Genomic DNA, 72,089 nt, shown 5'->3' with positions numbered 1-72,089 from the left:
CTGTGATAAAAGAAAAATAGGGATTGAGTAAGAGAGGCAGTACGGGAAATCTTCAAGGATCGAGCCCATATTTTGTCCCAGAGAGAGGTCGGCCATGAAGAATGTAAGTCTGTTTCCCAAGACAATTCTAATTTAGATTTGAGACGATCTGGATTGGGGGCTGAAAAGTAGCGGTAAATGATAGAAGCTTTAGGAGTTGTGGAGAGGACAGTGAGTAGAGAAGAAGATGAGGTAGGTAGGTCGTCAGAGGGAAGAGAGTAATAACGATCTAGAATAGTTTCCATAAGGATAGGGAATTTCTTTGCAAAAGAAGGAGGGCATTGGAACTGAGAACGAAATGCAGGAAATGAACAAGGGGAGGAGCCATCAAAAAGGTGACGGATCCAAATGATACCTTTCGCTCTCCATGAGGGCCATGCAATAGGTCGATTGCTAATTAATATAAGTGAGTTGTACCATATAGGCAATAGTAGGAATGATTCCTGTGTCACTGAGGTAGGGGAAACTAAAGGGCGTAGAAGAAAAGAAGTATGCTTGAATAAAAGAGGATTAAGGCATGGGGCTTTAGAGGTAAAACGAATTACTTCCTGGAAAGAGTATGGAAGCAGTAATTCCTGTTCAACAGAAAGCCAGAGGGGAGAGAAAGGGGAGGGTTCCTGGGATAACCAGCGGGAAGCCTGTCGAAGGGAAAAGGATTTATGGTAGAGGCGAAAATCTGGAAAGTTGGTACCTCCATTAAGCTTAGATTTACGTAGGTTGAGAAGCGAAATGCGGGCTTTTTTCTGCTTCCAAAGAAATTTGGACAACGTAGAATCAATGCGACGGAAATAGGAGGCTGGAATACGAAGTGGGAGCATGGATAGCAAATAAATCAGAATAGGGGCAATCATCATTCTGATGGAGTCAAGGCGGCCCCACCAGGAAAGAAATAGTGGATTCCAAGAGGTGAGTAAGGAGTCTATTCTAGTTATGACTGCATTCATGTTAAGTTGAATAGAGGAAGATATAGAGCTAGAAAACAGAACACCGAGATATTTAATTTTCGTAGAGTTCCAAGCAAAGCCAGTGGCCGTGAAATAGTGGGGGAGACAAAATTTCGTTAAAGGAAGGATCTCTGTTTTGTCCGAATTTATTTTGTAACCAGAAACCACGGAGAATTTGTGAAAATCGTCTAATAAAGCAGGGACTGATGTGGGCGGATCAGAAATAAACAAAAGAATATCGTCAGCATATGCAGACAATTTAAGATGACGTTTACCGTACGGGAAACCAGAAATGGCTGGATTATTGCGAATGGAGGTAAGGAAAGGTTCCAGTGCCAAAATAAATAAAAGAGGTGATAGGGGACAGCCTTGTCGAACACCACGTTGGAGTGTGAATGGGGAAGTGAGTTGACCATTAACGAGAACAGAAGCTCTGGGCATAGAATAAATCAAAGAAATATAAGATATGAATTTGGGGTTAAAGCCATGCCATTTTAAGGAGGCCAGAAGAAAGGACCAGTCAACCCGGTCAAAGGCTTTCTCAGCATCCACGGAAATGGCTGCAAGGGGAATCGATAGTGAAGGGGCTTTACTTAAAACATTAAGGAAGAGTCTAGAGTTATCCGAGGTCAAACGGCCCTTAACAAAGCCGCATTGTTCTTTCCCTATGAGATGTGGTAAAAGTGGGTCAAGGCGAAGAGCCAATAGTTTCGCAAAAATTTTATAATCTACATTAACTAGAGATATGGGTCGATAATTTTTACAGAATTTAGGGTCTCTACCATCTTTAGGGATAAGGCATATGGTAGCGTCCTGAAAAGAGCCTTGGGCTGAACCAGTGGAACAAAAAGACTGAAAGAGTGATAAAAGTTTGGGTAAAAGAATATCCGAAAAATGAAGGTAAAATTCAACTGGGAAGCCATCAGGTCCTGGGGTTTTGCCCTTAGTGAGGGAGGATAGAGCAGAGGACAGTTCCAAAAGCGTGAGGTCAGAATCAACAGCCGAAATATCGAGGTGGGAAGTATCAGGGCGAGGTATGTTGTCAAAATAAGATTGAATAAGCTCTGGGGTGGGAGGGTTTTCCGGAGTATATAGAGTCTCATAGAAAGCGTGGAATTGTTCCAAAATTTCTGCATTGGTATGAAGAAGTACATTAGAGGGGGAGTAAATAGAATCAATATTGGTACGTTCTTTACGAGACTTTAAATAGTTAGCCAACAATTTACCTGACCTGTTTCGACCTCCATAAAAACGGGCGCTGCTCCGGAGGAGAAAAGAAGAGGCAGAATCTGTGGTAAGTTTGTTAAAAGCAATCTTAGCTTTAAGCAATTCAGGGGACATAATCTTATCAGAGGAGGTGTAGAATTGATGTTCCAAAGATTTAATATGTGCAAGAGTGAGTTTACGTTTTTGAAGGAACTTTTTCTTCTTTTTAGATACGAAATCAATAATAAAACCTCGGGCTGTGGCCTTGAAGGAATCCCAAAGAGTATGAGGTGGGGTATCGGGTGTAGAATTAAGATGAAAAAATTCAGAAGCAAAGGAACGAAAAGAGGAGGAGAAAAGAGGGTCAGTAAGAAGAGAAGGGTTGAAGCGCCAGCGAGAAGATTTAGGAATAGGAGGAAGAAGGTCAAAAACAGTAATAATAGGAGCATGATCAGAGATGACAATCGGTTCAATAGAAGAAGAAATAAGGTGTTGAGAAAGAAATGAGGATAGAAAGATATAGTCTAAGCGGGAGAAGGAAGCATGAGGAGGAGAAAAGAAGGAGAAATCCATAACGTCTGGGTGAGTAAGTCTCCATGAATCTACAAGGTGAGCTTGGGTAATAGTGTCAAGGAATTGTTTATGTGGTTTATGAGGGGAAAAACGAACAGAGGATCTACGATCTAAAAATGGGTCAATGATCTGGTTACAATCTCCACCTAATATAAAAGCATCAGTTTTATGTTGAATACATTTGGCTGTAATGGAGGGCCAAAAAGAAGAATCAAAACATGTGGGACCATATACATTGAATATTGTAAGGGGGATATTGTTAATTAGTAGTTTAGCTAGGACCCAGCGTCCCTCATCATCCTTTTCCTCTAGAACAATTTTACATTGAAGTCGCTTATGAATCAAAATGGCTACGCCATTCTTTTTTTGAGAAGCGGGAGAAAATAAAACAGTTCCAACCCATAGTCGCTTTAGCTTTAAAGATTCAACGTCAGATAGGTGAGTTTCTTGAATAAGGACGATATCTGGATTGTAAGAGGAAAGGTGGGAAAGTACTCTTTGCCTTTTGATGGGGTGATTAAATCCTTTCACATTCCATGAAACAACTTTGAAGGTGAAAGCTTAATAAACTGTTCTAAATCAAGAATTGCAAAAGCATACTGTACACGAAATAATGCAAACTGTATAGAAGTATTAACCATAAAAATCTTCAAAAGGGAAGAAGGAAGAACAGGTAGAAAAGGGAGAAGAAAAAGGAAAAGGGAGTAGGAGAGGGATGGGAAAAAGGAAGGAAGATCAGAGGGGAAGGCAGAAGAAAGAAAAGGGAGAATGCATAGAAGACAGTACAAATCCAGAAGGATGACTGTATTAAACATACCTGAAAGGGAAAAAATACACAAAGGGAAGGTGGGGAGGTGGTGATGCTGTACAAGACGTACGGACCAGGATCAGGAGGAGAACCACATCGAGACCGCACAAAAGGAACATGGAATGGGACAAAGTGTTGAGGGGAGTATCCGATACATATCCGTCTGGGGAGGAAAGAAAAGGGAAAAAATGTTAAAACATACCGAACATGTCAACGTAACAGTAGAGGCCCAGAAAGTAGAAACAGAAAATAGAGGGAAATATAGAAGATGCCAGATACAGATGAGTGAAAAAGGAGATATGAGAAGAGAGTGTAGAGAATGAGATGAGAAGTAAGGAGAATACATGAAGTCAAAGACAAGCCATTAGGAGGACAAACAGGTCAAATAATAAAAGTCCAATTTCAGCCACTAGTCGAGGCAGGAGAAGAGGCATCCATCCCTTCTTCACTGTGTAGAAGCAGAAAGTTCCGTAATTCTCCAGGTTCCTGAAACGACCAAGTCTTTTCTCTATAGGTGACTCTGAGAGTACAAGGGTGAAACAAGCCATATCGTGCTCCCAGGGCGCGCAAAGATGGACGCATAGACAGAAATTCTTTACGTCTAGAAGCAGTGACGTTAGATACATCCTGAGATAGATAGACTCGTTGACCTTGCCAAGAAACTTGTTTTATATTCCTCGCAGCTGAGAGAATCAATAGAAGATCTGTGTATTTCAGGAATAAAATAATGACTCCACGAGGTCTTGAGGAGGAGCCCGTTCTGGCGCCTAGTCTATGGGCTCGTTGGATACTGATGGAGGTGGAAGGTGGTAGGTCCAGAAGTTTCGGCAAGAAAGTGGTGAAGAAAGTCACGGGGTTGTCCCCCTCAAGATTTTCCGGCAGATTGTAAATACGGAGGTTATTCCTCCTATTTCTGTTTTCCAAATCCTCTGTATGCTTTTGGAGTGAGAGGACCGTTTTTTCTAATGAGTCAATGCGTTGTGAATTGGACTGAACGTCAGGAAGGTGTTGTTCAACTGTAGAAAGACGGGCGTCCATATTTTCCCATTTATCCTTTAAGAGCTGCATATCTGTACTCGTTTTTTCAATAAATGGGCGCAGCGCACGTAGTTCTTCGAGGATTTGGTCAGTGGAAGAATGCGAAGGATTGTCTTCTGGCGTAGGAGAGTTTTGTTTGAGGCGCTTGCCCGCCGGTGCGGGTGGGGAAGACTTACTGGTGTTAGTATGAGCCAATGATGATTTTGGAGTCGTCATTTTCGCAGATGCGGTGGCTCTATCTGTACCAGATGAAGAAGCAGCGCCAGAAGTATTCCCCGCTGGTGTGAAGACAAATTTAGGTTTACGTAAGTTGACCATAGAAAGAAATGAACGTGCGATAAACAGTCTCAAATCCCTGTGAGACAACTAAAGGCGCATGTGAAATGTTCCAGATAGATGACGAGCTAAGCACCTTGACGTAGTTCAACTGAAAAGGCAACAGGGAATATGAGTAGGGTAGATAGCGAGTACAGAAATGAAAGGATGACTAAAATGGAAGCACATGAAGGAGCATCCTGAAGTAGTTGAGGCGCAGGAGAACAGGTAGAAAGTCTCAAAGAACGTTGTTGTCAAAGCGCCATGAGAAAAAAAAAAAAAAAAATTGAGGAGAAAAGGTATTTCAGAGCACTGAGCATGTTTAGGGCGGGAAACATTCAGGTGTCAGGGGTGAAAAGCCGCAAAAACTGAGTAATAGGGCATTTCCTCAAATGTGGAAGATGAGAGAAAAAATGCAGGAAAAGCGTCTTGCACAATATATATAATTCTCACCCCTGAAATAGAGTCGGTGTCTGAAAAGTCGTTGGTGTCCAGTGACACGTCGTGAAGTGACAGCTCCTGTCAGTAGAGGGTTCGATGGTCGGAAGAGCTTCAAAATGGCGGCTCCGTGAGGGGCAGAAAATTCATCGCGGAGAAGGGCAAAAACGGCTCCACAAGCGGTGAAAAGCTGCTCCGCTGATGCCGGTAATGTTCCGCCAGCCCAATTAGTCGACGGTATTCAGTAGCGTCCCGGTTACATCAGGAAAAAGACTCCGTGAGGTTATCGATGCGGCGGAGCTCCGTACCTAGCCGGCCATCTTGCGCGGCATCCAAGCCACGCCCCCCCTGCCTGATATCCTTTGATATGTGCTTGCAGATACCTACTGTTGATTTGGTGGCAGCCGGCCCTGTACAGGGTTGTAGGCACACTGCTGTGTATGTGAGCACGTTTGCAATAAAGGTCTTGTAAAAAAAAACAAAAAAAAAACATACATGCACCGCTACTGATTTAGGAGGTAGATTACTGCATTTCAACAAAACTACAGTCTGTAGATTTCTCAAGGATCATCCTACTGCTTTTGCAGGTGTTGCGAATTGAACCTACTAAAATATGAAACCCAGCTCCATGAGCAGGAAAAGAATTGACAGCAAGACTCCATAAGCCATGTACATTCTGGGACACAGGCCCCAGCATTTCACGTGACCTAGTTACTCACTACGGGCCCGATTCACAGAACTAACTTAAGACAAAATCCTAAACTTACTACCATGTTGGTATTCACAGAAGACACTTACTCATTTCAGTATTCACAGAAGTTAGGAGTCCTAACTTTAGGACTCCTAAATGCCTTCTGTGAATACCGAAAGTCTTAAAGTTAGGATTTTTCTCAATTTAGTAGTAGTAAAGTTAGGACTCCTAACTTTAGGACTCGTAAATGCTTTCTGTGAATACCGAAAATCTTAAAATTAGGATTTTTCTCAATTTACTACTACTAAACTGAGAAAAATCCTAATTTTAAGACTTTCGGTATTCACAGAAGTACACAGATATGGTTAAAGAAGAGTAAACATGCCAAAGAGTTTGCAACTGGTCACTGTGCAAAAAGGTCCCTATTTTATATCATGGAATTTAATCAAAAGCAAGGGGGATGGATGATAGCCCCTTGTAAAATTTATTTTGAATACAATAGATTTCACAAGCACAGCACAATAGCTAAACCTAAAAAGTTGTTTAATATAAGTATTATTATTATTATTACTTTATTCAATAACAAATATGATCATTCACATCATAAAAAACAGTACATCAGAATAAAAACAGTTGATATTGCATTACAAGAATGTTCATTAAGATATCCATTAAAAAAACAAAGTTATACGTTCTATAAAAACACAATAAGCAGGATCAATCATAGAAACAAGTTGAGCTAAATGGGCACAACAATGTTCAGAGACTCATTAACACATTTTGACCTCTTCCACCAAGCAAATAGCAAGAATCTCGAAACAGCAAACACTAGCCAGCTTGTAGTATCAGATTTAAAGATGCGTGTGGCTTCGGAAGGAATAGAAATCATACCGCAGACAGGAGCTGTCCAGATTCTTCTAAAATCAGCATAGGAGGGACAACAAAAAAGAAAATAGTCAAGTGTCTCGGGAGCAGTGTGGCTAGAAGGGCACAATAAGTGAAGTGACACAATGCCCCAGCTACTTCTCCTTGCATTTAAAGGATTGGTTCTGTATCTAAGTTGGGTATACAGTGCTCGTGCCTGTGGTGGTTCGATATCGTCCAGGAAACTTCGAAGTCAAAACTACCTTTAACATTTTAAGAACCTCACAGTTAAAGAACCATGTGCAAATCATTCAATGCTTTCCGAGACCATCAGTCCCCAGAACCTTTTTTTAACAATGGGGACAGTAGATTTAATAATGGTCCCAGTTTCCTCCCAGAGCTGCCCCAATCCTATTTTTAAAAACCAAGCCTTGATCTTGTTAAACAATTTGATTCGACCTGTTTGCTTGTGCAGGGCAATCAGCTCGACCATAGCTTCCTGCAACAGGACCTGGGTGTTGCTTGTCCAAACTCCTATCCATAACAAAAGTGTCCTGAGAATGGCAAAGTGTTCAATATGTTTTAGGCCAAAATCTAGTCTTAGAGGCAGGAGTGGTGTATTCACTGGCAGGTTCATGTTGGCTCTAACAAATTTATTTTCAGCAAGGGTTAGGTCTGTCAGATTTAGGTATATAATGACCATTTTGCCGCAAATCCAGGATTACATGTTTAACTCCAACACAATTGGCAAAAATGGTTTGTTGGCCAGTTCTACCCGGGGGTTGAGGTACTAATTTCATTGATTTGCTGCACTAACCACCTGTGAAGTAGAAACATAACCATTTCTGCCAAGTGTGTTGGGATTACATTTATTTTGGGTCTAACAGAGCAGTGTGTAAATCACGGACTAAAATGTCCTGTAATGATGATAATTGAGCAGAATCATTGGCAAAACCAATAGGTCTCTCTTTTGGAACCTGTTGGCTTTGTCAATGATTTTGAGCCATGCAGAGCAGCATCGGAAAAAAACATTGCTTTTTGCTAGTGCTGTTCAGTAATGTAAAAAAAACTAAAGGTGCAATGATGTGACAATTGTTGCAGATCACACAATTCTGTAGGAATGCATATGACATCATACATGCACGAATCTAAAGAACGACGCAAGTGTCATTTCCTTAATTTTTATTAACTGATCTAAGATTGTGGGCATCACTAGGATTGGCAAATAACCAGAAAATACATTTTGAGTGAAAGAGCTTTTTGTGGCACCAACAACACTACCTCTGCCTCGACAAAAAGCAAAAAGGAACCGAGGAGGTGGAGAGCAACGGAGGAGCAGATTAAGGAAAGGGTTTGGGGAAGGTATTGAGGTGTGAAGGCAAATGAGGAGAGAAATGTGTGTAGCACATGAGGTAGTGAACAACAATGGGGGCAGGGTGAGAAGCAAACAAGGGAATAACAACAACACAGAGCACAGCCCACAGGTACATGGACAAGAGAGAGCAACACGCACAGAGAGAGAAACACACAGATGAGAGAGCAAGCATTATGGAGCGTCTGGGTGTAGCACCATGCAAAAACAACAGTTGATGGACAGAATGTAGAACAATGTCATACATTCACCCCAGTACAGAGATCTGGGCCTAATTCCATCGTTTTTTTGCTTTGCTAACCACACCACCCCAGTTCTGACATGGCCATATGCAAATCAGCCATGACCCTGTGCCTCATGGGAACAGTCCAGCCGAAATGCCAAGCCATGTCTTTCCTGGACCGGAATCAAGCATCCTAGGACTGGCTTCTAGCTATCAGCCGTCTTCAGCCAGGATAGCTTGACTCCAGTGGTGGGGAGAGCATGGGGCTCACGTCTGAGCATACCTGTCCCACTTGGGGGGACAAATGCAAAAACAACAGTTGATGGACAGAATGCAGAACAATGTCATGCATTCACCCCAGTACAGAGATCTGGGCCTAAATCCATTGTTTTTTTGCTTTGCTCACTACACCACCCCACTTCCGACATGGCCATATGCAAATCAACCTTGACCCTGTGCCTCATGGGAACAGTACAGCCTGAAAAAGTTCAACAAAAAAACGATGGATTTAGGCCCAGATCTCTGTACAGGGGTGAATGTATGACATTGTTCTGCATTCTGTCCATCAACTGTTGTTTTTGCATTGGGTGGAGAACCACACAAGGGAGACAGTTCGAAAAACGTGTACTCTCATGAAGTATTTAATTAAAAAGAAAAAAGTAGCTCCCTAAATATGAGCAGTGGAAGGACACAAGTAAAGAGGGTGGGACAAACAAAAAATGTACTAAGCAAGCCATTGAATAAGAAGAAAGCTAATCATAGTGCCAGTAAAGCCAATCAATTGTTAGCAGTGGGTTTACTTTAAGACCCTCTTGGTTCTTGGTAAGCAGACAATAGCTTGTGCTGTGTAGTAGGCTGGACCTAAAATGTTTCAAGGGGCTTGTGGTTGTTGTCCAAGGTACCAGTTATCTCACCATTCTGGCACTATCAGTGCCTAAGTTGTACTCTGATGCTCAGAGGCTAACTTGTCTTGTGCCAAAAATATTTGTTTTAAAATGCTGGTCTTTGACATACACCAACTGCTAAAAACAGTAATTAGAAGCATAGCTAGTGGCACAACAGCTTTATGATGTTCTATAAATTATGAAAACATTGTGAAGGTAGAACTCAAAACCAAAGATCTAAGAATACTTATAATAAGCCCAGCCCTCAAATAACTACAACATTGGACAGAGTTAAAGCCTTCTGGGTGAATGAGTGTATGTGACCGCAGTTGAATAAAGATCCCTGGCACAGCACCGTAGTCCTTGGTTGAGACCCATGTGAGTCTTTATTCTTAATTTTGTGGTATGTCAGAAGGTAGAAAGACACTCACCTTGCTTGTGGCTGTGCTTCAGCACCTTTAAGTCCATTGTGCATGCTAATGCATATTGAGCTGCAGTCCGTACTCTATTAATTTTGATTTTTTTGGAATGGTTTACCCTCAAACCGAGCAATCTGTTGTACTTAACTTGATCTCTAGCTATCTCATAAACAATCATTATATGTTCCAGCAGTAGTCAAGTCTTTTGTGATTCCAACATAATGCAATCAAAGCCATTTATGATTGTTTCTCTGATTCCTGTTGCATTGACAAGCACTTTCATGAAGAGGAAAGAGACAAACCTAGTACAGTTAGAACGTAGCTTTTTTGGTACAGTGTAGTTAAAATACAAACCCTAATATGTGTAATCTGTCTTTGTCTTTGTACAAATTTGTGCATGTTGCTATATATTTACATTTGTACGAAAATTGTACTGCATACTGTAATTTTAAATTGCTTTCAGTTACTGTACTTTTTATTAAGCGAGGTCTATGCCTTTACTTGTGCTTGTTGGTTAGTGAGATTAAAAAAAGGACAATGAGGCATGAAGCAATGGCACACATGGGTGCAACTATGAATAGTGCTGCAAGTGCAGTGGCGTTGGAGCCAGGGAGTGAGAGGTACACTCTGCTTCCCACTTATAGGGGCATTTTTTTAGGTCTCGCCTGTCGATGCGTATGCGCATCGAGCTTGCGAGACTATGGGGGCTTATCCACTCTTTAACCAACTTGCAAGGAATCGTGGCGATTCCTTGCAGTGCACGAGAAATTTAAGCTCAATGCGCATGCGCATTGAGCTTAAAAGCGCGTGCACATGCCCCCAGCCGCCTGCCTTGCCTACTCTCTCTCTCACTGCCTCCCCCAGCTCCGCCCCCTCACTTCTTGATTGCACGGCCGCTAGGCCGTGCCTCCCCTACTCTCCTCCCCCCTCCTCCTCCTACTCTCCTCCCCTGCCTGCCGTGTCGCACCTCTCCCCTCTCCCTGCTCCGCCCCCTCCCCTGCCCGCCGTCTTACGGTCTTTGCAACTCCCCAGCCATATGTTAAAACGCCTCGCACTCCAGGCCCCCGCTCCGCCCCCTCCCCTGCCCGCCGTGTCGCATTTCTCCTCCCCCCTCCCCTTATCTGGCTTCCCTCCGTCTGTTCCCTCTCCCCGCTCCGCCCCCTCCCCTGCCCGCCGTGTCGCATTTATCCTCCCCCCTCCCCTTATCTGCCTTCCCTCCTCGAGGTTCTCCGACGCCCCGCACCCTTCACTTTCCGGCCCACTGCTTGTTTCTGTTTGGAAATGTGTTTGTATCTTTTGTGCATGTGTTGTCTGGTTGCTACTGTGTAAGTATTGAATGTTATGTTATTCCTTTCGATGTAGTGAATATTAATATATTGCTTCATTTAAATAACAAACCTCCTTGAGGAAGGCTACGCATTATTTAATAATTCGCGCTGCATTAGATAATGCGTGCGCTTGAGTAGTCCGCCTTCCATGCGTGAAGAGCTCCGACACTCCCTCGGGGGGCGCGCGGCATTGACACCGGTAGTACTACAGGGCATTCAGGTGCGAGCGCAGCCAATGGCGAACATGTCCTCACAGGTCCTCGCGGCCTGCTCCCTCGCGGGCGCTTCAGCAATGAACAGCCGGCCTTGTGGAACTGTAGACATTAGTTCTTTTAGACAGATGCCATCCTTACGTTTTTTTCCTTTTAACCAGACGCAGTGGCGCTTCTCGGGGTCCGCGTGGATGCTCGTGGACTAGAAACGTGTCCATGTGCGTTAAGGATGCGTGCTTGTGTAGTACTCTAAACGTTATCAGAAAATAGACTGATCGATGTCTGCAACATCAGCAGACACTCACAGTGGTACCTGCAGTAGTACAATACAGCACATTTGCATTTATGCAATCAAAATGGTGCCGTCTTTATTTTTTTATGACCTAGCCCGTATATCCTCACAAATGGAATTTTGAAGTATTTGTTTTAAAACCGCATTTTCAACGTTTCCATTTGCTATGGTGAGGTTTAACAAGCTGGCTTCTTGCGATGGATTTTACTCGGCATAGCTAAGTAAGCAGGGCTTGTTGTCATGACAACAAATGCATCATATGACTTTCAGGCTACAGGGAATGACAGACCAGCTTAAAGAGACAGGTAGCAATGCTTAACTAATGCACGCTTGTGTATGACAGTATGACTTGCAAGGGGCTTAATCTAGAATTCCATATCACCTACCTCGCCCTACTGCTTTCAGTGAAACCTGCCATCTATGTCACGTAAATACAAAACATGTTGCATTCCAAATGCTATAGGTGTCACATTCGCGAAAGTTATAACTATTGGTGTTGTAAATGACAAAGCTATCAATTTAGCTATTTTAAAAACCAACAAATAAATAAAATATTTGTCATTTACAGGACCAATAGCTCCAACTTTTCTAATGCGAGACCTATTGCATTTCCAATGCTTGTTATTCTTGAGTGGTGAAGTTTGACTCGCGCATTACAATTTTTGTGCTTTGTCACTTGAAGATATTGTAATTTTAGTGTAGAAAATTCTTATAGACGTCACTGATGTCCACACCAGGAGAGGGGTGGGCAGAAGAAAAAACTTCAATACTTACAAACAACTTGCCCACTTTAAGATGGGGATTGTTTTTGACCACCCACATTATCACGCGCTGGGGACGTGATCATGTGGTCCTCGAGGAAACATAGCGGGACATTTGGAGCAATGCCGATACTCGCATTTTGGAGTCCGTCTTGAGGAGATGAGTTTGCGTATCGGCGGCTCACAGTAGCACTTTTCTGGTAAAGACAACTAGAATAATCTCTGGGAGTGCTGCGCTAGAGCGCGGAGATGTGGGTTTTTAAGTATTTACGATGGGGTGACTCTTGACCTACAAACCCTGCTTTTTTTTGAGCCAAGCCAGTTTTTGTGTGTTTTTTCCTTTAATAGAATCGGAAACTTAGATTACAGAGTAACAGAATAATTTCTGGAACTTGGCCAGCAGTCCTTATCGGGATATCACCTCACGCCACAGGATTAGTGTGGCTTAGAATTATCGCCGCACTATAAGTATGTATAATTTAGGAGTTTTGAAGGCTGATGATTAATGCCTAGCATCTAGCTTTTATCTTGGTCATTGCAGAGATTAGTCCAGAAAGTAATATACACATTTGTGTTCTTTTTGTGTTCCCTTCTCAGACCATAATACAGTGAATCTCTTCAGGTTGGTTGTCTCAATTTTGTGATATTAGTTTAACTGAGATTACTATTGAGGTCTCAGTTTGTAGATTAAGGTGGTGTTCCAGGTTTTGTCACTGGGTGCCGTAATTAGGCTTTGCTCGGATTGACTGGTGCAATGATTCATACAGAAATATTTTTCATCACATAGCCAAAATTGTCACGCACACTTTTCACTCTTAAAGCAAAACAAATGTCTGTGCACAATCACTTTCATAACATGTGATGTTTCACATCTAAATTGGAATGTCACTGTTTGCACTACATGCATGAACAAGCACTAGACTTTGACATGCAAACACATAATTGGCACCGTGTCACTTTGAATTCCCCTGGGAGAACATTTGTTTGGAATTAACAAATGGATACCGATTATGAGTAATGTAAAATATTGTATTATTTTCTACCTAGCCTTGAACAAGTCGCATGCACAAATTTACTGAGGCGTCGAAACACGTGTTGCTTGGGACCTGTTCACTTACTGAAAGCTTGAAGACCAATTAAAAAAAGAAGGAAAGAAAAAAGGAAAAGATTTAACAGATTGATTTATTGTGTTTTATGTGTGATTTACATCTGAAACTATCAGTTGGATTTTTACGTGTGCTGGGGTATACATTTTATGATGTCTTGTACCCATTCTCCTTGCTTACACAAGGGCGATGGCACTGCTGCTGTGCCACTACTGGCACAGATGACAGCAGAAGAACATATGTTACACGTTAAGAGAGAATTATAGCCTGTCAGTGCGTACTATACCACATACAAAATATCAGTAATATGTACATGCACATGTGCTTAAGAGCTCTGTACTGTATAGCTACCACTCATTAGATACTTTTTTTCACCGCCATGATTCACACCTGGGAAGGACATATTGTACATTATTCACAACAGTCGCTGCACACTCATGTGCCAGGAAGACTTCAGTTATTGATGGTCTCAGCAGTGCTCTGTTGACTCCATGTAATATTGTAATCTCTTGTACACGGGCTCTCGCTCACACTTATGAACCAATTTCAAATGATATATAATGGCTACTTCATATCTTCATGGACTGAAGGCCATGTACAACATGGCAGATATCATAAAAAATAGTAACTGCCTTCGATTTGTCATGAAACATATATGAAGGAATTCTTAAGTGACCGAAAGAAAAACATGGACTACATCGGGCTGATGTAATAAAAGACTTTTGTCCTAATACTTTTCACAACACAGTTCAGGCGTGTCTGAGTTGTTTACAAAGCTGTTAATGTGGCACTCGATTTACCGACCTCGTAAGGATAGAAGCAGACATGTGCATCAAGACTTTACCCTTGTTAATCTATGAACTGCATGACAATAATACAAAAGTGGCTTCAAAAGTGATGTCCCTCTCATTTTGCAGTTGTGAGCGTGTAAAGCTGAAGAGTTTGTCAGAGTGCTTGATGAATCATATGCTGAGTGATTTATACACCACAATGGAGATTGAGTGTGAAATAGAAATCAGAGTTCTAGATCCCAGTAGGGCAGCGTTAGGAGTCGAAAAATTAGGACCACTGAAGGGGAGTAGAACAATACAATTATTTATGTATCAGATAAGTTGCTGAGTACACGCTGAATAAATAATACGTATAAGCATATTTCTCAAGGAAAGGAACATTAGTTTGTTGTAGCCGTTGTGATTTATTGTTGGAAAATCTGTGGTATTTCTGATAATACCAACTTGAGTTTAAATATGTTGGGGCATATGTACAAAGAAGTGGAGGTGCATGCCGTTAGCCTCCTTGGCCTAGAAATATGCTCAGCCCCTTCTGAAACGCTGGGCTGCACCATATTTATAAGAATATGGTGCAGCCCTGCTTTTTCCCCTTCTCTGGCGCTAATTTTAGCAGCCTAGCAGCAGTGCGGGCACTCTTGCACTATAGTGCAAGGGTGTCTGTTTTCACTGCAATATTGTTTATGTGCAGGAAGGGCCCCCTTCCTGCACATAAACAATCTTCATATGCTGCTCTGTAACTTCTATGTGTGTTGCTTAATGCAGCACACATAGACGTTGCAAAATGCCATTTAAAAAAAATTATTGTTCATGTGCAGGAAAGGGAACCTTCCTGTACATATACAATCATTGGCCGTTTGCTGTTTTCAGGTGTGCTGCACAACGCAGTACAGATGACAACAGCAAAAACAAGTAATGTAATAAGGGAATATAAGTAAAGCAAGCATTTGCAATGCAATAGGTCTCGTAATTGCGAGATTTTGAGCTATCTGCATTGCAAATAACAATGCCTTTTATTTGTGTATAAAAAACCAGCACTATTAAAATGGATCGTCATTTAAAAAACCAATAGGTCAAAGTTTCTAAAATGCAAGACCTATTGCATTGCAAATGCTTTTTGTTTACAAGCACACCATGCTGCTCTTTCGCTAGAGGCCACACCCTTTTCTTTAGACAAGATGTGTCTAAAAAAGGTCCGAGGCCACTATTAAAGTGAACAGTATAGAGAAGAGGGTTTCTGCCAAGTAACTATATTGCTTTCTATGGTTTATATCTATCCACCAACAATGTTTGGAAACATCAATAAATGATATGTAAACAAACACACTACTGACACATATTACAAATGACAAGACCACATTTTACTTAAATGGAAAATAAAGAATAGATATATTTATAAAGTCATATATCTTCTTAATTAATACCCAAAAATATAAATAAAGTACAGACTGTGAACACTACTTGTGACATATACATGTGCTTTAACACACATTGAACAATGAAAAACATCCAATTCAATACAATAAACATGCAAAAAGGAATTTAGTTATTGCGTCCAAATACAAAAGGATACCCTCAACAGACATGTGATTTGCATCCTCACATGAGAATGTCTGTTTGGGCTTGGTATGCTAAGTGACAACACGCCGATGTTTAGACCCCCAGAGAAAACGTGTGGTTAGGCAACATCACCTTGGGGTGTTCATCAGGACCAGGTACAGTCTGCTATATTAGTTTCTCTAAGAGAAAGGGTTCATACGTTGACTCCTCTACCTGGTCATCCCCTCATTGACTGGATGGATGAATCCAAATCCCCTGCAATGATAGGCTTCATGGGGGCCAAAACGTGTTTCCTCAGTATTGGGTTTATCTCTGTTAGTCTTTTTGTAACTGGCATATAAGATCCTGGAGCACGAAGTGCTTCCTAGTTTTCCACCGGCATTCTGATAAATCAGTAATGCTCTGTCATCAGGGTCCGCATTTCTATGTTAATGACCACAGAGATGTTTTGGCCCCCATAAGGCCTATCATGAAACTCATACAGCTGACTGTACCTAGTCCTGATGAAGACCCCAAGGTCTGTTGGGGGTTTGCTATTGTACCTGGACGCAATAACTAAATTAATTCTTGATAAGAAGATATACGAATTTCTAAATATATCTATTCTTTATTTTCCAACTAAAATGTGGTCTTGTCATAGGTAATATGTGTTAGTAGTGTGTTTGTTTACATATCATTTATTGATGTGTCCAAACATTTATGAGGAATAGGTATAACCCATAGAAAGAAATCACATGTTACATGGCAGAACCCTGTTCTCTATACTGTTGTAATTCCCCAGTTCTGCATGCTACTGGGAAACTCAATTTTTAATAATGAACTATAAAAGTGAAAGCGTGGTATGGGGCGTTTTTACCAAAAAAAGCATTTTATTGTCACGTTGACAAACAAATGCTTTTTTTGGTGAAAGCACCCCGTGAAAGTGTGCATGGTATGCTGAATGTTGCAGGAAAGCATGTAGTGCCTGCAGTAGGTGACACCATTAAAGAAAATAGTGCTTACAGAATTAATAAGACGTACCCTGTAACAACTGAAGTAAAAGGGCCAGTCCTCATGGGAAGTTACAAATGAAGACAAGGCGAAACTAAGGAGGGACTAACAAGCCTATTAATGAATCAGAAGCCAGCATTTACGAAAGACAATGACACAAACTAATGACAAATATGGTAGATGGGGCTTCTAGTCTATACTCTAATACAGCATGGCTCACAGAGCAGGGCCCACACTACTCAGGCTCAACCCAACTATTGTTATAGCTATGGAAGCAAGGCTAGCCACAGCGTCCAATATAGACATTTAACAGACAGTGCAGAGTATACCCTTGGGCACGAGTGACTATAAGTTTTACGAATGCCACTCAGAGAACGATTGCAGAAATTCAGCTGGGCTTCTTTTACCATGCCCGTGCTACAGCATAATTCGTGGCCATAAACTGTAGCTGCAAAAAAAAAAATGCAAGCATCATCTTCATCACGTGACCAAAGACCAGGGGCACATCTAGCACTGGTGAATTAAGCGCAGTTCCACCGGGGCCCTTACACATCAGGGGCACATTGCAACATGTAATTGCTGCCTTTTTGTTTCCAGACCACAGTCCAAGAAGCCTTTTTCTTTGATTTGTAGCCTCCTTTTTAAGCTAGTGCCAAAAACCTCCTATTATATTTTTAAGAATCACACATTGTTAGTGAATCACATTCATCGTAATTTGATTTTCAGCATCTTTGTACAACATCCACAAAGGAATCTTGCAAAATGTTACAAAAGATCACATCAAAACACTAGAGCACATTGTTAATTACGCATGTTAACAAAGGAATATCAGATACCCTACTTGCCTCTGATTCACAAAGTGTTTGCCACAAATAAAAATAAAAAGACATTTATAAGAAACACTGTCAGAACTCACTTGCGAGAAAGTTGCAGGTTTCCATGTTTGGCTTTCTGTTTCCTGTTTGACATCTTTAAATCATGTGTTTACTTCACAGCGGCTCACTTTGCTGCATGGGGGCAGCCATATCCTTTTCAGCATTGAAAACAAGCATTTGCAATGCAATAGGTTTCGCATTTGCGAAAGTTTGACCCATTGGCATTGGGTCATTTACAGTGGCAATAGCTCATAGTCTTGCAAATGTGAGACCTATTGCATTGCAAATGCTTGTTACTACAGTGGGAACAGGGGTCCTGGCCGGATCACGGTCTAGCCCCGGGGACAAGTGAGATGAGCTGCTGGCGCTGTCTGCGCTCAGAAGACATCTGCTCGCTTCTGGGCTCTGTGCCAGGCCCAGGTCTGCTGCTCAGCACCAAGGTTAAAATAGATTTCCTGGATGGGGAAAAAGAGATATGGGGGTGAGGAGCACTAAGTCGGAGCTCTACATGAGCAGTGGATGGGAGGGGGAGTTGGGCTATTTGTATTCTTGTTGGCAACTGCAGAGGGATGCAGACTGGCCATAGGAGACCCGGGAGACTACTCTCACTACCCCAGAGCAGCTGGAAAAAAGCAGCAGCCTTGCATGCCCCCATTTCCCATAACAGTATTTGTTGCGCTTACGTTAGTGCAGTCTAAGAACACTGTTATCACCCTGAAGAGAAGAGAGGTCATAAGTTAACAGAAAGAATGAACAGCAATGCAGCAGAAGAAAAAGAGTTCCCCAAACAACAGATGAACACTGAAGGTGTAAGGAAATTGTACTTTACAGGTTCTCCTTAGCCTTTAAAGGAAGTGACATATCAGCGAATAAGACCAGTTAGGAAGCACCAAAAAAGAGCTTCAGGACTAACCTTGATACTAACCAATGGTTAGTAGCAGGGTGGAAAAAAGTTGGATTATCAATTACAGCAGGTCTTTGCAGACTGTGCATGTGTGCTGTATCTCAACCTAAAAAGCACTATAGAGTGATCTGTTGGCAGCAGGGGGGGGGGAGAAATAAATAACAAGCATTGCAAAGTCAATAGGTCTCGCATTTGTGAGAATCAGAGCTACTGGTGTTGTAAATAACAATGTATTTTATCCATGTGTTTTGGTTTGGAGTGTAGTGGAATTATATGGGTGTTTTGGAATTGTTAGTTGTGGTAGAGAGATAGGTAGTTTGTGCATGAATCAGTGAATGAACTCCAGCATAAAGACCGTCTGAGGAACAGAGATGGAAGGGGCGAGCAGGCGACAAACGCATGAAGAGGGAGCAACTGTGAACACAGAAGACATCCAACAAAGAGCAGGAAAGCATGGAATTGAGCTAAGGAAACCATGAAAAGGCACGGGAAAGAAACTATGCTCGAAGATCTGAAGTCATCCACATGAGAGTGGCAGGAATAATTGGTGAAAGAGCGAGAGAGAGAATGAGAGACCACGCGAGAGAGGGAATGGTTGCCCTCCCAAAGAAACCTTATTAGCCTCAAAGTAAGGCAGGTTTCAGAGTGGCAGTAACCACCTACCAGCTCACGGTGTGAAATACATTTTGATGTGTGTAGGACTTGAACTTTCAGGCTAAAGTTCCCTAAACTTTTTGATTTCCCCCAGACTGTTTTCCTGACCTAGAGTTGCCACTTTAGATGCTTTGGATACTTTGCCACTGTTGATCAATGTCAAAGTACAAGTGTTCCCTGTGTAAAGCATAATGCTAATTGGTTGGCCATGATTGGTATATTTCTTTTGCTACTAAAGTCCCTAGTGATGTACACTGTGTGTGCCAGGGCTAGTAAAGCAAAGGTGCGTGGAGAAGGTATCTCAGGCCTGCAGTGGAGGGCCTGCGTGCAGGTTTGCTAAGTTAGCATGTTGTCCTGACAAGTGCAACCACTTGCCAGGCCTTACTTTCCCTTTTGCGTACACAGTGGGCACCCCTGTGGTAGGTCCCGGGTAACCCCTAGGAAGGGTGCAGTGTAAGTATAAGGCAGGACATATACTGAGGTGTGTGCTATGTCCTGACAGTGAATAACACTCCATTTCGTTTTTCACTCGTGAAAGGCCATCCTGCCCATAGGACAGAATGATGAGGCTGGGTATTGTGTTTGTTAGCCTAGTTTCCCATAAGTTCAAAATGGAGAGGTGAAGTTTAGTATGTATGTACTCACAGTGTCATAACAAATCTTTCTATGAAAGTGGTTTTGTCACTGTGTGTTCAGAAACCACTCTTTAAAAAAGTGGCTGAGTTTTGTGCTTTAAGCATTTCTGTATGTTTCTGCTGAATGAGGATTGACTGTCAGGATCTGAGAGGGGAGAGGAGCTGGGGGAGGTCTTGACCCAGGGAGGGGTTGAGATGGCACCAGACTGATCTGCATCTGCAGAGTAGATGGAGGAGAAGCCCCGGGAGGTAAAGAGGCCTGGATTGCGGCTATAAAACAATTGACCTATCTCCTGCTGAGCAAATAAGGATCCAGACCCCCAGTATCAAAGAGAGAAAGGTGACACTGGGAGGTCGACACCGAGAACTGATTTAGGGAGGGGTCAGGGACCCCTGAGCACAATGAACTTCAAAGACATTTAGGGGTATAACTGTGAGAGCTGAGACTTCCCGAACGTTGAAATAGAAATGGATTGAGACTGAAAAGGCTTGGACCCATTTCGTGGTCAAGAGGAACCTCTGCTAAGGAAGGAACAACTGAAGAGACTGCTGGGAAGGACCGACCCTTGCTTCGTGATCTGGGGCGTGTCTGCAATTTGCTGTTTTAACCAAGAAAGAGGCTGTTGGGACTGTGCTTTGTGCGCTGTGTCCCACTGCTTGAAGAAGACTGTGCTTTATGCGGTGTCTTGTTACCCCAAGGGCCCGAGATGAGCTGGCTCCCTGTTTGGAAACATAGGACCATAAAAGTTTCCAGAGAAGTTTCAAGCAACACAGCGGGCGTGTGTAGTGGCAGCTTGAGAACCTCAGAAGTTGTACCCTGTGATCTTGGACACATGGAGGAGAAGTGAGTCTCGGACGCACTGGGTGCGTGTTGGGGTGCGCAGGAGGCGTTGATGAGGGCGCCTGGTCAATGTGTGCATCGGAAGTGGAATGAGTCTCAGATGCGCAGGTTCCATGTTGGGGTGCACCAGAGGCGCTGGTGTAGAGAGCCTGGTCATCTAGTGCACCAGAGGAGAAGTGAGGCTCGGACACGGTACGTGTGTTGTGGTGTGGCCGAAGGCGTTGGTGAAAAGCGCCTGGATATTGGGGAACAAGAGTTGGAGTAAGTCTCATTGGAGCAGTGTGTATGCTTTCGTGCAACCTGAGACTGTGGAGGTGATCGGCTGATCATCGTGTGCACCTGAAGAAAATGAGTCTCTGCAGCACAGTATGCTTGTTTAGGTGCCAACTGAGACCACAGGAAGCAGTGCCTGGTGAATGTGCACTCAGAGTTGACGTGAAGTCCCATAAGCGTTGTGTGTGTGGCTTCATGCCAGAGGAGACCCGGAGGGTGCTGTGGTGAATGTGCACCCGGAGTAACATAATCTCTGAGGCGTGCGGTACGTGTGCCCTGTGGCTGCCTAAGACCTTCCTAACAGACCTGGACCAGCAGCCCTGGAGGAGCTGAGCTGCCAGGCCGAGCCACTGAGGCCCATTTAGAAAGTTTTGCGCAGAAAGCCCAGTTCACTGAAGGAGGAGAGGAGAGTGGGGTCATGCCCCTAGGTAACGTGGATCACAGCGGGGGTGGGGTGCGGGCTCGGAGGGTCACTCTCTCGGCCTCTCTGTCCTTCAGGTAACATGAGCCTTTGCTTTGGCTCAGATTGGGGCCCATACTGACCAAAGGAGTGGCAGTACTGGGGCCTGAGTGAGAAGCTGTACTTAATGTCATCGTTGATGTATGTGAAGTGGGGGGTGAGGGCTGACTGTCATAATACACATTGCCTATATTGCTGCTAAAGTACTGCCGGACTGATTATTTCTGCATAATGAAGTACACAATTGTAGCGCTGCGCATTACATTATTTCTCCATTGCAACGTAAAGGATTGTTGCTACGCATTGCAATATTTCTTCAATGCAAAGTACGTGATTAGGGTGTGATGCATTGCATTATTCCTTCATTGCTCAGTACATAATTGTTGCAGTGCGCATTGCCTTATTTCTCCCATTACAAGGTACTGGAGTGTATCACTACGCATTGTATTATTTCTCCTTTGCCCAGCACAGAATAGTTTTGTTTTGCAGCACATGTTGTCCATTGCAACATGTGTGATTCTAGCATTGAAACCAGCACAGCATTTTGAAAGCAGTGGTTCAGATTGGAACCTATCAGCCAGCTGGAACAAATATTACCCTTTATTATATGTTGGTTTTTGTATTGTGTGGTCTGATCGTATATCTTTTTATATAAAGTTTATACTCGTTTTATCAAACTTGTGTGGAGTCCATTTGTGGTGTCACCAGTGGGTTGCTATGAGTGTGGTTACACATACTGTACACTCATGCCTTGCAGATAGGCCTGGCTGCTCGTCCCAAGCTACTAAAGGGGCGAGCAGGGCTATCTCAAACGGTGTCCTTACTTGGCCTAACATTGAATGAGGAGTCTCAAGTCTTGCATTTGGTGACAGTGGTGCGGGACTGGGACTCCTGCTTCCAACAATGTGCCCCTTTTGTAAAACAGAAACATTCTGCTTCTGTGTATTGCCCAGGTTGCTGACAATCAGGTGGATTTCATTAAAAAATGCATGCAGGGATAGGAAGCTTCAAGGATCCTTTGCACGTCATGCAGCCTTACATATTGTAAACAAGAGCATTTTAAAGGTACTAGTGAAGAGCCAGTGTTATTTAAATAAGTATTTTTATTTATGGAGCTGCAGCACTGAAGAGTCCTTCAGTAAAGGAACTGATTTAATTCTAATAGTCATTCCACTAAGTAAGGGTAAAGTCCTATCAATCAGGATTTATTAAGCGTAGCAAACCACCCGTGAGGTTCTCAAGGTGCTGGCTGGAGTTGGTCACTGCTATGGCATTTTTTGAGTACAACAACTTCCACTGATTGTAAAAAAAAACTATAACTCGGATTGGCGTGGTTCTGATGAGAAGGCCAAATGACTGTCACCCTGATGTCAATGCACTGTGTTGAGCAGTGTTCCCGTAATTTTAATATTGTGTTTAATGCCAGCATATTTTGGTAAAGTGATAAAGCTAGGATTATATATCAATTATGCTAGTACCATGGATAAAACCTACCCAGTGGAACGCATCTAGTGGTGGGAGTCGAGTTGTGGGGTCTGCATACCTGTGAAGTGTCTACTTTTTTGGGTCTCCTATTAAGGTGTGTTAATAGTACTCATAAACTTAATTAAGCCTGTCTCTAAGCACTTCCAATGCTTACAGATATGATCATTAAGCCAGCACGAAACTGAAATGGATTTTGTCTGAGTCCTGGGGCAGTGGTCGTGTGGTATTGGGTTCTCCAGGCCTACATATTCCGCAAAACCCGCTACACCATAAAACAAATGTTGGCACGGAAACTGGAAAATGCAAAAGACAAGTTTATTAAGACCCCATGGCGTGGTGGTACATTCCTACAGCACCCTTCGTTAATGCAAGAAGTATCACACCGAACATCGGTGCGAGACATCTTTTATACAGTTTTACAGCAATAAAAGAGTAGGCGGAACACATTTGCTCAGTTTAGGTACATATATGGTCATTTTTGGAACACAGCCAACTCATGGGAGGAGTTACAACACCACTGGTCAGTTTTGGGGGGACATTCCTAAGTGATAACTGTCCACTAGTACAGAGGGTTTAACTGCGCATGCGTGTGCTTGACCAATACTAAAAATAGCCTGTTGCTGGGCAAATTCGAGTGGTCAGTGGTACAGAGGAAGGACAAAGGGTAGGCTGGCCACGAGGCGACGCATTCATATGAAATGGCCGCCAGTGTGTTCAAAATGGTTTCCGAACACCATAGTCAAGTTAAGGGGAATGCCTGTAGCAAAGCTTAACGCTAACCCGATCACCGTCAAATTGCGACAGACGACCCTTTGAGCATTCAGCTCAAGCTACCTCATAGTGGACATAATCAGGGTATTCATCCTCAAATTCAATGTACATAATTTTCACTACTTCTCTATGAATCATTTGTTCATTCTTGATAATAGCTCGTTTGGATGGGATACAAGCAGAAAGGCACATGGAACATAACATAGGGCCACATTGAATACAAAGACATAGGAAGAATAATATCCCAATTATTACACACAAGATTGTCAACAACTTCCAACCCCAAGTACTAAGTAACATCCAAAACCACCCCGAAAGTGTCCAAGTACCATTATCAGGATGTATCTCAGCAGCTATCTTGTGTAACTTAGATATTGCATCGTATACAGAAGGTGAATTATCTGGCACGTATACACAGCAACTACTTTCGATAATGCGACATGCACCCCCATGGTCAGCTAATACTACATCTAGAACCATTTGGTTCTGGAGTGTTACAATTCTAGTAATCTGAAGTTCCTCAGTCAAAATTCCTAAAGCAAAAACTGTCTCATTAGCAACAGCTTCTACAACACGTGTCAGTCGTCTTATTTTTCGGCTATTCAAAGCAGCCCCAACAAATGAAAAAAGACCTTAATTCAAATCAACATACTGTTGCAGAGAAGTGTCAGTTTGATCTATGTCATCGAGAGCTAATGCTCTCTTCACTCTATTCAGTATAAAATCATGGTACAGGATGAAGTCATTATGGTACATAGGTGGAGCAATAAACACCGGGGGTAATACAAAGGATATATAACATGTTCCTAACCATCTTATAGGGAGACAGTGATAACCTTTATTTCCACAGATAAAGTACGTGTTTCGTGAAGCCACAAAGGTGATACCATTTGGAGTGTCAAAGGTGAGAGTAGTGTTACATTCACTTCTTCCTACTGGGATTGTACCTTTATTTCGGACACACAAGTCGGCTTTCGTATCAATAACAGTAATTACATGCAGACTAGACATATTTACATTTCGTTGATTACTATAGATTTGTGGCGAGGATACATTATCGGGTCGATATTCTTCCCATTCAAATTTAGTTCCTTCAGCTTGTGGATAACCATCTCTGTCATTAAAACAGACCTTGTTGAGTCGGAAAAGTAGTCCACCTTTTGTCAGCCATCGCAAAGTGAATAAAAGAGTATACCAAGCATTGCAAGAACCATTATGGGAAAAAGGGAGTGGAATAAGCGGAGTGCCTCCTTTCTTTTGATGTCCAGGCAACATCCTACATACCCAACAGTTCAAAGTGTTTGTCGTATTATGGGTGTGATGCAGAATCTGGATGAAGCTATTGTTCAGATAAGTCTGTCTGTGCCATTCTTCGTGATAAGGCAGAGTAAAATGAAAATGTTCAGATGGAATTGGGGTAGTTGGCAACAAGTGTTCTCTTACCGGCACCAGGAGTTCTACTACCCAAGCTATCACAGCTATCACCACAATTGTCATAACAAAGAGTACTGCACCAAGAATTCTCTTATTTCGCATTGTAGAAGATGCCATAGTTCAAAGTTCAGAATGTCTCAAAAAGTAACTAAAAAAATAAAAATATGAGTGCTGAGCTCCGAGGTAGCCGTTGGTTTCTTCTCCGAGATTCAAGACGGGTGTCGCTACACTTGGCAGAACAGATCCCCCCCCTTGATATTCCCGGTTTCTGTTTCACAAACCTGGAGCGGTAACTCAACCAGTCTCGCACAAAACAACTGCTTTTCTTGGTCGTAAATTGTATCTTTCTTTTCCAAAAACGGTGTGGTCCGGGAAAGCTCCCTCCGATTCAGTAGACGCAACAGCTGGGCTCTTCTCCTCGTCCAAGATGTCTCGATAATCAGACAACACAGTTGGATTCACCAGATCCGGAGAGACACGGCAACAGTGAGTGGAATGCACATACCGTTTCTTATTCGTAACTCGCACAGCCGTACGAGTTGCCAATAGCACCTGCTCGGGTCCACGCCACCTCGGCTCCAAGCTGCTTGTTCTCTCAAAGGATTTGACCATAACGAAGTCGCCAGGACGAAGATTGTGAGCCTCTCCAATGGAATTGTCGGGGAGCGCTTCTCGAACCTGTTGATGAATGGAAAGTAAATCATTTGTTAATCGTGCCAAATAATTGTTCATCATTATACAAGGCACATCATGCAACAATTGAGGCTTAGGAACTCCCCATATATTCATAGGCCTTCCAAACACCACTTCATAGGGTGTTAGGCCAGTTCGGGAATGGGGCACTGATCTGATAGATAGCAATGCCAGAGGCAGAGCATCCGGCCATTTCAAAGACGTGGATGCCACGATCTTTGCTAGCTTCAATTTCAGAGTAGCATTATACCTTTCCACAAGACCTGCTGACTGCGGATGGAATACAGCATGACATTTCTGCTGAATTCCCAATCCCTTCATCACGTATTCCACAATTTTCCCAACAAAATGAGGACCATTATCGCTCCACAAAAATTTACAAACACCATAGCGTGGGAAGTACTCCTTGAGCAAAACCTTAGCTGTTGTCAGAGCTGTATTATCCTTCGTGGGGAAGGCCTCAATCCATTTACTGAAGGCACACACCACCACTAAAACATACTTAAGGTTATTGCAACACTCAAGCTGGATGTAATCCATTTGTAGTACTTCGAATGGTGCAGTAGGTGGAACAAACCCTCCTTTCGGAGTATGCGTCCCTTTAGCAGGATTATGCTCCAAGCATATCAGACAGGTCTGCACTACTCTTTTGGCCGTATTGGCAATCTCAGGATGCTCCCAGACTCGCGTAAGCAATCTAGTAATTGCAAGAGCTCCAACATGTGCCAATCCATGTGCCATTTGGACCATTGTCTGCAAGTAAGCTGCAGGCAATTTCCATCTTTCCATATCTTTGCTTCTCCAACAACCCTCATCATCTAGCACTCCCTCCGCTGCCCAGGTTGCAAGTTCTGTTCCAGATGCTGATTTCTGAATGTCTAATATTTCTTCTCTAGCATCATGCCATCGCTCCGCCTGCGATTTCACTACATACATTGGCGAAGCATTTCGTAACATAGCAGTTTCCCTCGCTATGTAATCTGCAAAGGCGTTTCCTTGTCCTACTTTGTTTGTCACTTTCTTATGTGCACTGCATTTGATTATCGCCACTTTCTTTGGACAAAGTAGCGCATTCAGAAGGTCACGCACTAGGTCTCCGTGCATGATGTGCACTCCGTGTGAAGTCAAAAACCCTCGCTCTCTCCAGAGTAGGCCAAAATCATGCGCTACTCCAAAGGCATACCGGCTATCAGTGTAAATGTTCACACACAAGCCAGCACTCAATTCACATGCTCTTGTTAAGGCTATCAGTTCCACTGCCTGGGCCGATTTCTGTGGTATTCGTGCTGCTTCTACCACTGTCTTTAGTGTCATGATCGCATATGCTGCGGAAGTTGTACCATCTGGCAGCCTTAAACACGATCCATCAACCCACAGTTCCCCATCCACATCTAAAAGTGGCGTATCCTGTAAGTCGACACAACCCTTTGTTTGTTCTTTAGTCAGGAAAACACAATCATGGTGTTCTTCCTCCTGGCCCTCAGCAACTGGATACGGCAATAAAGTAGCAGGGTTCAGGGTAGCACATCTCTTTAGTGTGATGTGTGGTGCCAACAGTGTGAGCTCATATCCTGTTAAACGTGCACTCGTGAGATACTGGGTCTTTGTTTGATTTAACAGAGCATCTACCGCATGGGGAACTAACACCAGCAATTTATGTGACAAAACTATTCCCTCACTCTGCCGTATGGCCACTGCTGTTGCTGCAACTGCTCGAAAACACCCAGGTAATCCTCGTGCTACGGGGTCAAGTATTGCCAAAAAACACGTGCAGGGTCTCTGTTTAACCCCGTGTGTCTGCACTAGGACTGACAATGCACACCCATCCTTCTCGTGTACATACAATGGGAAAATCTTCGTGTAATCTGGTGTACCTAACACTGGTGCGGAACAAAGGGCGTGTCTCAATTGCTCGAACGCATTCTGGCATTCATCTGTCCATTCAAGGGGCATTGGTGTAGTTTTGGACAATAACGCTAACAAAGGTTTTATAATGTGTGAAAACCCCATTATCCACTGCCTACAAAAAGACGTTCAACCTATAAAAGCGCGCACATCTTTCTGAGTGCGGGGGACTGGTGTATCTAAAATCGCTTGAATTCGATCAGATGTTAATGCACGCCCCTCCTTAGACAAAAGATGACCGAGGTAGGTCACCTTTGGTCTACAATATTGAAGTTTTTTCCTAGATACCTTGTGATTATTCTGAGCAAGAAAGGAGAGCAAAGCAAGAGTATTCTCTTCACACTGTTCTTGCGTATCTGCTGCAAGTAGAATGTCATCGACATACTGAATGAGAGCCACTCCAGACTGCAAATCAAAAGAATCGAGCTGTCTTTTTAAAGCCTGACTATAAATGCTAGGACTTTCTGTATAGCCTTGAGGAACTCGACAAAATCTATACGATTTATTATTTAATGTGAAACCAAATAGATATCAGCTATCGGGATGGATGGGAATGGAAAAGAAGGCATTTTTGAGGTCAATCACGGTGAACGTGGTAGCAGTGGGCGGAATCAGAGTAAGTAAGGTGGTAATATCAGACACCACCGGGTACTGGGGCACTACAATCTTATTAATATCCCTCAAATCAATAATAAATCGATAGACTTTGTCATCAGTATCTTTCTTTAAGATTGGAAGAATAGGGCTATTACAGACATTATAGGGAACTTCTTCCACAACGCCTGCAATAATCAAATCGTGTACAATATGAGTTAGGGCAACTTCACCTTCCCTGGAAATTTTGTACTGCGGTACACGAGGCAGAGGCACTCCCTCCTTGACAGTTATTCGAATTGGGGGGATAAGCATCTGTCCCACATCCGTGTCTGAAGTAGCCCATAGCGTTTGTGGGAGAGAGGACAGTGCTTCAATTTCTTGCATAGTACACAATCTCTCTTCATCTGGGTAATTGTCATTCAAAATAACCTGCACTCCTTCAGGAGCGCAGCGTATTGTTGCTCGAAAGTATTTGAGCAAATCTATTCCCATAATATTGTCTGGAGTATTTGGTGACAATAAAAACGGGCACGGACCAAAGAATCTGTCAATGTAAAATGTAAGGGGTTGTGACAATGGGCTAAGAGAGGGTGTTCCATCGAACCCTATGGATGTAATCGTTTCGCCAGACAGGGGAGCCCTTGGAACCAAGTTTTTAGACAAAGCACTACGAGTAGCTCCTGTATCAACCAGGAACTGATCAGTAGAACCCAAAACGCCTGCTGATACATATGGACCTCTTTGATCTACTGGTACTTCAACCGATTCCACACCCCATCCTACGCAACCCTATGCATACACATAGTCCTGAGACTCCACATTCTCACCTTCCGATATCTGATACTGATTCCGTCGATCAAAAGTATTATCGTCAGCCCGACCAGGACCCCACGCTTCAAACCTGCCGCGATCACTTGCTCCACCCCTCGCTCCTGAATAACTATTCCGTGTCCTTCCACCTCCTCGACCACGCTGATTACGTTGTTCACGAAGCACCGGACAATCTGAGGCCCAATTTCCAAACTCTTTACAATATGCACATTGATCCTCAGCAATGTCGGTACGACCAGAAGATGTACCATATGAACCACGCCTACCTCTATCATTCCCTCTCGGCTGTGTAGCATAAACCTGAGCCAACATCACTTTCGTCTTCAATTCCTTCGCTTTCTTATCAGTACTTTCTTTAGCCTCTATTTCCTGTCGTTCATAATACTGAGCCATAGTCAATAAAGAAGCAGGGGTCGCCGTGGTCCAAGAACTTTCACTAGTCTTTAATCGTTTTGCAATCTCCAGTAGGATATTTGCTACATACTTGTCAACGAACAAATGCCTACCCGTATCATCGGTTAATAATTGCCAACTGTAGTCATGAACTGCTTCTTCAAAACGTGAGAAGAAGTCAGACACCGACTCATCCGCCTTCTGTTTGCAAGAGGCTAGCATAGTCCAATCAATCTTTTTAGGGGGGACAAGCGTTTTTAATTTGTTCAAAATAGCAGTCGGAAGATCTAGAATTAATTGACATGGCTTTCATGCAGGCTCCCTGTCTAAATCAGCTTGGGATAAAGCTTTTCAATCCGCCCCCAGGACCGCTCCATCATCAAACTTACGAATTGCCGTCCACATATCAGGGGGCGATATTAACCCAAAGAAAAGGTCAATATCAACTAACGTCATAACACACGAAGAAATAGCCCCTTCCACTCCTTCATAGAAAGCTGCCGGATTCTTACGGGGGTCAGGCAAAGCATTTTTCAGTGCCATAACATCTGCTCTATTCCAAGGTGTATAAACCCAATTATATACGAAATAACCCTTTGCATCCCCGGACAATTTATCGTCACTTGTACCTTGCCCTTTAGGAGGGACATACAAAGGTGCAGCTTCACGCATAGGCATAACATGAATCGTAGAACTCTTATCTGCTCCAAAGATAGAACACTCTTTGGATTGCTCCGTCGATCCCGGCGCAGGCGCCTCTGAGGCTTTCCTCGCTTCCCGTAATCTTGACGCCTCATCCCGTAGCTGGACCAACCGTTGGAAAAACCCATCCGCATATGCAATAACAAATAGACCTTTACGCATATTCTCACGACTAACTGATATATCCTTAGGCTCTAGATCAGTTGAATTTTTCCTAAATCGTTCTACAACTTCATCTCCAAACTGACTCAAAAAATACAACCGTTCTCGTTCAGACCACCTACTCATTTGATCATTAATCTCTGACATAGTTATTTTGTTCAAGTTAAGTTTACGGGCAAAACTACGCAGTTCCGCAGTTTCACTGGCACTTAACCTCACACGACTACCCCCTTGATTGTCTCCGTCCGAATCCTCATCTGGGGCCGTAGGTAGAACATACGGAGGCAGGCAACGATCTAATAATGAAAAATCATCAACTTCATTAGTAAGGACAGGATAAAGAGGACGTCGAATAGGGAATTGACCATTCGTTTGCAAATTGCGTTCCCGTGCCTCCCTCTCTTTATTTTCCTGCAACTCTTTCTCCTCCAGCTGTAAAGCCTTATCCTGAGCAGCCTTCCACTGCTCTTTGTCTGCCAAGGCTATTTCACGCTTCATTCGTTCACGCACCGCTTTCTCCCACATATGTACACAAACAAACATGTCTTGTCTAGACCTACGCTGAAACAAACATTGCTCCACATACTGAACCTTTCGTAAATCAAACGACCCATGTAGTGGCCATTGCAATTCAGGATCAGCTTTCGTGCACTTATGCCACAATGTACTATATAGAATAGGGGGAATGCCAAATTTTACATACATTTCACAATTAGGATTCCCCTCTGGGGGAGCCGGCTGAGATTCATTTAATCAATAATTTGTACCTTTTCCAAGAGAACACATGTGCTTAAAACGGGCATGTAAAAATATCACGAAAACGCGATATCATAAAAATGGCACTTAATATACTTCACACAAGGTGTGCCGTTCAAACAAAAACAAATTTAGAGAAATATCTCTGCATGTCCGCCTATGTGAAGTGCACTGCACATATAATTCAAATCATAGAACCAAAGTGAGTTTCCAATCCTTCGTCACGACCTCTCCTTCGGGCATCCGAGTCGCCGATGAGTCCCTTCGTGGTCGCCAATTTGTGGTATTGGGTTCTCCAGGCCTACATATTCCGCAAAACCCGCTACACCATAAAACAAATGTTGGCACGGAAACTGGAAAATGCAAAAGACAAGTTTATTAAGACCCCATGGGGTGGTGGTACATTACTACAGCACCCTTCGGTAATGCAAGAAGTATCACACCGAACATCAGTGCGAGACATCTTTTATACAGTTTTACAGCAATAAAAGAGTAGGCGGAACACATTTGCTCAGTTTAGGTACATATATGGTCATTTTTGGAACACAGCCAACTCATGGGAGGAGTTACAACACCACTGGTCAGTTTTGGGGGGACATTCCTAAGTGATGACTGTCCACTAGTACAGAGGGTTTAACTGCGCATGCGTGTGCTTGACCAATACTAAAAATAGCCTGTTGCTGGGCAAATTCGAGTGGTCAGTGGTACAGAGGAAGGACAAAGGGTATGCTGGCCACGAGGCGACGCATTCATATGAAATGGCCGCCAGTGTGACAAAATGGCTTCCGAACACCATAGTCAAGTTAAGGGGAATGCGTGTAGCAAAGCTTAACGCTAACCCGATCACCGTCAAATTACGACAGTCGGCTAGTGGGAAGCATCCTTGGTGAAAAACGTTATTTACCATTCTTGTCCCAGTATTATCTAATTCCAATGGAATGACAAATATACTCCTTGACTCTTCAAGTCCGGGGATAGCGAGCAGTGAAGGTTAATTCAATGGGGTAGGAAAGGAACTAAAACTGTCACCACAGAGATTAGTAGCCTAACTGAGAAGAACCGAAAAATCAGGTGGCCTTGCGGATAAGTTAATCCATGGTGTTAATTCTGTGGCCTGAACTAGATAAACGAGTTGTCGAGGTGAGCATAACAACTAAGGCAAAGCACACAGTTTATTGCACAAAGCATGGCTTGTAATTTTGCCTTTTTTACTGTCTATGTTCACAGAGTAAATGAAGTGTTGCAGTAATACAATAACAGAAGCAGAAATTCCAGAGCACTTTTACAAAATACCTGAAGAAAGCCTTTGCACTCCAACTGGCTAAGGAATCTCATTAAAAATCAAGCAGAGTGTCCAGGGTCACTGGAAATACGTGGTACATGAGGAAGGCCTAAGTATGCAGCAGGGTTGACAAAATTATGCAGTAAGAAAAGGCAAATGTTATGACATAATGTGGAACATTTTGTGATAGTATTACTTCTTTATTCCGCCATTTTTATACTTGTTGACACTGCCTTCCATATGTTGCACCTCCTTAGTACCAGTTCAACACCCAAATATACCAATAAGCAACAGATAGGCGACAAGTCTAATTTTGCAAAGGGCGTTCCACTGCACAGCAGCATGTATTGCTACGTTGTTATTAACTTTTGAACCCTATGAGCTATAAACAATTTTTGTGTCACAATCTGCAGATTATGCAGCAGTTGATGGATTATGCGGCAAAGGCAGAAAATTCATAACTATATGAAAATTGCTGCAGCTGTTCAATCAAATATTTCCAGTGACCCTGATAGTGCCTTACTGTGTGAAGCAGTATAAGGGTATTGATGATTGGCGGCCTTCGATCTTGCTCCCAGATTGCTCTACTAAAGCCTTCTAGGTTATTGCAATTTGTTCAGTAGTAAATCCCCTGTTTTTCTAGTGTATACACAAAGCACCTATTCTTATTTTGACCAGTGTCATGCTGCACCAGTGTTGCAAACCTGCTGACCTCAAGAAGTACACCTTGGCTGCTAGAACATGACACTCAGAAAGAGCCAACTGTACAAAGACAGCAACATGCTTAGACCACCGGACACCTACTTAGGCCATTGCTCTAGAATTGATGACTAATCCCAAAAGATTTAGCAGTCAAATATGAACATGGATCATTCAATATAGGTCTCGCCAGACCATAAACAGGACAAAAAGGGCTGCAACTCTCCAATTCTACACAAGGCAGCCACCTAACGCTATGTTCCCTCTTCACAAACCATCACACACATTATTACACTATTCACCCAACTTCACCCTCCCTTCCCCACCAACCAAACAGAAAAAGGTTAGACAAATACTGAAAAGTTTCCGAAACATACACACCAGAGTGACACTCTTCAGTCATTTGCTCGAGTTGCAACGGCCAGACAATATAGGATGGTCATAGATTCAAGAACCATGGAAATATGAAGGTATGACCTACTCACATTCTAGTTAGAGAAGTTCCTTGAAAACGACTTTCTAACTCTGACTGTAGAACAAGGAACCGGACACTGTAGAAGTTATATTTCTCCGGTGATTAAGGAAAAAACCAAGGTCAGTACGGAAACAACATGATAATCTACTACTCAAAAGTTAAGTAGGAAAAAGCATAAGCACAACCTGGGTGAACCAGACTGCTCCAAATCAGCAAAGGTACCTGTAGTAAGGAGGGTCCACACGGGGAAAGCAGAAACAAGTTTATTTCTTTCCAGTGTAAACAAACGGTGCCGCCAGCATGCCGGAGCTCACACAGGCGGTGATCTGCCAACGTTCTAACTCAACCTTCACAGTGGTAACAGGGGCATACCATGAAGGCGGTGAGGGGAGGGGTGACAGGAGAAACCACTATAGTAGTAAATTACAACACATCATCCTCCCTAGGGAGACATGAACCAGTAGAGATCAAAGGGTGAATATGAGAGGAGTGGGTGGGAGAGGAACACAGGGTAGAGGGAAAGGGCAGGGTGGTTAATGACATATGGAGGGTGGCTTGTGAATCACAACCTGACCAGGTCTTACGCAGAAGACCCCAAAATATTTTAGCAATAGTAACTTAGCATAGTGGAGCAGTCTCAATTCATACTATACTGTCTGTGCCAGTGCAGAGAGGATCTTTGTCTATAACTTTTCCTACACTGCCCCTCGTTCTTCCTGCTTTCGCCCTCCGCTGACCTGCCTTCCTCTAATCTGTAATCCTTTACTCTGATGGGTACAACCTGGTCCTGACTCCACATCTTCCCGTCTTCCATGACAACCACATTTCTCTTCACTTCCCTGATCTTACCCGGGGAAAATAATTTGTCACCCTTCGTGGCAAGTCTTCTGGGCTTCCTGATGTACACACTCTGTCCTTGTACGAAGTTCCTCTCCTTGGCACCCCACTTCTTGTCGTACCATTCTTTGTATTTATTTTGTTTACGTTCAATCTTCTTGCTCGTCTCCTCCTGATCAATCTCCACATCTATTTTCTTCCCCATTCAGCTGGGAGCTAATTTCGAACCTGCTTTCCTTCTTCTCAAAAGCTTGAAAGGTGAATGTCCTGTAGTTGCATTTGGTGTGCTATGGTACGCCCATAACATGTCCCTAATTGCATCATCCACATTTTCTCCTGACTTGCTGGCCAGTTGTATACATTCTTTGAGCATGCGGGTTGCTCTTTCTACTTTTCCGTTAGCTTTTGGGCAACATAGTGGTGTACGGACATGGGTAATTGAGTAGTCCTTTAGAAACTCCTTCATCTTCTCCGAGACCAGTTGAACTCCATTGTCCTTTACCATCTTGGTTGGAATACCTTCTATTGAAAACACCTCCTTTAAGAAATTGATGAGAGACTTAGTGTTAATGTTATGTACCACCTTGTGGCTAATCCAGTTGGAGTAGTAGTCAATTAGCACCAACAGATACCAATCTTGTGGTCCCTTTCCTTTAATGGGACCCGCAATATCAAAACCTAGTTTGTCCCATGGTACCTTCGGAACCACCACCGGGCTCAGGGGTGCATGTTTCGTCACTTTTGACTTGTCGCCTAAACTACATGCATACCAGTCTCTTACTTTGTCCATAGCTTGAAACCAATACTCCGAGCATAGTCTTGCCTTGCTGAGGTTGCGGCCCAAGTGGCCCTCGTGGGCTAGATCAATCACCTGGTTTCTCAACACCTCCGGAGGTACCAATTTTCCCGATTTTAGGATGAATTTCTCCTCCACAGAAAGATCGTCCCTTACGTTCCAATAGGGTTGGATTTCAGTATCAAGATCCTTGCATCTGTCTTGCCACCCGGACACTATGTAAATCTTCACTCTCTTTAATGTGTCATCTTGTTCCATGTGTGCCTCCCATTTTTCCTTGCTTAACGCTTCTAGGTTCACTTGCAAGATAGTATCTTCGACCTTCTCCTCCTCAGCATCACCACTGACGGGCGCCCTCGATAGGAAATCCGCCACCTTATTTTGTTGACCTGGAATGTACGCCATTTTGAAATTGTAACCTTGCAACCCTAACACACATTTAGCAATGCGGGGGGGTCATATTCTCCATGTCTTTGTTTGTGAACAATGAAGTTAATGGCTTGTGGTCTGTATGCACTTCGAATGGAACATCCCACACGTAGAATTTGAAATGCCTGATAGCCCAGTAGACGGCTAGAGCCTCTTTCTCCACTGTGGAATAGTTGGCTTCCGGACTAGTGAGCCTCCTGAAAGAAAATGCGACCACCTTCACTTTGTTATCAACCCTCTGTGCTAATGTGGCTCCAATCCCTTTGTTGCTAGCATCTGTTGAGATTATGGTGTCCCTTTCAGGGTTGAATTTACCAATGAAAGGTGCCTGTATGATAGCATCCTTTATGTTGGAAAAAGCTGTATCTTGATCCATTCCCCAATTAAATTTGCTATCCTTCTTGACCAACTCTCTCAAAGGATGTGACATTGTGGCAAAGCCTTTGATGAATTTCGCTATGCATTCTGCCAATCCTAAAAATGACATGACGTCTTCTTTGTTACTCGGAGTGGGAGCATCTCTCACAGCGTTGACCAGATCACTCTTTGGCTTGATGCCCTCTTCCGAGATTGTGTGTCCCAGAGAGTCCACTGAGCTCACTCCTAACTTGCACTTGCTTGCTCTAGTGCTGCAACCTACTTCCTTTAGTCTCGTTAATACTCCTTTCGTGTGCTCAGTTTCACTTGATCCATAAATTAGGATGTCATCTTGGAAGCACATCGTTTTGATGCAGTCTTTAAGAATATGTTGCATCACCCGTTGGAAGGCTGCTGCTGCGGATGCCAGGCCAAAAGGCATCCGGAGAAATTTATAATTTTCAAACGGGGTCGTGAAAGCTGTAAAAGGCTGAGACTCCGGATGTAGTTTAATTTGGTAATATGCCGAGGACAAATCCAGGACACTAAAAAAGTTTGCCCCCTGTATGGTGCTCAACATTTCGCTTATCCTCGGCAGAGGATATCTATCCACAAGGTTGTTGGCTTTTAAGCCTCTCAAGTCCACACAGAGCCTTATGTTACTTCCCCCATCCTTGGTCGTGATAACAACTGGGGCCAACCATGCCGAGCTTACAATTTCCATAATGACAACTTGGCAGACAAGCTTCTCTAATTCTTTTTTTAATGGCTCCCTCATGCGCAAAGGAATAGATTGGGTTTTGAGCACGACAGGTACAGCTCCTTCTTTAAGGACAATTCTGTGCATGTATTTCTTGAGCACACCCAGATTTTCGCTGAACACCTCCTTGAATTCTGAGATTAGATTTTCTGCAATTTTGGGAGGTTCCACCAGGAGTACCTGTTCTCTATTGTTAGGATCTAGTTTGATCCCTAACTCCTTCTGATGCTTCCACCCCAGTAGACTGGAACCCCTAGTGGACACATAAACCTTGTCTACAGTATGCCTGTCCTTGAATGAAATCCTCATCCTTGCCATGCCTTCTAAGGAGATACGTTCCCTATTGTAACCAGCGGGGCAAATGTCAGCTTTCTCTAGCTTTACCTGGTGCCTGGCAAATGTCTCTTCGAAAATACATTTGTCAACCAAAGTAAAAGGAGAACATGAGTCAGCATAAACTTTGAACTTTTCTCCATCTAGAGTAATTTCACACATAGGGTAATTGTTATCATCATTGATATTGTCATCATCAACTTGGAAAATGTATGTTTTCTCCCCCTCTTCCTCTCTTTCAACATTTTCTATGGCATTTACCTTTTGACCCATCGTTTTACATACTTTTGAAAAATTCCCCCTCCTATTGCATTTTCTACACACAACATTCCTAGCCGGGCACTTCCAATTGTTCGCCAAATGATTAGGGCTGCCACATTTAAAACAATGAAAACCTTATTTTTTACCATGTTGGTTTTCCTTATATTTTTCTCCCACTTTACATACTCTCTCCCCCTCCTCGGCAGCCTTGCTCTCCCCCTTTTCTCTGTTTACTCCATCCTGAAGTTTCATTTCTTTCATGCACAACGCTGTGTGTTCCAAACCCTTTGCTATACTAAGAGCCTCCTCTAGATCAGGATTTCTAGTGAGCAGTTCTTCTTGAATTTTATGGTCATTGGTACACCTCACTATTTGGTCTCTAATCATTGAATCGGTGAGTGACCCAAATTCACATGTGGCTGATAAACCCCTTAAGGCTGCCACATACGTTGTGATTTTTTCATCTTTCTTTTGCACTTTCTTGTAAAATTTATGTCTCTCCAACACTACATTCACTTTAACTTTAAAATGCTCTTCCAATTTCCTAAGGGTATATTCATAAAAATTAGTACCTTCTACCTCTTCCTCTTGTTCATCATCCACCATCCTGCCCGTTATGTCGACAAACACTTTCCTGCCCTAAATGCCTAAGTTATGAAGTAAAATGTGCTGTTTCCTCACGTTGTTGTAATTACTTCCCCCTATCGCTATAAGGTAAGACTTAAAAATACCTTCCCACCTCTTCCATGGGATATCGGGCTCACCTACCTCGTTTAGGAATGGCCATGTCGGGATAACTCCTACCGGGTGCAGAAAGAAAAGACAAATACTAATTCTTCTCCCCAGCTAAATACCTAACAGTGTAAGAGGGGAAGCGAACCCTAAATAGAAAATATACTTCTGAAAAGGGGGGTGAGGCTAGGTGGGCTATGTGAACATTTTAGAACCTCCTGCTCCACCACCCAATCTGCCCAAAATGTGTATTCCCCATTACACACTGAACTACCTCAATTCAGCAAAGGATATGCAGTCCTCTTTCATTCAGCCCCGGAGGAGCAGTCCTCTTTCTTTAGCTGGTTGATTTTCCTCTTTTTTTTTTTTTGTCCAATCAGTACTGCCATACGCCCATAGGCGGGAATTTCCTTAGGGAAACAGTTCCTGTCACAGCTGCAAGAGGCACAGCACTTCTCTTCGTGGGGATTCAGTTCTTTTAATTTCCTGCTTGTTTCCCTCTTTGTCGAAAACACTGTGATTCTCCACACCTCCGCTCAGGACACCCTTCTTCCCCCCAGGGATCTAATTGCTCCTGCCTTTGATCTCTGCTTCGCTCACCTCGGGACGTCTCTCACGTGAGGTGCGATCAACTTGTGTTCAAGAACATCTGTATGCACCGCTGAGTGAAATGCTTCGCCATAGATGTTCTGCCCACAGCCAACTTCATCCGACCTGACAGGTTCCTCTGCACATTACCTCAAACGAATGCCAGCCCTGGCTCCGTCGCTGAAGGCGGAATCAGCACCATTAAGATGAAAGGAACACCCCTTTGAAAGAGCGTGTGAGGTGCTTCAGGGCGCGCAAATCTAATCACCTCACACTCTGGCTCCTTCGCTAATGTCAAGGCGAGCAGCTGACCCTTCACCACTCATGCTATCAAACCCTTGTAAGCCTGATACTCCGTACCATATTCCACACGCCTCCCCTGCTTCAAACGTAACCAACGGGCAGGTCAGTGCCACAGGAGACAGACTGAATTTAATCCTTGTAATATGCTCCCCAAATGTTTTTTTAAATTTTTTTTTGTTTCTTCAATTATCGTGCTACAGTGCTCTATGCCGTGCACCTGCACTCACCGGGCTGTTCCCTTTCGTCCTCACAAAATGTGTCTTTTATGTTATTTCTCCTCCGTCTTCCAGTCAAGCCTCACACAACTTCAGGGAAGGGCACTCAATAGTTAAGCTGTCCCTGACACAGCCTCCCGTCCTCGTCGCCACTAAATGTAGTAAGGAGGGTCCACACGGGGAAAGCAGAAACAAGTTCAATTCTTTCCAGTGTAAACAAACGGTGCCCCCAGCTTGCCGGAGCTCACACAGGCTGTGATCTGCCAACGTTCTTACTCAACCTTCACAGTGGGAACAGGGCCATACCATGAAGGCGGTGAGGGGAGGGGTGACGGGAGAAACCACTGTAGTAGTAAATTACAACAGTACCCAGTGTCAAAGGAAGACCAGGCATTGTTCGAGGCAACATTATTCAACATTTCCACATTTTATATCTGACATGTTTTAATGTGAGCCAAGGGACAATCTTGCAGAGTGCATAAAGCAAAACAAGGGTTTGTTGGGAGGGCGTGAGTAATTATTTTATGGGAGCTCAATGGGGAAGTGAACTCCACGGCTGCTGGAGAAAGCCCGATTGCATTTTATGTATTCAAGGCAGTTGTGCCGGTTGAAGTGCGGGAGCTGAACGCGCGCCCGGTTGGGGAGGGAGGGAGGGAGGAAGGAGGGCATGCAACAAGAAAAGAAACTGGAAAAACAATGATTTGGGGAAAGAGTACCTCAATAATGTCGGAAGCAGCGGGTGAGCAAAGATTAAGTTGAATCGATCTGTGCTTGGTCCCTTCTCCACTGTAAGGAATGGATGTAACGTATGCAGTGCACCAGCCAATTAGTAGGCTGCAAAGAAGAAGTGCACTGATGCCAACATATAGTAGGGAGCAGACAGGCACCAAGTCCATTTTTGTAAACAACAGATTCATGTGAAAGTACATGTACTTGCAGGTTCGGACCTAAAAAGGGCTATCGTGGGAGCATCAGACAGAGACACTGATAGACAACAAAAAAGAATACCTCAATCACGTTGGGAGCAGCGGACGGGCACAGATAAAGTTGAATTAATCTGTGTTTGATCCATGCTCCACAGCAAGCATCACAAGATGCATTTCAGCTGCAGTTTCCAATGAAGATGGCTGCAAAGAAGAGTGATGCTGCAGAAGACAAATGGTAAGCCAAATATCTATTCTGACGTGCAAGAAAGAACATCCTGTGATTATGTGGAAATCACTTAATCTTCCGGCACCCAAAATGTGTGTAATCCCCCCTTGATGAACATGATCTACAATTGTCTTTCAACCCCTCATCTAATGTACAAATCTCCATTTCTTTACAACTAGTTTACACTATAAATACCATTACATACATGCAAATGTACATACAAACATACATAGATTCAAACATACAGGGAGAATTTGTGCTTTAGTGTCTGTCTTCTGAAAGGACCACTCTCTAGCATAGATCTGAGGCTTTTAGATTTCAAGGGCTCTCTCTAGGCAGTGCTCACATTGGGTCCAGTGCAGCTCAATACCACCTGGGTAGCAAGTCCTTCTATACAGGGTGGATCCATTTCCAGCTTTTTGTACCTCTGAGGGGCAGGAGGACACTTCTGGTACCCGAGTTCAAGCAGATAGCAGTATGCCTCCATAGATCTCTTCACAATCAGGTCAAGACAGAATCTTCCTTCCGAGTCTTCACTAGGTACTGGAGAGATGGTGTTAGCTTGCCATTTTTTTATCCTGTAAAATAGTTATTGACTGGAGATGTTCCTTTGCCCAATCCCTGAAGACTTTCTACTATTGTCAAGGATAGTGAGAAACAGCAAGAGCACAAGATGTAATATATACTGACCAGTACCCAGTGTTCAACATCTTGTAATGTTAGGAAGATGTCATGCTTAAAGACAGTACAAGACAAGGACATGGGAACTAGTATGAATGATGGCATAGTTACAATTCCAGGGTGAGGTAGTAAGGGTAGTGTTAGCATATAACACTGTCAAAGGCACTGGATAGGTGCCTAGCAATAATCATAGTGTATTCTGCTTTTTCAATTCCACATCGATTCATTACATGGACTTTAGTTCCTACACTTTGTTATTTTCTCCATACCTAGTTCCTGCTGTACCCTGTTAATTCATTCCTATAAAATCATTGACTCCTCAGCCATAGTGTGAGTTCACACCTATCCAGGCTCACGTCTTTCTGCCTTGCAACTCCTTACAAGGAATGGTCTTGGGAGGTGATGGGTAAGGTGCCAGATTTTTCCAGAGAACCCACCAGTGATTGGAGAATTACTGCCATCCAATCCTAATTATTTTCCTACAGTGCCCCCCCCTTCTTTTTAGCATTTTCTCTTTGCCTTACTGTAAAACTGCACTGGAACCCTTCCTTCACTATGGCAGGACCCTTCTGCCAACCTGCAGACCTGTCATCAGCTCTTTAGATGTACCACTATGTAGAAAAGTGTCCCTTCTACTTGACAGGGGCCACACAGGTTCTGTCACCTACTGTGAGTAGAGGCAAGCTGTCTACAAAGTCTAGAAAGGTCTCTGCTAAGTGGTTACATTTCACAAGCATCTGTTGTTCCTTCACTATAATCCTCTGAGCCAGTGCTGGTAACTCTCCCATTAAGGCATTTGTATTCCAGCCCTGAAAAGGGTAAGTGAAAAACGAGTTTTAGGTGAGGATTGGCTCTTGCAGGTAAAATTGTATATTTTGAATGTTTTTTCACTTTTAAATAAGATTTAAAAACATAAATAGGATATCACTTTTTTTCCAAGGGATAGGAAACAAATACTTTAATCCCAGCTAGGTATACTAAAGAAAAGGCCTAATAAAGCCTACATATTGAAACAGCTTTTGGGTTATATTTCACTGTGAGAGAACACTAACCCCAAAATCTGGTGTACCCTATATTTGCATATACACTGTCCAATGATTTTACATTACATGTGTGACTTTTAAATATATAGAAATAGTTTCCCTACAAGCAAATGCTTTTTTCTTTGCCATGTGTTTCTGTAGGGCATTTACACTGCAGCCCAGAAAGAGCACAATGATCCTCCTGGTAGATATAAACCTGTGTCATTTGTGTGCATGGTGTAAATACATGCCACAGCCCATATATGACTTGTAATTTTCCATGCCATAGACTCATTTAAGCTCTCATTATAATTGACTTATAAGTATATAGATCAGCCAGTGAATTTCAAAGTACATCAAATATTTTATGTGGAAGCACTGGTGCTTTACTACTGTTTTGCAACAACAATTCCAAAACTAGCAAAATCAGACAGGCTAACACATGTGGAACACAACAAACACGGACAACATTCTCACGAACCATCTAAGGATTTCATACCTAGGGACCAATCTTGATTCTTTTTAGGGGTGAATGCTGTGCTAACTTACAAAACTGACTTTAGCAAAAGTTTAATTTATTATACATTGCTTATTATTGGTTTAATTAGAGCTGATTGCTAAGCATGTGAGCATATTATAAAAAAAAATAGTAACCTACAAAAATCTCCAAACATTTTCACAAAACCTAAATCAACAGCACAAATCATTTTTTATATGAATAATAAAGATTTTATCAGCCTAATCATTAAATAAAACTCCAACTTTAAATAAGACTGAGATAATAAAACAATATAAAATGTATTTACACGAGCAATCCAATCCTCATCAACTAAAAATCTCAAAGAACAAACTCAATCATCACATAAAATAAATACAACACATAAACCACACATTTTCAAATAATGACATCATATTTACACGAAAAATAAATATAATCCAAAGCAAATAATATAAATATGACTTACTGTTCTGTATTCAAGTAGTCAAAAATAATAGTCCACAACAAATGGAAAAAAGACTTTCCAAAAAGCCCATCAAATGCTCCCACGGGCCATAAGACATGTTATTAGACCTAAATCTCTAAAGTATACTAGAAAATCCATCTGCAAAACGCATTACGTTTCCAAAAATACATACATATTACACTTAACCATCAGAAAATACATAACACAATATAATATAACATAGCATAATGATACATTACTAAAACAGTGTAAAAAAAATCCCAAACTACATGTTAGTGAAAAATACTTCTAATAATACAAATAAAGACCCCAATACAATCCACCTGACAATTGGACCAAATCGGTAGGTTTACAATTCGCCTGACTGATTACGAAGTTTTGAAGTCAGAAAGTAAACCACGTGGTTATCTCCAATCACTTCTGAATGGCTCTTGGAGTATCTGTGTCGGTCGAACCGCATCGTGCACCTCTACTAACAGCGATTCTGAATAACTGACTATGATGTCTAACAGCTTTTCCGAGTCAGCCTGCCCGACAAAAAAAGGCTGTCAGAAGGAGACTTTGTGGGCCCTTAGCAGGGCCCTCCAGTTGGGGGTTTGTAGTGTACTTCCTATATTCCCAACAGGCTCTGCGCATTGGAATAATATATACTATAGATTTGATGTAGGACTGAGGTCTACTAGGTCTCTATTGAATATATTAGACTTACTTGTGAGTGCCAGCTCGCTCAGAGGTCACTAGAAACTTTCTCGAATGAACAAGAAGGGATTAGTTTCTGACAACCGCATAAACATGACAACTTTGTTTCCCAAGAATAAGAAATGTATCTCTAGAGTCGCGGAAACAAAAGATAGTTTTTTCACTCAGTCAGTCGTTCATGCTTCATTTCACCAGAGGTGCAGAGTAATAGAGAGATGGTCATTTTCAATAAAAAGGTATTTATTGAACAGTCTTCTTTCTCATGCAGAGGAAATGAACTGCTACAATCGTAATACTGGTTGCAAAGTACAATGCGTACAGTGCGAAGAGTATTATAAAATAACACTGTAAAAGCATGATATGGTTTTTTGGCCACAAAATATATATAATACATACATTAATAAAAAGTACTCAACTGGTGCTTCTAAAATACGCTGACCCCAGTGTACCTAACCTTGGTCTAGTACAAGGGAAAGAAGTAAGTGAGGTGTAGCTTAGTTTCAGTATTCTTTTGTCAAGAACCTATCCAAGAATTCTCCAAGGGTCTAATCAGCTCCGTACCTTGGTTTTAGAATGAAGGAGGTCTGGTATCTCTCTCTCAGGACTCAATATCCCAACAACCGGCAAGGGTAGTTTGGAAACACTGGAGCTTGATCTCTCTGCAAGAGAAAAAACAGCGACTCTCCTAGTGCGTCTGCTGGAGGGTCGGCTTCCTTCGGCACTTGCTGTAGCGAGCTGTGTCGTGTAGGTAGATAGTCGAACTGCTCCAAACCACTGTGTGTTTGCCTGGTCAAGTTTGGGCATATTTATACCTTGAAGGGGGCTAGTTTGACGTAAGGTTGGACATACTAACGTCATCAAAGACTCAGTTCTTTGAAAACTCCATGAGTTCTTGGATAAATCAATATTCCAGAAAGAAGAAGTCCCTGACTGCTGAAGACCGGGTTTTCCAAAAAATTGTTGTGTATTTTTGGAATTAGTGGAAGTAGCCATGCCGTATTTTGACTCCAAAGGCGAAGTCTAAACATGGTTATGATTTCTATCCCTATATAAGGATAGGGTGATTTATACCTATATATGGGCATGAATTGGGAAAATTACACTAGGGTCCTAAATTCATATACAACACCCACTCCACTTTATTATGTTTAACATTACTAAATTATAAGCACTAAAACATATCTAAAGCATGTGTTTACAATCCCACCCAAAATACACAAAATGCATTTGATAAGGTTGCACACGAAAAATGAGCTTGTGACTGTACGCATTTAAGAATAGTGTTTTCATACAAAGTATATAGAATCAAAGTATTAATACTAACTAAATGAATAACGAAATGTACATTTAAGAAATGGCTCTTATTACATGAAAAGAAAATTCGAGACCATCCCATAGCAGAAACAATGTACTGTTTTGTTTTGAGGATAAGGTCAAATATTGTCTCTAGGAAGTATTCAAAGACTTCTTGTTTTCTAAGAATAGTTCTACTTTAAGCAGATTACTTTGTGCCAAAAAGAGTTAAATTTTTGAAAAAGTCAAATAAAAATACTAGAAAAAAAAATAGAGTTCCAGAATTAGAATTTAGTTTTGATGAGCGAAGGTCGAATTCAGAGTTCATGGAACGCTGTGTGCAGATTTTAAAAGTCATTTTCAGTGTCAGGAGAAAACATCAAATCGTCTAGGCTGGCAAAGAAATCGTCTACCACAGTAGGTGAAAGTGGAACTACTTCATTAAGTAGATCAATTGTGCACAGGTGAGAAGCATCGCCGTCAGCATCATTCGCATTAGCAATGTTAGGAGCAGATGGTACCTGTGTGCCTGTTGTTCCACGTACCTCACCATTAGCTGTAGTTGCTGGTGAGATTTCTACGAATGCCGACATCAGGATTAGCAGCCGTTGGGGGCAACATGATGCATGAGCCGTTACCGGACCTAGCTAAGCGTCAACATCCGTTGGCAATGCTGATGGAAGTGTAAGACAAAAGTCCAACACACATTCTTTTCCGCAAAGCAGGCATCGTAGAACAGGTAAGATGCAAACCATGTGTTGTTCAGATCTCTCTAAACGTGCCAAGCCAAGAATCGGCGCAATTCTGTCATGGTACTGCATGTCTAGGAGAGCATTCTCCATAGTAGCCTGGGTATCGTTGGCGACTGGACTTGCCATCTCGGAGCAGAAGAAACAAAAATATAATTCCTGCTACGAGTCCCAAAAGAAGAGGCAGGCACCGAAGACAGAGTGCATGAAATTTTGAAAAATACCTAGGACTGCTTGAAAGGGTGCTAACAGTCCCGAAAAAACTGCCTTAAATACATGTACAATACCACAGGTATCAGACATGTTTAAGATCCGACCTAACATTTCTGCGAAATGTATTAGGTAGTTCATTGATAATAGCACATATATCTCTGCAGAAGTCCTTGCGCTTGCAGATCATACGTTTCTTTGGACGAGGTCAGTGGCACAGTTTTTTGCAAAAGAATGGCTTTCATTCTGCTTAAAATATCTATTTGTATAAAAGAGAAATTCAGTGAAGGCCATAACAGCGACTCCCCGTCTGTCTTCGTTTTAGGAAACAATACTTGCATGCATCAAGTGACCCTGGCTGACACACTAACGAAATGGCCTATACCTGGCATCATTCGACAACAGCTGTGATCACTCAACATTATGTAGATACCATTGGATAGCTACCTAAAAACTGGGTCTATCACTGCTGCTGGAAAACCGTGCAGGTGGCAAGGAACGTTATTTGAAGAACCCTCACAGGCTCCTTGTAATTTAATACCTTGACATAAAAGTGTACCGCTTAGCGAGTTCTTACAATTTTCCCACTAAAAAATACCGCCTTTCCCCCACTCCAACATTTGTGTGTGTATGGTAAATTCCAGGTTGGCTTAATGTATTCTTTACCCAACCTTCCATACATGCCCGCTGGTATGTGTTTTATGCAATACTGAAACTGAAAAATCGTCACTGGTATCATGATGGTGCCATGTATTATCCATTCCACGACTGGTTTTTCAGAAACAGTTAATGGTAATCTTTCCAGTTTTTCTATGCTCAGCACCGTATAGTCTGCTCCTCTTTGTGCCAAAGAGATTTGTTTATCTGTAAGGTTAAAGACAGTAAACAATGACGTGGTGTTGATTAGACACCATGGCAGGTAGCCTGAACGGAGATTTTGTAATGTCCAGCCGAGCAACATTATAGAACGTAATTGAGACTGGACATGTTGTAACATTAGCAAGTCCTGCTCTATTATGTCAATGGCAGAGGATACAATGCTGTCCAAAGAATACATTCTGGAGGCCAGAGTCGTTAACCCATTGTCCACTACAAAGAGAGCTTTCTCTAAATGAATTCGATCCATTTCTCATATTCTTTCTGCAGTTTCCATTTGTGTGACCTTACATGCTTCATTGTAAGCAGAGTATATACCGGGATATATGAAACATTTTTGACGTGGTTTACGAGGTCCAAGTAGGAAGTCTCACAAATCAACGCCTTCTTTAAGTAAAGTTAAGTGTTGTTTAATTTCTGGAAGTGTGGAGTTCTGTAGCCACTCAAGGCATAGTTTTCCTACACTGTATGTTGTAACTATCCCTGGATGTTGTCTCTGGGAATATCTTGGATCTGGCCTAGTTTTTTTGAACCCTTTTGTTTTGTTCAGGAATCTATCTTGACCGTTATTCATGTCTGTGGGCCAGATTAACAATTTTTTCCAATCAGGATTAGTTCGGTTTTGTTGTAAAATCTGTTTAACGTCTACCTCCTCATCTGCAGTGCTATGACTGTCAGTTGTGGGCTTAGGTATGGACGGTTTGTTTAAATCTTTTATCTTAGCCGAGCCAAGACAAGATGTTTGTTGAACAGTGTCATTTAAAAACATTATTTGTTCTGGGATAATGCAGGCTCTGAATAAGGCTTTAAAACCTTGCACCTGCCAGTCTTTTGTGCCCCAGAGTGTTTTTGTCTCAATATTGTCTTTCCAAAAGTTAAAACCTAATGTAGACAGCTGAGCATAAAAGTTCACAGAATTAATTTGTTTAGTATTGGTCAGCATGTTTTTCATGCCTGTCTTATTCACATTTTTTAAATAAAACGTTTCTGGATTTGTGACATTAAAACCTGAGAAGTACGGAAACGTTTCATAAAATGTTTCTGAACTGCCTTTTGGCGGTGTTGGACAATGTTCCCATTGATTATAAGTAACAACATTTCTAGGGTTTGCAGATTTGTGCAAATAATGGTGACCATAATGATTAAAACAATATGTTTGTTCATAATCTGATGAACCTTCTAAGTATTCATGGTTTGTGAATTTAGCTGACATTTCTAAATCTGTCATTATGTTATTAACAGTTTCAAAGTCCCAATCATCAGAAAACGTGCTGGGTGAGACAAAGTCACTCAAAGAAACCTTAAACTAGTCTGGAATTTTCAACAGTTCCACCGGGCCATAAATGTCATAATCAGTTGTGTCCCATGCTATACCACCAGGTATAGGAACGGCTGTGATATTCACTGATGACAGGTCTCTTCGCTCACGATGAGATGATTTTGTGAGGTTTCAGGAGCAAGTTGATGTTCTTACTTGCTGTGTCCATTGTACTGTATTTTCCATCTATCATCTTTCCCAAACTTAAAACAAGAATGAGCCAAAGTAGGAGAAAAGTACACCTAACACAATCCAAAATTCAACCCATGGTGAAACCAGGTATGTTTTTCAAGTTGATGTAAGAGTTCTGTTATTTTTTCTTTGAAAGGTTTATTAGCTGGCGAAGTTTCAGGTTCAATGGGATCCTCAGAAAATGTATCAAAGTTCATGAAATAGCCAGAGGGAGTTCTGTCAATTGTTGGAATTGCATTTGGATTGTTTGGAATCGTTGGAGCTGCTTCTTCCGTTGTCATATTTGTAAATTCAGAGGCTATATCATTGTAGACGGGATTTTCTTGACGAACTGTTTGGGTCTCAAGAGGCACAAGTTCCATTGCTATGTTGCATAGTCCTTCTTTTCGTAATGCAGGTTTATCAAAGGTGATAAGTCTTTCAGTTTGAACCTCTTGTATTGTAGCAAGATTTGGTCATCTGCTACATCTCGGGAGTCCACTTGGCCTACTACTTAATATCGGACACATGATGTGGTTTTTACCAGGTCGATGGATAAGGACCTGTTCTCCTTTCTTCCAGCAAGGGGCGGCAGTAACACTGTTCTTGATCTGTGGATTGCTAGCACAGGTACTGGTTTTCTGTAAGAAGGCCTAAATTCCTTCTGATCTGCGATCTTTTCTCTGACTAGATCCCCAATCTTTGGAATCCAGACAGGCCTTGCTGTGACAGGTGGTTTCTCTTTAGTGGTCGTTGGCTTTTGTGTTGTGTTGCTCAGACTTCTTCTTGTTTCATTTAACTCCTGATAAATAGCCAAACGGTCTTTGATATCAAAGGGTTTTTGTTCCACCACTGAAGTTTGACAATCAAGATCCAGGATGATCATTCTAGTCCCAAATAGGAATGTATGACGTTACAACGCATACATTCATAACGCATACCATCACAACGCAACTTTTACAATGCAAGATCCATTACAATGCATACCATTACAACGCATACCATTACAACACAGATGCTATTACAACGCATGCCATTACAACGTAAGTATAGGTAAGTATACAATTTTATTAATATTAACTTAATTTTAATTTAATTACAATTTTTTAAAATAATTTTATTAAATTATTATTTTTTTTTTTAATTTAATTTACTATTCTAAATCCAGGGGAGTGTAATAGTAGGGTAAGTGCTGGATAGTGTAGGGGTAAAAATTACTATTCTAACTCCAGGGGGGTGTAATAGTAGGGTAAGTGCTGGATAGTGTAGGGGTTAAAACTACTATTCTAACTCCAGGGGGGTGTAATAGTAGGGTAAGTGCTGGATAGTGTAGGGGTTAAAACTACTATTCTAACTCCAGGGGATATAGTAGGGTAAGTGTTGGATAGAGTAGAGGTTAAAATTACTATTCTAACTCCAGGGCATTTAATTTAAATACATTTAATTTTAATTATCTAATTTAAATAAAATAAAATTAAAATATTAAAATGTATTATAATGCATTAAATTATAATTATTTTAAGACAATTAATTGAAAAATAAATCAATATCATTTTAATTAAATACTTACCCATACTTACGTTGTAATGGCATGTGTTGTAATAGCATCTGCGTTGTAATGGCATGCGTTGTAATTTATCTTGCGTTGTAAAAGTTGCGTTGTGATGGTAGTGCGATGTAAACGTTGCTTTGTGATCGTTGTTTCCCCCAAATAGTAATTCATATGGAATAATTCCACCCAGAGAATTTCTTGGCAGATTATAAAGACTACTTTGGACACTTATTAGATGTTTGCCCCACCAGTCACCTGAACCTAATACCCTAGCTGTTATAGATTGCTTTATGTCACGTATTTTCAAGTGCCTCGACTTTCAACTCGCTGAGCTGTACAGTCCACGAGTGATTGAGTTTTAGTGAATATAGGTCGAAATTTACCTTTGCCCCAGCAACCTTTAACAATCGCACACGAAACACTATAGGCTTGTTTACCCCCAATTGCGGGCTGTACTGATCCATCTTTATAAATTATATATCCGTAATGTTCTAGAGGCAGAATCTCGGTTGGTAGAGGACATTCGTGTTCGTACTGTAGAAATTCTTGTGTCTTTAAGTAGGGGTCAAAAACGTATTCAACGTCTGTTGCAGCAAGAGAATTAACCCATTGTATCCATCTCGGATGTAAAGCTTAAGCATTTGAAATGCTCGCTTTTGTTACTGCCTCTAAGGCAGGTACAGGTGTAACAATCATTATGCGTTTACCCTGTGCAAGAGCTCTTTCTTTTGGTACAGGAGTTTGAACCACTGTCAGAATCTTTTCTGTAGAAGTGAATTTCATTTCAGCTTGTGTGTACAAGTGTGATTTGTATGCTATTGGTACCTTTTCACCTTCGTTAAAGGATAGGTATGTGAATACGGAGCTCCCTAGGATGATTCGATTCACAAGGTTGCGCGTGTTGTCGCGTGTCTGTAACTGTGTTTTTATTAACATGTCTGTTTGCCCTGAATGCAACATTTCTGTGTGTTTTTGAGTCTAATTAGTTGATTTGAAATCAGGTTTTATTAGTTCGTAGAGAGGTTTAACGCTTTCTGCATAATTTAGAACATACGTTCTTCCAAAATTCATGAAACCTAGAACTGACTGTAAGTTTTTCAGCGTTTTTGAAGGTTGGAGTAGCACACATTTCTCTAGAAAGTTGGCTGCCAGGCTTTTGCCTTCACTTGATAACTTGTAGCCTAAAAATAGGACCTTGAGGTGGGCAATTCGTGATTTCTTAAAATTGAATTTGTACCTTTCAGAAGCGAACCCAATTATTATGGTGTTCACTCTTTACAAGTGCACGTCCCAATCATCGTCTGTAAGATAGATGTCGTCGACATTAGATAATGCTTCATCATCATATGATTGTAGTTACTCTGTTACTCTGGCTGAAAATAACCCTGGACTATTCTTGAATCTCTGGGGAAGACGGCAAAAATTGTCGCTGTGCCCCCATAATTGAGAAAGCGGTCAAGTACCTGCTTCCTTGTGCAATGTTTTGACAGAAGAAACCGTTAGAAATATCTAATGTGGTTTTATATTTTTTCCGCACAATGTCATTCATCAGTGCTGCACTGTGAGCATTTTGTACTGCAAAAGTTTTGCAGCAAGAGTTTAAGTGTCTGTAGTCCAAAACTAGACAATATGAATCGTCTGGTTTGGAGACAGGAAATAAAGGATTGTTCATAGATGAGGTGCATGTTTCAATCACCCCTTGGTATTCAAGTTGATCTAAGATCTCCGTGACCTGTTTTTTTAGCTTCTTGCTTAACTGGATACTGCCTCTGTGAAGTAGGTTGATTTTTTAACTGGATTTTATGATGAGGAGAGTCCTCATCCCATCCTACGTGATTTTTGTATAATGCTCGAGCCTGGGCTACAGCCCATTTTCTGGCATAGTTTTATTTTTTATGAATTGGTATGTGATTAACGAAGGCTGGTATACTTATCTCTTCACCATGTGGGCACTCCCTGACAAATTCAGGTGGCCAATCTTGTTCAGCTAGAAGAATGTCCTAACCCTTAGATAGCTTCTCCCAAAAGAGTGCTTTTATTTTTATAGTTATGTCCCCCTCCATCCGGAGTAATACTTCATATAGCTTATGAGGTACACTAACCCTGGTGTCGGCAGTTTCAACTTGAATGCATTCCTTCAAGTCCACTGTCTCCAGATGATCCTTCAGGATCTTGCGAGCTATGCTGACTTCTGCTGCGCTGTCTAGCATTGTCTGGGACCACTCCCCATTCTTGAGCTGTGTCCTCATGATCCTAGGCATGTCTGATCTTTAGACTTGCTAACTTCTTTTTGGTTAATTGGGTTTTCTTATTTTTCGGAACGTGCTGTTCTGATCGTCCTCTTCTTTCTGATTTCTGCAAGGAAGTCTGAAAAGTAAGAAAGGAACATATATCAATATCTTGATATCTATCAGGTTTTCCCAAATTATCCCTATTTCTGAGGTTATACCTCTTTTCAGAGGGAATCTTTTGAGGAGACCTACCTCTGGACTGGGAGTGCTTCTCTTTAGGGAGCGTCAGTTTGCTATTTTCCCACTTCTTTTTAGGAGTAGTGAGATTATTTTTAATGAAAACCTTTTCAGGATGTTCTGTTAGTTTGGGTTTTACTGGTTTCCTCCCCAAAATATCTCTTCCTAGTTCTTCATAGGATTTTTCAATAATTCTTGCAAGTTCATATGGTTGCTCTGTTATATAAGTTTCTTTAAGTTTTTGGCGGATTGCCACGGATGCTGCTTCACCTTTGATGTTAGCTAATAGTATAGCCGAGACCTGTGTGAAATCGTTCAGTAACTTCATACCTAGATTTAAGGCAGGTTCTGGCCCGTATTCATTTTGAATCTGTCTTAGGACGTCTGGTATTACCGCCATAGATGGAACACCATGTATTTTTGTGTAGATTGAAGCAAAGACTGTACCCCAAGTGTCACAGTCCGCTTTGTGTGCTGCATTCCCCATTGGTAAACAGATTGTCAGAATCCTGTGTTTCTCATGAGGTGTACTATCTGGAAAACCTGCCTCTATTTATGTAAATTTTTGAGCAAACCAGAACGGAATTTGTTCCAGTTTTGCGGGTAATTTACCAATGACTGATTGTATAGTCTGTGTTTGTGTTCTCCTGATGAGGGGTGTGGTGTGGAATCTTTATAGCAGGTTGGACTGTTAAAGTCAGCATGACATATTGAACCAACTGTCTATGTATTTTAATTAACTGTTTTAGTTGAGCTAACTGTTCTGGACCTGTCATTCTTTCAATGTCAGGATGTGGTGTATAGCTGGCTTGTACCGGCCATGTAGCTCCTGGTCTACCTAGTGGACCGAGCCTGGTAATGTAATTTTGATGTTTTAGGGCGCCTTTAATCCACAGCTGATGCTCTTGGTAGGTTAGTGGAATTTCAACATCCTCGAAAGGAACGTATTCCGCTGGAGGTTCCTCTACTTTGTAGTAGTGGAACTCGTGTATTTTGCTGCAGGGAACAGAATCCATGAATAGAATACCTATGTCTGCCGATATTCATGTGCCTCTATAACAAAGATTACTTTACCACCTCTCGATGATACTCCATTATTTATAAGCTTAATAGTGATTGTTTTGCTTATATTTACCGGGATGAGTATAGCATCCAGATCATTTTGTTGGAGACTTGTGTCGTCTAAGACTGCCTGAGCTGCTGTAGCTCTCTCCCTTTCATCGTCACTCTCTGACATTTTGTTGACCGAAAGATTGCAGAGCAAGTTTCTAAGGCAACAAAGATAAAGTGCACAATATTTTTGGATTACTGTATCCTTCAACGTTGAACAAACCAAAAACTAATACATATGATTTTTTTTAAAGTACTCAACTGGTGCTTCTAAAATACCCCGACCCCAGTGTACCTAACCTAGGTCTAGTACAAGGGAAGAAGTAAGTGAGGTGTAGCTTAGTTTCGGTATTCTTTCGCCACAAACCTATCCAAGAATTCTCTAAGGGTCTGATCAGCTCCGTACCTTGGTTTTAGAATGAAGGAGGTCTGGTATCTCTCTCTCAGGACTCGATTTCCCAACAACCTGCAAGGGTAGTATGGAAACACTGGAGCTGGATCTCTCGGCAAGAGAAAAGACAGCGTCTCTCTCAGTGCATCTGTTGGAGGGTCGGCTTCCTTCGGCACTTGCTGCAGCGAGCTGTGTTGTGTAGGTAGATAGTTGAACTGCTCCAAACCACCGTGTGTTTGCCTGGGCAAGTGTGGGCATATTTATACCTTGAAGGTTCCTAGTTTGACGTAAGGTTGGACATAATAACATCATCAAAGACTCAGTTCTTTCAAAACTCCATGAGTTCTGGAATAAATCAATATTCAAGCAAGGGGAAGTCTCTGACAGCTGAAGGCAGGGTTTTTCCAAGAAATCGTTGTGGATTTTCAGAACTAGTGGAAGTAGCAATGCCATATTTGGACTGCATAGTCTAAGTCTAAATATAGTTATGATTTCTATGCCTCTATAAGGATAGGGTGGTTTATACCTATATATGGACATGAATCGGGAAAATTACACTAGGGTCCTAAAGTCATATACAACAGGTTCAGGGGTGCCCAAGGGACCCCCCCCCCCCCCTGTAAAACTCTGCACTGTGTGGCAGGCACCGTGGGGTGCCTGCAACAGGGTACATGGTTTTACACACACACACCATTTCCCTATAGGAGCCTATGTTGTCAGGCAGAACATGGGCTCCCATAGGGGACAATGGGACTCCGACCAAACAGTGTTTAGTCGCATCGTAGTCGGTCGGGTGGAAAGTTTCCGCCTGACATCACAATGAGGCCCATAATGTACAAATAACCGACAAACAACATTATAACTCATCTCTAGACCTCCCCCCTCAAATTGCCCTTCCATCAAAGGCCTTAAAAAAACCTTTAAATGGGCATACCTATTTCAAACAACAACAGCACTTACTGTGACTCTAATACCAGAAAATGGACTAAAAATGACCCACATTGACTACAAAATGGAACATAGTGGTAAAGAAAGAATGGTCACTAAATGAAACTAAATAAAAAGACTATTAAACATTTAAAACCTGTAAGAAACATTGTATAAACGTGTTAAGAAAGGTAATGTATCAAATAAATAATATAAAATATGTTTTAAAATATTAATATATACTCAATAAACTTACATTAAAATGATGTACAAATAGGTATGTATACCAATTTAAGAAATGTAACAATGGAAAAATTTGATAAATGTACAACATATATAACTATTTGAAAGTAATCAAAACTTTAATGTAAAAATAAAAATGTATTACTAATCTTGTATTTGCGGAAGAGGTATGGCGTAGGGGCCAGGGTGCCTGACTCCAGACCTGAGGGTTCATGGTTTCATCCCTGGTGCCCGCGGCAGGTTAGCCCAGCACCATATGACTCTGGGCAATAGCTTACTTAATCTTCCCGACTACCCCCACCGCCAGGACACCTGTCCGAAGGTAGCTGTGCGCTTTACAAATGCTGGTATTTCGTATTTCATTTCATATGGAAAAGTTTATTTTTACGTTGCAATATATATGTTTAAAAATGTAAACACATACATTAAACTTCTACAACTAAAATAAGAAAAATGTGTGATGTCTGTATTCTATAAAGTATGTGATTAATAATACTTTTCATTACAAACATACAATCAACTATTTTCATATTATATTTAAAAACACCAATACACCAACAATACCAAAAAAATAACAAACACTCATTCTATAACATACAAATGCAATTTAAATAAAGGATTTCACACAGCAATTATAACATTAAATAAGTAAACTCCAACATAAACCATTTTTTGAACGTTTTGGGGACTAAACTGGTGTCATTTACTATTCCCACTTCCAATCTAAACCAAGTTGGGGGAAGTTCTTAGACACTAGAGGGGTAATATTTACTATTCTCTTTCCAATGTAAACTAATATGTGGGAGGGTGTTGGATTCTGAAAGTGTGACTTTTACTATTCCTACTCCAATCTATATCAATTTGGAAAGGGTGTTGGAAATTAAAGGGGTAAAATGTACTAATCAAACTCCAATCTTAACCAACTTGGGGAGTATGTTGGACACTAAAGAAGATAGGCAATGACCTAAAAAGAATGGACAATCTACATCTCTCCATTATAGGAAGAGGAAATGTCATAAAAAAGACAATGTTTCCCAAAATATTTTATTTGTTTAGATGTATACCGTTGGAACCATCAAATGTTTTTTTTTTAAATAGAAGAGATGTTCTCCAAATTGATCTGGGGATATAAAAAGATTAGAAGATCACTAAAGCTGATGACTTTACCACAAAGTCGTGGGGATTTGGCTCTCCCCCATTTGTTATATTACTACTGGGCTATAACTTTACAGCAAATGACCAGCCTCTTTAGTCCTAAAAATTGGTCAGAATTAATGTCGGGAGATAAGATAGGGAGATTCCCCCTCCATTTACGAGCTTGCCCTAGGGGATGCATCATCAGGAACTTTATTGAGGCAGTTGGAGGGGAGTTATTATAAAAAACGTACTTCAAATCCGTAAGAGCAGCCTGGAATGTTTAGAGCAAGGTCAGAAAGTTTTTGAAAATACCAAAAGTTCAGAAATACTTATTATTATGGCGATCCTCAATCTTTCAACCTTCACTTAATGACATGTTAGGCAGAAATAGGGAACAGGCTGGAATAAATAATTTAGGAGATATCCTTCATCAGAATTAAGTAATGCCATTTAGAGAACTCCAGGAACAAAATGGTATGGACCCTAGGACTCTTTTTAAGTATTTGCAAATCTGGGAGATAATTAAACCTGTTATGGTACAGCTTACTAGCTTGGATAGAATGATTTTGTTAGAATGTTAAGTGTATAGGCAGCCCCAGGTTAAAGATCTGTATTCAATATTGATGAATGACAATCAAGATGACATAGCCAGGTAAGAAAGCTGGGGGATCAAGATGTAGATGTGTGTAGATCCCTAAATTTGTCTAAAAGATATTACTTGCTGCTAACCTTAAAGCTCAACATTTTAAAACAATATTCAGGCTATATTATATGCCAGAAAAACTGTTTCCCTGGGGGAGAAGGGAAACCAATTGCTGCCCAAGATACAGACAAGGCCCGGCTAACATAGTGCATATGTTCTCTGGATGCAGCAAACTGTTTGTTTTGAAAAAGGGAAAAGAAAACTTTTTGAGCCAAACTATAGGGCGACCAGTCCCAATAACTCCAAGAATGGTGTTATTTGGTTTTGACAAAAGCTTACAGATAGAATTGACCCAAGTATACTTCTGTTTTATGGTAACAGCCATTCTTCTTATAATAATTGAACCAAAATGGAAGGATGTAGATCCACCGACTTTTCAGGAGTGGTATGCTAGGCTTCACCATGTGTGTAATTTGGAGAAGGCATTGAATAAATGCCAAGGAACGAGAGCGAAACAAAGAGGCCTCTAAGTATGGGGGCCTCTGTTGCAGCAAGAGGGGAATTAAGAAAATACATTTAATAATCCTTTAACAAAAGGATATTTTTGTATTCCTTCTTTCCTTCCTGCTAAGCTTTTTCTCGTTTTTGAAATATCTGTATTCCCAGTATGTTACTTTATTGTATGTCTTTTCTTATTTGTCTGTTTTCTTTCCCTTACTTTGTTTGTATTTTTAGTTCCTTTTTCTTTTTTTCCACTTCTCTTGCCTCCATCTTGGGTGTAAAATAAGCAGGATATATTAGAAGGAAGTAATATATGGTCGGAATTATTACATAGAAGCATGCGACATAGATGAAATAATTGATTAATTTTACTATGTGTTAATCTTTGGAATAATTGTATTAACTGTTCTTTCTAAATTATAAAATAAAAAAAATAAAAACATTAAAGTGAAGATATTTACCATTCCCACCCCAAACTATACCAATTTGCAGAAGGTGTTCCACACTAAAGGGGCGATATGTACTATTTTCACTCCAAACTAAACCAGTATGGGGCAGGTGTTGTACACTAAAGAAGTGAAACTTACTATTCCCACTTCAAACTATTCCAATTTGGGGATGTTATGGAAACTAAAAGGGTGGCATTTAGTGTTCCCATTCCAATATATATCAATTTGTGGAAAGTGTTAGACACTAAAAGGGTGATATTTACTATTTCCAATCCAATATATACCAATTTGTAAAAAGATGTTGGACACCGAAAGGGTGACATTTAAAATTTCCACTCCAATCTAAACTGTTTTGAAGAACATTTTGGACACTAAACGGGGGACTCTTACTCTTCCAACTTCAAACTAAACCAATTTGGAGCAAATGTTAGACACTTAATTGGTGACACCTATTATTCTCACTTCAATATATCCCATTTTGGGGAAGGCGTTAAAAACTAAAAGGGTGGCATTTACTAGTCCATCTCCAATATATTTCAATGTGAGGAAAGTGTTGGTCACCAAAAGGTTGGCATTACTACTCACACTCAAATCTAACCCAATATGGGGAAGGTGTTGGACTCTACAGGGGTGATGATTTACTATTTGCACTACAATCCCAAACATTTCATGCAAGGTGTTCACCTGTGGTGCCCTTCAAACATGCATGCCCCATGTGCTAGCCACCAAATAGTGCCTGGCACATGGTGCATGGATGTTTCAAAACATCTCTTTTTTCAGGCAGCAGCACAAGCCACAATCAAAAAAGCCATGATTCTAACCGCCTACCATGTGGTCGCATCATAATTTGACAGCAATGGCAGTCTGAGACTAATCCAACAACCATTGTAATCGGGACCAGGTAATGAAACAAATTGTTTGCTACAACGAGTCAGTGCAGCAGGCTTTACATGTTCAGTCACATACTCTGGGGATTCTTGTACCCCTTGGTGGGGGTGTTTTAGGCGAAAATTGGGCCAACACTGATTTTGATAGCTGAAGGAAGTACACCCTTTGAAAAAGATCTAATTGCTCCAATTAAAACTGAAAATTGTAAGGGCCTGATTACAACTTTGGAGGTGCGACATTGAGTCATCCAAGCTGCCACATCACCAAAGCCATGGTAGGACTGCCCACCTGATTAGGAGTTTCCTCCTGTCTGGTGGGCTTTGTTTTTGATGTTCCCTTGGCAATGCCATGAAAACGGGCACCACAATGGGAACATGAAAAAACTGTTCCTGCCTGTCATGGACTAAAAGGTCTATGCCGTTCAGGAAGTGGTGTGCATGCACATCCTGTGTGAATCCACAGGGGGTGAGAGTCCCCTTTGTTACCTCTCTTCCACGGTTTTCATGGTGATGGAACCACCATAAAAGCTGTGGAAGAGAAGGAGCTTGTAATATGCTTGGTGGTCCTGCCATGCATATTACTGCCTCCTGACTGTGCTACAGCACCAGGGAACAGAGGTTTCCTGGCAGTAATGGCAGGATATTGTAATTGGGTGGTCAAGAGACCACCACTGCCGCACTCCAGCAAGGTTGGTGGTCTGTAGACTGCCTGACTCCTAATTGGAGCCTATGAGTCCTTTGCCATGCCTATATTTTGCACTTTAGAATGATCAGCAAAATGACACTTTTAGTACTGAGTTCTAAAGTGTATCATTTTTCTATGTTGATTTTTTAAACAGGATTTCCATGTTATATTTATTATGAGAAGAATTTATGAGTTACCTATGCCAGAGTGATGAAAGTCATAACAGAAACTGCATGAGTGAAAGATATCTGAAATGAAGCATCAATTTTGCTGAGAACTTACAGATAGAGGTCTTGTAAGCAGACATTGGCGTAAGTGCAAATGAGAGTGCAGTATGAAACTCAGAGTCACAGAGCCAATTTCAAATAATGTTCAAGACCGGATCCACTAATTACGATTTTTCAAATCTCCATGACAGAAAATAGAATCAGTCAGAAAAAAAGAAAATTGTACTTTTCAACTCAGTATTATCTGTTGCTACATGGTCTATCTAACATTACTAAATCAGACTTTAACAGTACAAGAAAATGTTCACTACAGATCCCACCCCAACCCGCTTCCAGTGCGGTGCAGCCAAAAAAACTGTCCCAAACTCGTGGGAGATAGGTAGCTCAAGCTAAGAAATTATGAATTTGCAGGTGTTCAGACCCATATCAGTACCATGAATTCTTGCTATATGTCTGGCACCAGGTCGAACTTTTGCTAGAGTAGTTAAGGCTTCTGCGGTCATATGCATAGGAACATTTCATGGCGTTGCTAGCTAAACTGGTTAATTTGTTGAATATATGAATCATGTACCTTGTCTTGAAACATGGGTCTTTGTCTTTTTCTTTAATAAGAGTGAAGTTACTTTTCTTTTTATGTGATGCACAAGCAAGCATTGTGGACAGACTGAAGGGTGCTTAATGACCTTTATTTACTTCATTAGCCTACTTATGGCAAATCCCCATCAATCATATATTAAAGCTTGCATTAGGATCAATTTGACTTTATGATCAACTTATAGGAAGCTTTGACAGAAACATGTGTATTAATATGACTGCCATACAGTCTACGACAATTAAACAGTTGGTTTAATTAATTTTTCATATTTCTAATTTTAAGAATAGGCAGTCACTATAATTGTGCAGAGGCATTACCGCTCACTCTAACACAGTTTATTCTGTGCATGAATGGCTCAGATACGAATCTCAGCAAACGTATTTTTGTCGTATTAGATTGATTTTTGCAAGTAATAAAGAATGCCTTCAGCTGAAAGTACACTAGCTAGGTAGCTTGTTTCACAAAAGAAAACGTATTTGTATTGTTAAATGGTAATTGCAAAATCTATATGACACTAACAAAGTAGTAGCCAGTGATCATATGGATTTTTTACAGCTGCAATGAAACCTGCCATTCTAATACGAATGTTCATAACAAAAATAAACATGAAGAATTCCGACATCAATATAGACTTCATAAAAAATCAAATGAGAAAAAATATTTCAGCCTTGTCTAAAAAAGTAATTTTAGGTCAGGAAGGATCTTCGTAAATTCGTCAAGCATAAATCATCCAACTTTATACCTCGAAGATGCCACAGGTTTAGTGGGCAAGAGCTTTTCAGAAGAAAATGTTCTGCTTTAATTTGACTGCGAAAACATATAAAATACAATTGCGACATTTTCCTGCATGGCATTTTCCTAACTCAGTTTTTATATCATAAGCACAGATATTAAAGGGAAATATGTTTAAGTAGAAGCAATACTCTGCTGAAAAATATTAAATGTATCTATTTTTTTAAATAATTCCACGAGGAAGGTAACTACATCTGATTTTGTGCAATTCACGAAAGTTCATTCTAGAGAGGCCCTGTCACCTAGAGACCTATAGTCCAGGAGAGCAGAGATAGAAGTAGGGATCTCATTCACTTGACAGGCTCCATTTTTCCTGTCACTTAAAACCACTTACTAATGAAGCCTACGCCTACACAAGCCTATCCAAAATATATCCCACAACCTATCAGTTCGATATCTATCAAAAAATCAGCAGATACAAAGGCACATGTGTCCGGAGTCCTGAAGTGTAGCTGGACCCTGATTATTGTTGTATTTTACTAACCAAACAATGGTCAGGGGTGGGCAATCTCCTTGTTTTCACTAGGGCCCGAAGTACATGTGGCACATTATTGCTTATTTTCTAGAAAATAAATGCTGGGCCCCAACATTTAGAGTAGAAGCCTGCAGCCACCAGCATTGGATGTTAGGTGTGTAAAATACAAAGTCTGCATATTACTGATTTCACCCCATGCCTCTTTCATCCATCATCAACACTCCCTGCCCCTTTATCTCACTCTGGATCTGCTTCCTCTCTGTATTACTGATTTCCCATCAATCTCTTACTCCTTCTTTCCCTCTCTTCTGGTTTTCTCTTTCTTAATCTGGGTCAAAGTCTGATGAGGGAAAATTAATCCCCAGTCCCCAAAAGTGAGTGCCAGTGGGACCCACTTGCAACCAGTGGCTCAAAATAAGCACTAGCAATTGCTAACAGAACTGGAAGAATGCTGGTGGCAGGAGTGTGATCCGGTCATGAGCTCACGGAGTCCATTAGCTGGTTGGAACAACACCGTAACCCCTTTTGGACTGTGTTTCCACCGCCAGGATTATGATGTTGGTTTCAGACAGCCTTTTCATGACGGCCTTTCCAACAGGGAAAGGCTGTCAGAAAGTGACTTTTCCTCTGTGGCCAACAGTTGTGAGCTGAGGGGAAACCTGGGGTGCCCCCATGAAAATCCCTGCATCATGTGGCAGGCATTGTGTGGTGCCTGCCACAGGGTGCAGGGACTAACAGAGACTCCCTTTTCTCTATGGGAGCTTGTATTAGGGCTGGTTTATGGCCATAACACATGCACCCATTGGGAAATGTGAGAATGCGACCGCACCATATGCGGGAGCATCCTAATTAAGTGGTCAGGACTGCCAACAGGATGTTTGTCGGTCGGTCCAATTTTCGCTTTAGTGTCGGTCGGAGGAACCTCCAACCAACATTATTATAAGTCCCTAAGCTTTCAACATAAGTTACTAGTTTAAATATATGTCATTAAAATGTGCCCTATGTTTTTTGTAGGCCTAGCTAAAGAGTTCACAACAAATCCTAAGTGGGGAAGAATCTTCTATTAAGAGACTCTGTTCACAGGAAAAAGGAAAATACAGGGCTAAATATAAAAATGGTACAGTGTGATACTTCATTCTGTTATATGCCCACATTGATTACGTTCGGCACAGTTGGACCATGCTTGGCATTTCTGTAATTTGCTAGTCCAATGCATTAAAGTCTGCATTGGAGAAGATTCTGATAATGAGTTAGAAGCTACCAGCAGCAACTCTTGAGATGAAGAAGGGCCTTCAGAATTGCTTAACGTCTTCTAGTATCAACACCAATTGGCCCCACCTAAATAAATTTCAGTGGCAAACATAAAAATATATTCCTTCTAAAACAACATTGATTTGGTATCCCAACTACAACATCAAGCTCTATTCTGTGGCAGAATCAGACCTTCCATCTCGCAGGTCCAGTGCACGGTACCTGGCACACAGCCCTGTCAATCTCCAAGTGTCTCGTTTCTGCCATGCCAAGTTTTTTATTATAAATCCCTCGTTTGGCTAGTTTGACACACATCTACATAAGTTCTGTATCAAAAAACAGAAAACAAGCCCTTCCACCATATTATAATGTCTTACTTGCTCATAGATATGATTAACAAACTCAAAATCACCAAAGTGCATAAATAGTGTATGATCACAGCAGACTAGACAGCCCATGTGATAAAAATGTGATAAGACATGCAAAATTAATAGTGATATTAATGCAAAAGTTACTCTGCTATAAGAGGCACATCTACTATTCGATTTGCGATTTGATAAGGAAAGAAATTCAGCATCCAGGTGGGCTATTGCATATTCTGCCCATGTGGGCAGATGTACAATGTAGGGATGTTCAGCCCTCAAACATGTTATGGTGCAAAGCAATTATACATATGTATGAGCATGTGCTTCTATAAACAAATTAACCACATGTAGTCAAATTGTAATTGTTGAGTTATATTAGAATGTGAGCTATTATTAATGTAATAGGCGTGTATTCATGAATGCATCTGAGGTCTGTCATGTATTAAATAAGAAAACTATATTTAAATTGTTTAGTACAAAAATAACACAAGTAGGTATTCATGCAAGAAAAATGTGGACCATTAGGAAAACCAAAGGAACAACTGTACAAACATCCCAAAAAAGTAATTATACATAAATTAAATAGGTAAACTAATTAAAAAAGTGAGAGAAATCAGGCCTTTTTTCAGTGTCCCCGCCACATTTTGCCCCCATTTTGCCAACTAGATGCTGGTTTTCTGCCTCTGCTAACCCGACCCAGGCCCAGGGCTCTGTGTAAAAGGTACATGGTGATAAGATATAATTACAATCAGTACTGACAACCTACCTGTAGGCCCTTAGTATATGGTGGGGCAGGTAGGATTCAATGCACTTAAGTGTGCACTGATGTGTTGCCTGCTGTCATTTTATTACCCGGTACAAAAGGGGGTGGTGATGGACGGAGCATCTGAACCAATCAAACACTCACACCCAGTCAACAGATCTGGGTTTAATCCATCACCGTTCTTTAGCCCACTCTGCCACCCCAGTTCAGACATGGCCATAGGCAAACCAGTCAGACCCTGTGCCTCATGGGAACAGTCCAGCCCGAACTGCCAAACCATGCCTTCCCTGGACCGGAAACAAGCTTCCTAGGACCGTTTTCTGGCATTACAGCCGTCTTCAGCCAGTCTTGCTTGAATCCACTGGCAAAGTGAGCAAGGGACTCGCTTCTGAGCATCCCCTGCCAACTTATGGCGAACAAAGTGGTACAAAAGGGGGTGGTGATGGACGGAGCATCTGAACCAATCAAACACTCATTTAATACCCAGCCCTGCCTTGCAGGCGGCTTTTAAATTAAACGAATATGTAAATTCGGCATTGTAATTAAAAGTACTTACAAAGTCTTCGCCTACCTCATATTTACATCGTTAAGGTCTGCCCTAGGTGTCCCAATGGTTGGGTTTCTTGTAATTATAATCATGGACATTATAAAAAAAAGTAATTATAAGCACTGGTGAGGGAAAAATGGCTGATTCTGTTTTTCCCCCATGTAGTGCATTAGCTAACATAGATACGTCAAAGTCTCTATATAATAGAAGAGATCCAACAACTTGCCAAGGTTGGATTTAATATAACTATGACAGAAAGGAAGGTATAGAACTTGCTTTTCTGTAGTACCTAAATCCTGCTTTACCTCCTGACTGGTCAACCTTTGATAGGCTGAGCCAAGTTGCTCTGATGCAGTGTTAAGTAGATTGAAAGGAAACAAAAAGGTATCTGGTGGGAGGAGATCTGCAAACTGAAAGCAAAAAGAAGGAAGGGGGCTGGATAGCCAAACTAGTCTTGAGAGAGGGAAAGACACTTAGGGTAGGATCCAGGCCCACCCATTTCTTGCACCCCCAGTCATTTGGGACCTCCTTTAATTGAAGAGCAGAAGGGGCTGTAAGGAGAGTGTTAGGGAAAGCTAGCCACACCTGTAGGTTGGGTTAGACAGACCTTAAGCTCCAGGAGAGATTTACCTCATTTTGGATTTTACAGAACAGTGCTAGCAGGGACAAACATTTACCACACTTCAAGTGAAGTGGTCATCATTGAGTGTGGAACCCTGCACCCCACTGGTCAGGGGCACTCCCCTGCTTCCCGGCCCAGAAGCTTGGATATATATGGGAGCTCCTCCCAGCAACTCACATCCCTGCCTTGAAACTACAAGAAGAAGAAGGTCTGTCCTGCTGGGCCCCTGGACTGCACAAGAAAGGATTGTACTTATTTGGACAGGCACCTGCATACTTTGGTCTTCAGCCAAAAAGGCCTGTGCCTTGCTGTGAAAGTTGAACGAGTGAACTCCCTGACAGGAGCAGGTTAAAAGATCTCTGCCTGCATCATGCCCACCAAGACGACCCAACAGACCACCTTCAACTACTCTTTTAAGGATGTGGTCATGTGAATTGTAGAAATTGTAGTCCCCACATCCCAAGAAGCAAGTAAAAGATTCTGGAACCTTGAATTGATGTTGTGGACACTTTGGATCCCCAAACGAACCATCTCGAAGAAGATCCAGAACTTTGAGGTAATTCTGAGATTTTTTTTTTAAAAGCTCCATAAGTTGACCGACCTCTCGCCAAGAGTCAAGCCGGCATCCTCAAACCGCGACTCATCATGAAATTGAGCTTCGTCTCTCTGAAGCTCTAGAGATTTTTGTTGTTGGCAAGACTTCCAGGAGTTCAGGGAGGCCTGCTGCTGGACCAAGCCAATGTCATCAAATCCAAACCTGTCCTGCCAAGTTGACCAGCTCAATGTTGAGAGAAGAAGCACAGAAAAGGTGACTAAGTCAGCTGGTCAAAATTTACTGGTCCCTATCGCTCACTGTAGCCGACCTGCGCTTCATTGAAGTAGGCCAGAAACTTTGACTGTGTCCAGGTCAAAGGTGACCAGATGTCCCAAGTTGATGCTTTTGGCTTTTAGGTACTAGAAAGTGTATATTTAAAATAAATCCTATTACCTGTTCCCTACATTGGGTTTTGTCCTGTTGGTGTTATACTCACAAAAATATTTCCAATTTTTACAAATATGTGTTGGATTTATATTGTGTGTTCCATCTTATTTGATGTATTGCTGTTTTTAAATACTTTATACACCTGTCTCCTAAGTTAAGCCTGTCAGCTTGCACACAAGCTACCAAGGGTTGAGCAAGGTTTAATTTATTGGGAACTTGACTGGGCCTTCTTTGTGATTGTAGTGTTATTACTAAGGGGTTGATTATGATCCAATTCGGAGGGTCTGCGAATCAGATTCGGGCTTGCCAAATCCTATTCAGAACCCTCGTTGCTAGCCGAATCATACCCAGTTCCGAACGACCAATTGCGATGCCTTGAAAACCATTTGGGCTGTCTGAATCAGTTCTGAAAGGCATTCGTACAGGTCTAGCCTTTCAGAGTCAATTCGTAGTGCTCTATGGACACAGTTTCCGAGCGAGCGAATACGATGACAGATTCAGACAGCCAATCTGATTCGGTTTGCCCGCAATTAAACTGCTGTCAGAATTTGTATTTGCAGGCACGTAGCAGCCCCCCTTCATCCGTGGCCCTGCAAATCGGGCCGTGAGGGGTACCTAAGGGACCCTCCTTTTTCTACCATGCACAGTGTGGCAGGCACTAAGGGGTGTAAACCACAGGGTGCACGGTTTTCCCCAGCCGCCCCTTTTTTCAATGGGAATTTGTGTTCTTTTTCGAAACACAGGCTCCCATTGAAGTCAATGAGAGTTTGACCGAATCGTATCCAGAAGCATCCAGATGCAACCAAATCGCAAGGTCAGACTCCCTCGATCCGAGTCGTCCAGAAAGCATTCTGAAACCGATTCTGTCGGAATGCTTTCCGAACGGCAACGTAATCACCCCTAAGTGTAGGTACCTACATATAGTTACTAATGTACAAACTTCTAACAATAATGTTAAATACACATTTGCCCCGAATCACAGTATGTATGAAATAAATACTTCTGCCAAATAATGAATGCACCACAGTTCCCAGGCTACTTATAAAGGCATTATATAATTTTTGATTATAAGGAAGACAAAGTCAAGGGAACATAAAAATGTTGTCTCTTGGATTGAAGTGTTAATTACACTGCTTTAACGTCCTAGATATACCACAAGTTCTTCATTCATATATTGTCCATTTGGTTTGTTGATTTCCCAGAATGTATTTTGCATTCCAGGTGTTGTAAGAGACTTTCCAGCTCCCCTCCTTTAGTTTTCTAATTATATCTGTATTTGCCCAGAACTTGAAGTAAATCACTAGTCCATGCATGAAGTACTTGAAAACGTAGAACAAATTACATGGACATTACAGGACATAAACATAGCAATCAAATGAAAATGTGATATACTTATACATGTGCTGCTTTCCCCCAAAATGTAACACATGTTGTTTGATGTTACTGCTGCAGTTGAACTCCTTGTCATTCCAACATTTATAAAAAGCATTGTTTGTGAAAAATACATGAAATGGTGGGTGATTGATGTATTGAAAGCATCAATGAAAGATCACAACATTGACCGTTTGCTTACTATCAGAGAAAATTGCTGGATATGTCGAATAAACAGTGTACAAAAAGGTTTAAGTGTTGCTATGGAATGGCAAACACAAGCCCTCATGTGCGGAATTATGTATCTTGATTTCCATGTTCTCTGATCCTTCAAGTTTGCATAGTTATGAATCGTAAGGTCTTTATTACAACATTTGAGTATGAAAGAATTCATATAGAAAATAGCTGTTCAAATAATGTTGACTGTCATGGATGTACCTTTGAAGTTTTCTATAGAATGAATTTAATATCAGCATGCAATATTTGGGAAAATAAGGACTGGTATGAAGATGTACACATTGTGTGATCATTTGTATAATATTGGCTGTTTATGGACAAAATATACATCATATTTTTAAATCCAAACAGATGTTTATCTGTCGTGGTATTTTAACGATTATCTCTACTAATATTAGTACTAATGTTCATCTTCCTGATAAAAAATTCTTGGATCTATTTTTTTTCCTGTATGTCCATTTTTCTTTAAATCTATTATATACATCCCAAAACATTTTTAGAGACAATTCGACAAATTGTTAGAATTTTGCTTATATAACTTAAGGAGTAACTGGCACTCTCTGTGGTCAGGAAAAGATGGTAAAAATGTTGATCAGTTTTCTCTATACATAGACTGCTGTGTCTTTATAGAGTTTCCAGACTGCTGCAATAAAGGTTAAGTTATATATACAAATCAGATTATAAAAATGTCCAGAAAAATAACATCAGTCCTTCTTACCAATCAGTCCCTGGCATAGAATGTCTATGCCTTGAGTAAATATTTTTCAATCCCTGGACTGCCTCTCAAAAGGTCACCATATGCTAGAAAAAACGTAATATATATTTCTTTGAGTAAGAGCATTGGTCTTGGTGTGCACATTTTTACAGGTACAATAATAATCACCCCTGAAGTAAATATTCTGTTACTTAAAGTTAAGACAGGGGGGCGTGGCCAAGATGGCGGGGTGAGCGGACGCTTCCTCCCGTAGCTCCTCCGGCCCAGCTCAGCCTGAGCCCTGATTTCTGCGCTTCTCTCCCCCCGCGGCTGCACCGCGGGTGAGAGGACTGTGCCGGAGCTCGAGGGGCACATTTTGGTGCCACTTTGATTTCTGTGGCCCCGGGGGAAGTTCCCGAAAAGTTTACTCAGAGATCGCTCCGGGGAGTGGAGCCCGGGTCGCCCCGAGGAGAAGAGCCTGGAGGCGGAGCGTAGTGCGGCGCTGTCCGCGCGCCTCGGCTGGCCCGAGTGCTGAAAAGCGGAAAGCCGGAGATCCCGAGGGAGCGGACTGGACGGACTCCGCGGAGTGCGGTGGCTTCCTGGCCGGTGCCCTGGTGACGGGCACCATTGCTGGGCGACGGACCTTAGCCCTGCACCGGCGGTCTCCCCCCTCCCGGGGCCTCGAGGGGTGTCGACTTGCGAACTCCGCGCCTGGAGGCACTGGATGGCGGAGTTCGAGCGGTGCCCGAGCCGGGCATACCCGCTGGAGGTGGAGGGAGGCATCGGTTTTCTACTTTCCGGACTCGTTACCATTTGAGAGTCGCCCACGGACTTGCTGGCCCGGGCTGCCTTCTTGGGTCCCACCCTCCCGCCATCTTGTCTTTGTGTGGCTGAGCCCAGTGACCCCGACCCGCGCCCTTCTCACACGGGCACCTCGGCTGGTCCTGGCACCAACTCATCTGCTGCCCCCCCTGGGAACATGGGGCGGGAGGCCTACACTTCGGACGTTGCTGCCTGCCCTACTGGCCCGGAGGCCGTCTTGCCCAGGCTCAGACCGCCATCTTGTCGCCTGTGACGCACTACCCTTGTCCTCGGCGAGGGCCTCACATTTGGTGCCCGCGAGCGGCGGCGCTCGCCCCCAGCAACTGATCCTGGGCTTTGCCGGGCCCCAAGATGACTGGAAGACGTGGCACGGCGCGAGGAGATCACACTTTGCCGGAAATGCTCGGCAGGACCCAGCAACTACGCGACAGGACGCAGCCGTCCCCGGGGGCCTCCCGGGCATCAACGGACGCAACTGTGGGCGAGCCGCCAGTCACGCGGTCCTTCATGGAGGACTTGTTCAGCTCCCTCAAGGAGGAATTTCAAACTCTTAAGACCGAGGTGGCTGGAGAGGTCCGGGAGGTGCGCAGGGAGGTCGAGGGCCTGGGCGAGCGGGTCGATGCTGTGGAGACGGCGGCTCAACGTCGCGATGAGGAGATAACCCATCTCCAGCAGGACGTCCTCCGCCTCCGGGAGCAGTGTGTCGAGCTCCAGGCCCACTCGGAGGACCTCGAGAACAGGTCCAGGCGGAACAACATCCGGGTGCGGGGTGTTCCATCCGCGGATGAAGGTACGGACCTAGTGGCTTATCTGCAGGATCTGTTCCGCGACATCTTGGAGGAAGGAGCGGATTTCCCAATCCGCATTGACAGAGCACACAGGGTGGGCCGCCAACGCCAGTCATCGGCACCCCCGCCTGATATCCTGGCATTCTTGCCGGACTTCCCCCTAAAGGAGCGCATCATGGCGGAGGCCCGCAGGAAACAACCACTGACCTTCCGAGAAAGACCTGTGGCGCTCTATCAGGACCTGTCCGCTATCACACTGCAGAAGCGCAGGTCTTTCCGCATCGCTACGGACTTTCTGCGGGAGCACGAGACAGCCTATTCCTGGGGTCACCCCTTCCGTCTTCTCTTTCGATGGAATGGGGTGCTGCATCAGCTGCGCTCCTTACAAGATGTCTGCGGAGTACTGGGCCTTACTGCTACGGAGGAGGAGGGGGCTACTCCCGCATGGCGGCGTCCCGAGCGGCGGGGCCGACGGAGGTCGAGAAGGCACCCATCGTCAGCGCCAACGAGTCGCCCGGACTCGCCCACCATCAGAGCTGAAATGGCGGAGGCCCTGAGGACTGCAGCCAGGAACTTGCCTGAAACTACTGGTGTGGCCTTGACGGCCTAACTTTTCTCCGGGGGGAGAGGCTATTAGCTTTAACGATGCTGGGCTGGGGGCTGGGGGGGCGAGGGGGGTGGTGTGTGGCTGGACGTCCACTTGACTGTTTTCTGCAGACTCGCCCATTTGGGCTAGACTGAGACTTTGGGGTGCTGTTTTCTGCTTTTTGTTTTGGCTGGTTGCCATGAGTGGGTTTTGGGGGGGATTCACTGTTGGTTTGTTGTGGGGGGGGTCCTGTCCGAAACTGTCCGACCATGTGCGATGCCGCTTCTGGCCTTCCCGGTGCCCCTGCCCCGCGCGCCCCCTCCGCTGATCCCCCGCCTGCTGCATAGCGCGTTGTTTCCCTGGAGGCGATGCCACCTCTGAAAGTAGTGACCCTTAATGTTAAGGGTCTGAACAACCCCGTGAAGCGTAGGGCGATCCTCTCCCTGTTGGAGGGGTCGCAGGCGGATATCTGCCTCCTGCAGGAGACCCATTTACTTCCCAGGGATTGCCATAGGTTGCGCTCTGCCAAGTTCCCCACGCAATTCTTTTCCTCTGCTGCGACTAAAACCGCTGGGGTGGCCATTCTTTTAGCCAGCTCCTTTAGGGGGGAGGTGTTGTATAAACATGCTGAGCAGAAGGGGAGGCTTTTGGTGTATCGCATGCGCTCCGGAGGTGTTACCTTTACGGTTGGTTCGGTTTACAGCCCCAACGACCATCAGGATCGTTTCCTGGAATCGGTGTTGGTGGACGTTACTGCCTCGCCCGATCGCCATATTATCTTGGGGGGTGACCTGAATATGGTCTTCGACTCTACTCTAGATAGGTCTGCCCAGCGCTTTCCGCAGACAGGGGAGCTTTCTAAGGCGGTACAGGACCGGATTGCGGAGATGGACCTGCATGACCTCTGGCGCACCATGCATCCCACCGTTAGAGACTACTCATATTTTTCCCACGCACACCGCACTTATTCGCGGTTGGATTATCTTTTGGTGAGCGGCCCGCTCCGCTCGGCCGCCACAGCGGCGGACATAGGGGTCTTGTCCCTGTCCGATCACGCGCCGGTTTCAGGGGTCTTTGCTTGGCCGGCGGTCCCCCCCTCCAGAGGGATGTGGCGGCTCCGGGACACGCTTCCCCATAAGAAATCGGTAGTGAAGCGAGTGGAGGAAGTCATCCAGGACTACCTGACCCACAATAACAACTCTGACACGTCCCTGGCTACGCAGTGGGCGGCTTTGAAGACAGTCGTCAGGGGAGAGTTTATCTCCATTTCCTCGGCGGAAAACAAGGAACGCCAGCGCAAGAGGGAGGAACTGACGGCGCAGGTTAGGGAGCTTGAGCAGGTCCACCGCAGAACGGGGGCTCCTCGTGTTTGGAAGCAATTGAAGGCGGCACGGAAGCTCCTCTCTGCGTTGGATCTAGATCGGGCGGAGTACGCAGCGCTGCGCCTGAAACACGCCTTTTACACCGGCGGAGACAGGTGCGGTAAGCTCCTGGCCCATAGGCTCAGGGCTGCGCAGCAACGCAATGTGGTGAAGGAGCTGGTGGGAGTGGACG

This window comes from Lissotriton vulgaris, chromosome 2_1, assembly GCF_964263255.1.
Source record: "Lissotriton vulgaris chromosome 2_1, aLisVul1.2, whole genome shotgun sequence".
NCBI lineage: Eukaryota > Metazoa > Chordata > Amphibia > Caudata > Salamandridae > Lissotriton > Lissotriton vulgaris.
Note: the sequence above shows the minus strand (reverse complement) of the source record.